Genomic DNA, 72,089 nt, shown 5'->3' with positions numbered 1-72,089 from the left:
ACTACATGTATCAAATGTTCATTATAATATAATCATGTGGTTTTTAACAATCACTTTCGACTTATGTGTAATCGATGTCGGATGAGAGAAACTTACAAAAGTTTTAACCCCCCACCCTATTTGAATTTAGATTTTTATCCGAAATCAATCTTTTGATTTCGACCCTTACAGTTTTTTATATCTAATTTCTTACTGTTTTTAACATCTGAGAGAATTAGTGTCTGATTAATTGGCTAATACTCTGTACATTTTCTATCAAATAGCATTTCTCTCCATATTGCGTTCATTGCTTTATTTATTACTTACATTTTTGATATTTGAGCTAATTAGGGTTTAATTAGTAATCTTAATTAGTAAAAAGTCCCAACAATTTTCTTTGCCTTCTTCATCGTAAACACATTTCTTTACGAAATACTATTCGACGTACGACTTATCTTTCTGTCTATGATCAGGGACAAGTAACTCGTGGGCCACCTGCTTTTCAGGAATACCATCTAGTCATCACCTCAAAGTCGTCTGTATAGAAGAAAACGAAGTAGAAATATTCATGTAAATTACGTATCAGAAGAAATACCCCCCGGTCGAAATCAGTTTAATCGTTTTAAATTGCTTGTACATTTGATATCCTTTCTATATAGATATGCAGGTAACAGAGATGTTTGGTGGGTGTTTTAACGTTCCATTTCAAGAATGTGTTATATCGACGTCATCCATCAGCTGCAGATTAAGTGTCAAAATGTTTGACTTACGAATGGCGCTCAAAACGGACACAGTGATGATTCTTCATCATACAGTGACCTCTGTTTAAAAGGTCATATCTGAAAGATTGGTGATTTTTACTTCTATTATCGGGTATTCAATCATTACTCGTTTTAGGTTTAATGTTCCCGTTATTATCGAAAATCTAACCAGGAACCTCCCGATTTCCGAGCGAACTCCCAAACCATTAATCTACACTTAGTGGTTTTGGGATGCATGTCAATGTCATAAAACATCATACCATGAACCAACGTTTTGACTGCAAGGCACCTTTGTCCAAACTCCGAGGAGATATTTATCCATGTGAACCACCATTCGAACATTGGTGCCAAATTGATGATGAACTGTTCCCTGCAGTCCGACTGTTATGTTGCCAGGGACTACCACAGGAGAAGGTGAAACCGTCACAGATGTAAAGGTCACATAGGAATGAGCGGTGGTGGAAGCTAGATAGAATTATAAATGTTTAATACGATTCTAAACCGAATTAAAGATAAAAAGAGGAATGTAAATTGGTTTTTGTTTGATATCAAAATTCACGACTATTCAAAGCATTTTTGTGATCAGATAACTCACGAACTCTAAATCTCTAAAGAGTCTCTAAATACTACAGCTGCTTCCAAAGAAACAAAAATGGACAGAAGAAGAAGAACAGATTTCATTGCGTGTGTCTCGATCTGTCGGCGACTTGATTTTGTAGTGCAACGTCTTCCTTATCTCTTTCATATCGATTGAGTTCAAAGGGTATGTATATTTCAACAGAATGCATAATGTGCATGCATTTCATTTGTGATACAGTGAAAAGAATATTACGATCCTATTTCAATCATTTCACATGATATTTTTCTTTTATAATTTTGCATTGAAACTAGAATCTTTGCCAGGTCTCATTAGCAATTGCATTCATTATAAATCAATCAGATTTATTTGTCAAATCAAACAGCATTCTTTCATATCTTTTATAGAGAAATGAAATACATTGAAACAGCAAATTTCTATCATTGAGAAAACATGGAAGATGAATATAACGAATAGTAATCAATATCAGAAATCCTACAAAGATTAGGACAAACCTCTGTACACATCAGATACATGAATGTTTCTAGTGGACAGACATGCTATATAATACAGATGAGACGATATACATACTTTCTTCGAGATACCTTAGACCTGTCAGTGAATTGATGTTTCCTAACAATACTTAACTCGGTGATACAACCTTTCCATCACTTTCTAAAGTAATGGATGAACTGGTCGTGGTCAGAACAGCGTGATGTTAAGACTTGAGAGTAGGAGAAAAACAAGAGGCCCACAGACCTTATCGGTCACCTGAATACTAGTGAAAAAGTATCACTATGAAATCTAGAGAGAAAAAATCTGTTCTGAATATCTAAGCTAAATTCTAATGTTCAGCAACAGTATAAAACAAGATGTGTTCTTAAAACTTCACTGCCCTCAAAAGTGTATACACTGATGAAAGGCTTTAAATAATAGGTGTATTAACATTAAACCATCAAAAGATATGACTATTTTGGAGTCATCCTAGAGCCAAAACCCTGGGTTGTGAAATTCACCATTTTTTGTACATCCTCTTCTGCTATTCCTAAGTATGCATTTAGATTTTATACAGTATCAGCAAACTTACACATATATACTATATACTAAGTTTGGCCCCACCCTGGGGTTAAAACCCTTACTCTGGGGAAAGTCAAATTTACAATTTTGGTAAAAGACTACCTGCTCTATCCATTTAGTTTCAATCTAGTATCAAAAACACTAACGAAAATGTTATTTAAGTGTTTTACATATAAACACTATATAACAAGTTTCGCCCCGCCATGGGGTCAGAACCCGTACCCCGGGGATCATGAAATTTACAATTTTAGTAGAGGCCTTCCTGCTGTACATCACTAGCAGCAGGAAGAAGATTTTTGAAAATTGGTCATTTTTGGGCAGTTTTCGTCCTGCCCTGAGGCCCCAGGGGTGCAGGAATCCTGAAATTTACAATTTATGTTCCCTTTGTTCCAAATATGAAGAAATAACTATTAGTAGTTCTATGGCATAGACGGGAATACAAATCATTGACATCTTGATCAATCATTCCTCACAATTTGAAAGGAACTTCAAGCGAACACAACATTGCAATTGCAAAGAAGTCCATGTTGTCATTGATACTCAGAGTGAAAAAAAATCTACGGGTATATATATGGAAGAACTTTCACTCCTATCACTGGCCATAAGTGGAATGTCCATTTCAACAGCTGGGAGAATGTTAATGATAAATGTATATAACTACCAAATATCGCATCGTGCAGAACATGGAAACTTTACATAACCCGCTAGATTCCCGATACACTGTCAATACAAACATGGGAACTATGACTCGTTAGATTGTCAATATAAAAACAGGAACTGTACCCCGCTATACTATCAATACAAACATGGGAACTGTAACCCGCTACTTTGTCAATACAAACATGGGAACTGTAACCCGCTACACTGTCAATACAAACATTGAAACTGTACCCCGCTACCCTGTCAATACAAACATGGGAACTGTAACCCGTTAGACTGTCAATACAAACATGGGAACTGTAACCCGTTAGACTGTCAATACAAACATGGGAACTGTAACCCGTTAGACTGTCAATACAAACATGGGAACTGTAACCCGTTAGACTGTCAATACAAACATGGGAACTGTAACCCGTTAGACTGTCAATACAAACATAGGAACTGTAGCCCACTACACTGTCAATACAAACATGGGAACTGTAACCCGCTACACTGTCAATATAAAAACAGGAACTGTACTCCGCTACACTGTCAATACAAACATGGGAACTGTACCCTGCTAGACTATCAATACAAACATGGGAACTGTAACTCGTTAGACTGTCAATACAAAATCAGGAACTGTACCCCGCTAGACTGTCAATACAAACATGGAAACTGTAACCCGCTAGACTGTCAATACAAACATGTGAACTCTAACCCGCTAAACTGTATATACAAGCATAGGAACTGTACCCCGCTACACTGTCAATGCAAACATGGGAACTGTGACCCGCTACACTGTCAATACAAACATAGGAACAGTAACCCGCTAGACTGTCAATACAAACACTGGAACTGTAACCCGCTACACTGTCAATATAAACATGGGAACTGTAACCTGATAGACTGTCAAAATAAACATGAGAACTGTAACCCGCTACACTGTAGATACAAACATGGGAACTGCAACCCTCTACACTGCCAATACAAACATGGGAACTGTAACCCGCTACACTGTAGATACAAACATGGGAACTGTAAACCGTTACACTGTCAATACAAACACGGGAACTGTACCCCGCTAGACTGTCAATACAAACATGGGAACTGTAACCCGCTACACTGTAGATACAAACATGGGAACTGTAAACCGTTACACTGTCAATACAAACACGGGAACTGTACCCCGCTTGACTGTCAATACAAACATGGGAACTGTAACCCGCTACACTGTCAATACAAACATGGGAACTCTAACCCGCTACACTGTCAATACAAACATGGGATCTGTAACACGTTAGACTGTCAATATAAAAACAAGAGCTGTACCCCGCTAGACTGTCAATACAAACTTGGGAACTTTAACCCGCTAGACTGTCAATATAAAAAAAGGAACTGTACCTCGCTAGACTGTCAATACAAACATGGGAACTGTAACCCGCTACACTGTCAATACAAACATGGGAACTCTAACCCGCTACACTGTCAATACAAACATGGGAACTGTAACCCGCTACACTATCAATACAAACATGGAAGCTGTAACCTGTTAGATTGTCAATATAAAAACAGGAACTGTACCCCGCTAGACTATCAATACAAACATGGAAACTGTACCCCGCTAGACTATCAATACAAACATGGGAACTGTAACCCGCTAGACTGTCCATACAAACATGGGATCTCTAACCCGCTAAACTGTCACTACAAACATGGGAACTGTAACCCGCTAGACCTTCAATACAAACATGGGAACGGCAACCCGATATACTATCAATACAAACATGGGATCTGTAACCCGCTAGACTGTCAATACAAATATGGAAACTGTAACCCGCTACACTGTCAATACAAACATGGGAACTGTAACCCGCTACACTGTCAATACAAACATGGGAACTGTAACCCGCTACACTGTCAATACAAACATGGGAACTGTAACCTGATATACTATCAATACAAACATGGGATCTGTAACCCGCTAGACTGTCAATACAAATATGGAAACTGTAACACGCTAGACTGTCAATACAAACATGGGAACTGTAACCCGATAGACTATCAATACAAGCATGAGAACTGTTACACGTTAGACTGTCAATATAAAAAGAGGAACTGTACCCCGCTAGACTGTCAATACAAACATGGGAACTGAAACCCGCTAAACTGTCAATACAAACATGGGAACTGTAACCCGTTAAACTGTCAATACAAATATGGGAACATTAACCCGATAGACTATCAATACAAGCATGAGAACTGTAGCACGTTAGACTGTCAATACAAACATGGAAACTATAACCCGCTAGACTGTCAGTACAAGCATGGGAACTGTAAGCAGCTACTCAGTTCAGTTTTAAAAGGCTTCCCAAGAACAATAACAGTGCTATTATAAATGTACCTCAGTGCACTTCGTACCATGTGGCGTCACAATAAAAGAGTACGTCACAACGTACAAGTACGTTTAGTTGTATCGCTGGGAAAATGTCATAATATCATGTCGTTATTCACTACCGTTATCAAGTGATATTATCAAGCAGTATGCGTAAATCTGTTTCTTGTCAAATGCTCATCATATCATCATATATTCTTTTTCATATCACATCAATCTCCATTTATCATATATAGTTTGCGCGAAGTTGATATTCATTTTATATTGTTACCTTGAAATTTCCCCATTATCTTCTCCTGATTCCGATTATCACTGCGTTTAATTTACATAATTATTGCGACCATCTGCAGTAAATGTAAAACTGCAACAATGTACAGTGTATTATGGTGGTGTTTGAAGTTTATATATTTATATTCTTATTACATTGATATATCAGAATATGTTGGGAGCAACTTCTGACACAAAAAGAAACAACTTTCTCTCATATCTATGTATGTAAGATACAGATATTCTATGAAAGAAAGGTATGGGAGATCTTTCATATCTCGTGACGTTTATCTTTCATATCCCATGACGTAATAATCAATACACAACTAGCCTGTAACTTACCTCGATTGACGAACACTAGCATCCCCAAAGCTCTTGTACAAAAAATGACAGATTGCAATGTCCCTGATGATCTCCAGGTGTAAGTGACAATAATAAACATTCCTTGAACAACTACCGCACACTCAACAACAGTCACAAATTCGCCATATCGAAAATGCTATTGGGTATATCTTTGTCTTCTGGTGCATTATGCCAGTTCACAGAAACCCATCCCACATGGTCTACTAGTTCTAGGCCTACCTCCACATTCACTCTGTCAACGTCTACTGTCCGTGTCTCAGGTGAAACAAGTGCCTCCAATGTCCATGAGACTCGAGTCCTTGCACTTGTGAAAAAAGAAAGTCTATCCATGCCCATATCCACCAATAAAAACCACTTGGAATCTCTCTTCACACACTCGTCATTAAATAACTGCTAAATTAATAATTAATATCAATGCTCCTTTAAGAGGAAAGCGTGCAGTTGTGGATTCAGATTCTGATTAGGTCTGTCAAAATGTTTCGCGCTGATGGACTGCCGAGTGACGTCACGCATCACCCTGATTATTGATTTATTGTGTACTTATTAAAAGAGGAATAACTCTAATACATTTCACTTATACACTCATCGTCCGATTTTTTGTCAGCAACGTAGTTGCCAAAATAAAGGTCGTAGAATTCGATTCTGGTGTTATTTTTAATGTACAGCGAAAAATTAATTAATTGGAAAATTCTCAAAATGGCGTCGCTAGGCACAAGGAAAACGGAAAATTTCTAGAAATATGAGAGCAAAATACCCTCTTATGAGTTGCCATGAAATATTAAGTTGATTCAACCCTCGGGGTTGCAAAAAAGCGGTAAAACCCTCGGCAAAGCATTGGGTTTCACAGCCTTTTTACAACCCTCGAGTGGAATCACCTTATATTTCATGTTTACTTATAAGAGAGTCTTATATTCCGCATCTGATAACCACTTTCATACTCTAAAAATAAAAAAAATATGCTGAATTAGGTGCATTTTAAACTTCCTTCCATTTATCGGAGATCTTGCTCCCAAGACTTTTTAGTTAATGTAAAGTAGGCTTTGTTTTTCAATATAAAAAGGGTCGGCCTGCATATAACCGATATCGTTGCACTTTTGCGATTATTAGAATCATTATATAATGTCACGTGATAGTCTCGTGTTAATAAACACATTCCTCGACAAAATGTATGGAAGCCTACTAGGTATCAGTTTAAACGTCGATTCGTTCTCGGATATTTTTCATTAAATATTATCCATATAAAACTCTTAAGACTGTTTTATGCATGTATTTTACTTTTTTCTGTATGGGACGCCTTAATTCAATTGAGTAGACTGTCAATGCAAACATGGGAACTGTAACCCGGTAGTCTGTAGATACAAACATGGAAACTGTAACCCGATAGAATGTAGATAAACAGATAATGAAATTCTACACAGAATTAAACCATTTCGAGCTACACATCTCAAACATCAACAACACTAGAACAACCAAACATTAACATAACATGGATGAGTGACCCTGATCTTCAGCCTTACATTGAGTGTAGGAATACATGCACGGAAGTGGTTGTTCCCGAAAAACTTGGAAGACAGGTTATAGAGTAACTTCATAAAGATACTCTAGGGATGTGCAAAATGAAGACATGTGCATGATAATATTTATGGTGATCAGAGCTGGACAGTCATATAGAAGACATAGTCAACAGCAACCAGGACAACAGTAATTGTCTATGTTTATCAGTACAAATCATCTAGTATAAGAGCACCTTTCTAACATTCTCAACATACATGGGCTTTCAATACTTAACTATACAAAGGTGAACGCATTGGAAACAAATTGCAATATGGTGAGTTGATCGATAAGGCCAAGAAAATTATGTAGAAGTTTTCCATTGAAATTTTTATTTATTTGAATTCACAACTGCTTCTCCATCATCATCGATATCAAATATGTTAGTGACATGCATTTCATTATCTCATCCAAAGAGGAATCCACCGCTGTGTCCGCTTCTTTTAATGTCCATCTCTACGTGAAAACACCCCACGACCTTCTGTCCGTGTATCATTTCCGCCTGTACACGGAATTTACCCTAAAACAAGAAAGTACATATATTGTCATCAAGTACAATATGGTTTAGTCTTTTCATTCATAATTCTCAAGAGCTTTACTATAAGCAAAGTCAATATGAAATACCGTAGCGAGCCACTGCCATGCCTGACTGATTTGTGTCACTTCGAACACAGACGGGGGGAGGTTGATGTTGGATGGATTAAAAGGACACGTGCAGGGCAGACCATGCGCAGTAAGCTGGGCTGGACAGGTCCCCGAGGACTTGAATGCTGACAAAAACTCGCAGGGGTTGTCATAGTTGCTTGTTGGGATTGAAAAAATATACATAATCAGAGATATATATTTCTCTTAATCATTGAAATATTACTTTAAGATATGGATTAAAAAATATTTAAAAAGTACCATCAAATGTCTGATTAGAATTTTGTGAAGATGTAATAGATATTGCACAGTTTGGGGTACATTGCAGTTGTAAGAATAATTTTGAAGAGAGATTATGGAGCAAAAAACAGAATTGAAAATATATGTGTGGATTATGCATAACAGTATGCGAGACCTCCGTTCTCAAGTATTATCCGATACACTTATGACTATGTATCACTTCCAACACCGTGGTGCTACCTATATTAAATGTCTATGCATTGATGAGGCCGCCCGGATTGAAAATCGAACCTTGGACCTCCTGGTCGTGAAACCACCGTCACAACCACAAGACAACTGCACCCTCTGTGTCGGATATTTACTATGTAATCATCTGGTGGAAGTTTTCAAATCAAATATATATATTTGTATTGCGTCTTTACTAAAAAAAAAAATTCATTACATTACAACCGCAATTTACATATGGCTTACATTCATACTTAGATATTTTATTGAAAGTAGATATTAACGGCAAACTAACAAGATAACTTTATGACAAACGGGATGATTTCAGCTTCTGTATCGTCAACTTCCCATATAATATTCCAGTATCACCTACATATGGTGTTTATATCTCTCAACTGATTCGATACGCAAGAGCTTGTTCTGCGTATGGTCAGTTTTTAATTCGAAGCAGACTACTGAAAAACAAGTTGATGGTGCAAGGGTTTCAACAGTCTCGTTTAAAGTCAGAATTTCGCAAATTCTATGGTCGTTATAACGATCTAGTTTGTCAATACAACCTTTCATTATGTCAAATGCTGTCTGATGTGTTTCATACCGATTGTTAGGCGTTCTTGGCACATTAATTTTAACTACGTATAACTCCGTTTACCTTATCAAGATATAGGGGTCACGGCGGGTGTGACCGGTGGACATGGAATGATTACTCCTCTTAGGCACATGATCTCACCTCTGGTCTGTCCAGGGGTCGATGTTTGCCCAACTCTTTATTTATATTGCTTATAGGAGTTATGAGATTTCTTACTGTTCGCTATCTTCTCCTTTCATACAATACAATAGCTCATTTTAAGCACACTTATTTTTGCGAAAGTAATTAAATATTAGATTTATTAGAAATTTGATCTTCTCTATTGAATAAAACATATGAAACACCTGATATTGTAGGAATTGATGATGTTAGGACTCATTGACATTTTACATTTACCTTCATCATTTGTTACCAGTTTGCAATTGTACCCCGAATATTGTGTATATTGTCCAAGCAGTTCTCTCACGAATAAGAACCATTTCTTTTGTAATGCTTATTTGAGATGTCGCCTTCACTTCTTTGCCAGATATTTTATTTAAAAAGTAATACGTCTTGAAAAAACACTGACAGACAACAGACATTCATAATTTTCTTTTTGTAACTCGGATATGACAATCCGTCAACTCAGAAAATTATTTTTAATCTCAGATTGATTATTTCTCTATTATCAGCAAGATTTACATTATTCAGAGGAAATAAACTTATCATTTATCTTGCCATGTTCTCGGAAATAAGCAAACCTGTCATAGAAGGGTAACGAGAATTAGAGTTCTGCTAACTAAGGTTTTCTTTGACAAAACAATGTGTGCACCATAAATGAATGTGGCGAGTACATTTTATTTATTTGATATTCTGGTGATTCAAAGTTACGTTGAAATTGAGAAATATTGTTGCATTGGTCATCTGAATTATCATTCACGGCAGACACTTGTTCTCTGTCAACAATATCAACAGTATTCATTTCATCGTTTATTGCAGTTAGCAAATGAGTTTTTCTTCTTGAATCTTCCACTAAAAATGCTTCCATTTATTTTTCTTAACTTTTATATTAATAACAATTATCTTGGAATTAATAACTTAATATCATACCAGGAACCAACATTTTGACTGCAGGGAACCTTTGTCCAAACTCCGAGGAGATATTTATCCATATGAACCACCATTTTAACATCGGTGCCAAAGTGGTGGTGAACTGTTCCCTGTACTCCTATAGTAACATTCCCAGGGATCACCACAGGGGAAGGTGAAACCGTGACGGACGTAAACGTCACATAGGGATGTGCGGTGGTGGAAGCTTAATGTGGTAAAAAGGAGTTATGTGATCTTTAAAAAATATCATCTAAAAAATTATCTAATTTTTCTTATTTTTACCCAATTTTAAAATGATTACTATACTTTTCCTATCATTAAACATTTCTTGGTTAAAGGATCACTTACGAACACAGTCTTTCCAAATTACAGAAGCCTCAGAAGAAACAAAAATGGACAACAGAAGAAGGACGGCTTTCATGGCGGTGTCTTACGCTGACAGTAGCTTGGTGTAAATCTGAAATATCTTATCTCTTCCATATCAACAGAACTGAAGGGTATTTGTTTTCAACAAAAGACATATATATAATTCTTTTACAGTAAGAATGAAGATGCAACGAACAGGATAGATTTATCAGAGATTTTGTATGTTCTCGGTCATTTTAAACAGCAGCTTAGTTTTGCGATATTCCTTTTTAAGTAATTAGTATTCCTTACCGGACCTCACGAACTGCACAAACTAATGGACGTGTGGTCATTTATACGATAAGTCAATGTCAAGACCAAGTAAAGATAAGCGAAAATGAGACGTGAATCAACTATGTGTTGGAACCAAGAGCAATGCATCTTTATCCTTATTTTTTTAAGAAAATTAAACTATAAAGCTACAGACCCTGAAGCGTGCTACTAAACCTGCATAGCGTTTCGTTTCGTTCCGTGCAAAACGTTCACCGTTCCGTGTAGACCGTTCACCGTTCCGTGCAAGAATCGTTTCATTTCGTACAAACCGTTCACCTTTCCGTGCAAAGCGTGCAAACCGTTTCGTGCAAGAATCGTTCCGTGCAAGAATCATTCCGTGCAAGAATCGTTCCGTGCAAGAAACGTTTCGTGCAGTAATGCCTACAGAAGCGTGCAGACCGTTCAAGCCACGCCCCGAGAATCGTTCAAGTCATTCCGCTATGGCATCCAAGAAAGGTGGACGTAGATTGTTCTTAACTTTGCGTAATTTAAAGTAAATATTAGTCCAGATTTATATCGTTTTCACATACACCTTTCATGGCTGGTATTGTCTTTCTGATGCCAGGATATTGAAGCCCTTGCGCTAAAAGGTCTCATCCTGTAAATTAATCACCTCACCTACCTTGGGTATTGGAGATACATCTTGTTGTTTTAACGATTTAATTACCGAATACCTAGTACTTCTGCAGGGTACTTTAAAGTAACATATACAATTTTAATTCTATTTAATTTTGTTATTCAAATTTATATTCATTTTACGTTATTGATCAACTAATACATACACAACAAGTCACATACGTTAATATACATACATACATACTATATATATATAGGTAAAAAATAAAAATGAAACACGAAGATGTTTAGTAAAGCTTTAGCACTTTCATTTCCAATCTTCAGAAGCTTTACATTTAGTAACATAGCGACGTTACGTCACAAACAGCGGAACGTTAAAATTAAACAAATCTAGACGTCATTACATATTGACTGTTGAAACGTCATAAGACACTGCACGTTAAAACATAGTGTTTACAGTGATGTCCATGAAAACATTTTCATTATAGGATTAAACATTCTTTTTGAAGAATTTATCGATGTGTAAACTCCGGACATTTTACTCACAAACTGAATAAAAAATCCACACCATACAAAAACTGCAATTCCCTGCAATCTGGCTAGACGTTTATGCACAATAGTGAGTGATGTAAATACCCGAGATATTCGTTTGTTAGAACTCAGATCATATTTACAAAAACAAGGTTATCCTGATATACTTATAGAAAACGGAATTGAAAAGGCAAAGAGTTATGACCGCTCTCAACTACTAGCTACAAACAACTGGGAAAAAGACAAAGATATAATTCCATTTGTACATACACATAACCCGCGCAATAGAAATATCAACTCAATAGTTAATCAACTAAACAATATACTGAAAGACGACCAATTAACCAAGAAAATAATCAGAAAAATAAAATTCATCAACAGCAAACGTCAACCGAAAAATCTTAAAAGAATATTATGCCCTCCATATCTTAAAGACAATCACAACGTAGTTAAGTGTGGGGATCCACGATACGGGACCTGTCAATATATCACGGAAGGATCACAATACAACTTTAACGGACGGATATTTAAAGTAAATACCAACATGCCGTGCGATAGCAAAAATGTATTGTATGTCATTACTTGTCCTGTATGCACAGAATTTTATAATGGGGAAACAACCCGCTTCGAGCTCGCGTGCGGGTCCACAAACAGCAAATCCACAATCCGGAATACAGGCAAATTCAACTAAGTGAACATTTAGATGTTTGTGGACAAAAACAATTCAATATATTTCCATTTTACAAGTTTACAGGTGGAAGTGACATTCAGAGATGTAAAAAGGAAAAACATTTCTTTAATATGTTCAAACCTAAACTCAATTATTTGTAAATGAAAATGTTTTCACGGACATCACTGTAAACACTATGTTTTAACGTTCAGTGTCTTATGACGTCGAAATTTGTTTTGTTTTACTATCACGTCACAATGAACAATACGTTTCAACAGCCAGTATCAGACTCCCCGTCGAGGCCTCATTACGTCACCTACGAATAGACCTCTCCTAGGTGACACACCACAATATACAGATTTGTATATTGTGAGTCCGCGATTATCACGCAGACAAATTACACTAAAGAAGTAGTTCGCAGTTAAAAGTTTGAAGATATCAATATTAAGAGCATTAATATAAAAGTATGGATTTTATTTTAAACATAAAATGATCAAAAGATCATTAAAAAGTAGGGAAACTCTGTTCAAATTAGTGTGTAAAGTAATGAACTTGATGTTTACGTTCTTGTTTTGAAAGTTGTTTACGTTTGACGTTATGTTTTTTCGTCATTCTACAGTGACGTCACAGTATACGCGGCCTAAGAAATCGCTATCCCATAATGCCCAAGTGGAAGAGTTTGGTTTGTGAGCAAACGAACTCTGGTGGAAGTTTGCAGTCAGTATGTAATGACGTCTAGATTTGTTTGATTTTAACGTTCCGCTGTTTGTGACGTAACGTCGCTATGTTATTAAATGTAAAGCTTCTGAAGATTTGAAATGAAAGCGCTAAAGCTTTACTAAACGTCTTCGTGTTTCATTTTTATTTTTTACCTATACTTTTACCGATCATTGCGAAAAGTAGCTAACATTTTACATCACTCATTTGTTCCAAGTGATTTCGAAGGAGTGGAAAGCCATTTTACGATGGAAAAATCTTTTTACAGTAGCATGATTTTATAAGTCTAGATAAATGTTAAGCTACACATGTTCATGTACATTTGAATTCTCAATTAACGTTTCACTGTTCCTTCAAATGTTATTTCAACACAGATGTATACATATCTTGTATTTTAAACTTGTACAACATATTAGCCCACTTTCCTATGTACAGAATTATTTTAGCATTGCTGCATGTACATGTATGTACTTGTAAAATGCGATAATGAGAACAGATTTCACATAAAGAATTCAAATAATACTTACGTGAGAAAAACAGATACGTTCAAGTCGCCTTCAAAGATAGGTGTGGTGAGAAGAGTGAAGAGGGGGTTGTTAGAAGACGGAAGAGGGGTTTGTTGCTACAGCAACGGTGTACCCCATTACAGGTGAATGAGCTTGGAGATCCCAATTGTTTTGATTGATCCCTTTGTTCCAAGTAATGACAGGTGACAATTTTCGTCGACAGGTTAGCACGAAGCCCATGTGTATGGGTATATGGACTCCCAGAGATGGCATGCCTGACGAGAACCTCTATTTTATCTGTAGAATTACTGTACATTTATAAAATTGCGTCTTTATTCATTTTCTTTCTCTAAGGATTGTGTAATTAGTTTTCACTTTTTTAAAAAGTGTCTTGAAATATACAAATTACACGTGCTTTTTAACACTATGATCACTCCGACTGATATGCATGTATATAATGAAACAGCAGCGAACTTTGTTCTTTCAATTTGAATTAATTTAAGATATTGTTTAAGAGCATAAAATAAATATGCAAGTTGGTTAATTTTCATTCTACAACGACAATGTTTTTGCATGTCTTTCTCTCGATGTGTGTATATTTCGTTACCTGTTGTCCGACAGCCTTTGATTAATCTTTATTCATCTTAGACAATTACTTAGTATTGTAATCAAATCAAAAGTAATACCATGTCTGGCAGGTATAATATTCATTACCATTTCTTTCTTAATATTTTTTCTAAGTTTATCATTACATTTACATGTATTATATAATACAAATATATCATGGTTTAATCACTCCATAAAGACCCGAATCAGGCTGAGATAATTAAAGCGTACAGGCCACGCCTACCGTTTCATGTAAACCATTCACAATCATTTACAAAACGTGCAAGCCACGCCTACCGTTTCGTGCAAATCGTGCAGACCGTTCAGGAGCGTTTCGTGCAAATCGTTCCCTGCAAAGCGTTCAGCGTTCCGTGCAAGAATCGTTTCATTCCGTGCAAAGCGTTCAGCGTTCTGTGCAAGAATCGTTTCGTTTCGTCCCTTGCAATTGGTGTAGCAGTACGCTTCAGGGTCTGTACATAATCACGCTATGAAACAGATATCTCTGTTGATAACATCATGGTGGTAAAAAGATTGCATACTCCTAGCATGGGGGTTAAATTGAAAATGTGCATTTCATAATATGTAAATATGTAAAATGTACTAATAAAAATTACTTGTGAGCATATTTCATACAATTTCTAATAATTTTTATTAAATCAAAATATTACACACTACCATTTTACGTATTTTGAGGATTTATTTTTATTTATGATTATCTCACTGACTGTTTTCTCTACCTTTTTCATGCATTCCTGATGTGCTAATGACGAATGAAACTGCATTGCTAAATACCTTATATTGATTTATACATCTTGAGTCATTTATAAAATTGTTCTGGGTTATCGATTGAAAGATAATGAATGTTTGCGAGTGGTCTGATTTTAAACCACTCGTGCCATAACAATTTGTATACGAGTATACCATCTCTAGTTCTAAGCGTTACATGGAGAGAACAAGATATTTTGCATTTAATCTTTACCTAACTGGACCTCACTGTCACCAAAATTTGCTTTACCTCGACTTCAATCCTTGAAATTTCCTTAACTGAGGTGTACCTCAATTCACTGTCACCAAACAGACTGCGGAATTCTCCCTCAACTCGGTTGAGTATTTACACTAATAATATCGCTCTATTTCGCGGAATTGTTTTCACCAAAAAGTTTTAAGTTACTTTTATCTGTATTATATTCACACGGTGTAATCAATATCATTGAATTGTTCACGAGTTCTGTATGAAAGGTGAAGATAACGAACAGTGATCAATCTCATAACTCATGTAAGCAATACAAAATAGAAAGTTGGGCAAACACAGACCTCATGACATACCAGAGGTCGGAGCAGGTGTCTTGGGGAGTAAGCATCCCCTGTCGACCGATCACACCCACCGTGAGCCTCATATCTTGATCAGGTAAACGGAGTTGTCTGTAGTCAAAATTAGTGTGCCAACAACGGCCTAACAATCGGTATGAAACAAGTCAGACAGCATTTAACCGAATGATAGGTTATATTTGCGAAATTCTGACTTTAAACGAGACAGTTAAAACCCCTGCACCATCATCTTGGTTGTCAGAAGCCTGCATCGATTAAAAAAACTGACTGTACGCAGAACAAGGTATTGTGTATCGAATCAATTGAGAGATATAAACACCATATGCAGGTGATAATGAAATATTACTATATAAATATGGGAAGTTGTGTTGCAATTCCACCCCAGACCATAACGTTCCCTCCACCGTATTGGCGGTGCTGAATAACGCAGGCGTCAATGTAACGTTCTCCGTGATGACGCTGAATCAGAACGAGACTGTTTCTGCTGATGAAATCTCGACTAGTTCGTAAATAGAACTTCCGCCCAATCTCTGTTACTGAAACGACGATGTCTCCTTCACCATGCCAACCTCGCAATCCGGTGACACAAGAGCAGAACAGGACGGATAGCAGGACGTCGAGGACGGATGTTGACTTCTCGTAATATTCCTTACGATACGAGGGATGTGGTCAAAGAAACCGATTGAAATCAATTACGCAAATGTTACTTCATATGTTGCCAACGTGACGTCATACACGGACGTCCTGATTATGGGTGGTCACGAACGGTGACAATTTGCTGATATCGTTTCCATAAAGCATTTACATTGTTAATATGAACTTTAAACTGTATTGCCACAGAAGGACTGCAAAATTTTGGCCTATGTTTGACGCTTACGGCCTTTGTTGCAATAAGGAGGGATCTTTAACGTTCTACAATTGTTGGTGTTTTTGTTTCTGTGGTCTCATATGAAGGACAGACCCCATTTAATCAGCTCTTAGGACAAGCAAGGAGAACTGAGGACCTATTCTAACCCAGACCCCCACAGGATTAGCGTACACCCGTGTGAAATGATATGGTAGATGTAGACATTGGTAGATTTTCTTTGTGCATTATCAGAAAATTCAGAGTTTTAAAATGCTTGCTTACAATTAGTCAATCAAAGTTATATGCTTCAATATTGTTATGAATACATGGCTGAGAATAATGACAGTTGGATTATAGATATTAAGCAAGAATGACATTTTTTGGGTTTAGGCTATTTTAGGATAAATTGAAATTGGATTTTAGGAATGCTTACAAAATTTTTGAAGGAAGAATGTTTGATATAAATGAATGAATAACGTAACATTTAAACAATATATTGTATAAAATAGATTTTCTTTTATCGATTTCCGATTGATAAACAAATACATGTTTTATTCATCAAAAGTTTCAAAATTACTGAAGTTTTTTTTTTCATAAAGAGTAAGACTAGAACTTTAAAGGTACAGTTGATAGTGTCGATGCTCCGTTGATTGTCTGCAAATTACACCTGCTCCAATGTTCTCATACACCCCAAAGGATTTTAATTCTGTTTGTTCCGACAATAAATGAGTAGCTAGTCAAATTATGTTATTCAGCTCTTTCAGATGCCTTAAAACACATGTATTTGTCATTAAGACATGTTGAAAAAGCAGTTATGAGATTGTGTTTATATTTGTGATGTTCATAAATGAACCAGGCTCTTCCTATGTGCCTTAAAATCATAAACAGTCACAAACAATACGAAATACATTAAAATCAATCATTTCTATTTCAAAAAGAAAATTCACTTTGATTGTTATTTGTCATCTAATTCATTTTTCAGCTTCTGAAGTGATGCAAGTCGAACGTCCCGCCATTTTCTCCTCTCGTGGAGTTTGTCAAGAGGAATTCTGGAGGCAAGTTCGTTGTGAATCTTTTCTAGAATCGAACCATCCATTTTCCTTGGGGGTCCAAAAGTAGACTGTACTCTGTATATCATCTCGGCGTACCGGTCTCTGTAACTATACACACCTACAGTGGAAATAAATCAAAGAATGCAGCACCCCTAATGCACATATCCGAACTTCAAACAATAATCAAGGGAAGTTTCCATGAAAGGTTGGTTCAACCACTAATTATGATTTTATGAGTATCGATACAAAACGCATATTGTAGGGAAATATCCTACTATTTGAAACGCAAAACTTTCCATACCATAATCGTTAGGACCTTTATTATCAGGGATAAAAATGGTTTTTATCAATTTTATATATTCATCCCATTAAAATCCTTGTTGTCGTTTAATTCTTTTAAATTCACATTAAAGCTTTGACAAGGAAGCAGAAATGGACAACACAAAAAACAACACAAAGCATCCTTCATGTCTTAAAATCTAATGTTTACCGTCGGTATTGAAGTAGGCTGTATATTTGTATTATCAAAATAAATGCATCTGAATTTGTTTTTTATGTTTAATTCAGTTACAATTACCTCATAGAGTCTCCAACATTCTCCAATAATGGATAACTGAATACGATTCAATACAAATCCATCAATTTCCTTCTTAACAATCACGGGCACCTGCCCGATTTCCGTCAACAGTTCCTTGGTCTTTACTACCACCTCTGGATCTGTCAATGGTGCAGGAATTAGCTCCACTAGCGGAGCGTAAAATGGAGGGTTCGTCTGAATTAACATAATTCCTTTTAGGCATTGGGTTTCAGAGGTATCATAATTTTTGAAGCAGAAGAAAAATCAGAAAAAAGGTTTCAAATATTAATCATTGTATATGTTCACTGCAATTAAACTCTCTCTCTCTCTCTCTCTCTCTCTCTCTCTCTCTCTCTTTCTCTCTCATTACTGGATGACAAACGATGAATCTCTTTGTGTGCCTGAGATTCTCGGATATGAGGGATGGAACCAGCGCACTAGCGGAGCTGGAGATGATTGTATCCTCCTTGATGAAGGTATCTATCTTTGCATGGACTTCTCGCTTCAGCTGCAATTCCTCGTGGACACACTCCCACCAATAAGTATTAATCATTACTGTCTTAGGTCTTAACCTTGTTTGTTGATTGGTGATAGTGTAATAGACTCTATCTCAGAGTTTTGCCAATATGTTTTTGCTGATAAGCAGTTAGGTGTGTACTTGTATAAAGAAGGCGTCCTTCACACAGTCAACCAGTTCGTTTGTCCCAATGATTAATTCCATTTGCTCTTTGACTGTCAATTTCCCCCGCAATAATCCAATTTCGGACTGATGTTCTAGTTGGTCTTTTATGATAGATAATGCATGCTGGACTTGTTCCGGTTTAATATCGTATATGCTCACTCGATATCCGCCTGAGGCAAATAGCATAGCGAAACTATGCCCTATTAACCCACTGAAAATTGATATAGTTTCAAAACTTTGAACGATTCTATGTTAGCATTAGATTTTATGATTGATGACTGAAACATTTTTTGTCAAAAAGCCATCATATATATAAACCAGTCGTGTAATGAATCGCTGAATTCAATTGATTGATTGTATCATGCTTAACGCTGAATTCAAAATGCATAAAGATGACAAAACGTGTGTGAAAATGAATACCCGCTTGGCCCTTTTACAAGGTGAATAAATTCATGATGAGGAATACAATTACCATTTGCAATTGACATTAGACAATTGAACATATACGATACATACAAGTTTAGAACGCTGACCTGCATGCTGATATCCCGAGCCACAATTTTCACAACTGTGTTGGGGCCTGTATGCGTCTTTGAGGGCTTTTGACCTTTTATCACCTCGCAATTCATTGCGAGATGAGGATATATTAAAGGGTGAACGTGTGTGTAACACCGAGACAATTTATGGGTCAAAATTTCCATGGATTGATTTGGTATTTCACGTGTAGCTTTGTTATCAAGATAGGACGAATCCTGTTATTTTGGGTCAAAAGATCAAAGTTCAAGGTCACAACGAGTCTTCAAATTAAAAGGTTTAGACACTCTACAGGCCACATTTTTGCTCGATTGATTTGATACTTTGCATGTACCTTTGTTATCAAGAGAGGAAGAACCCTATTGAGGTATGAAAGGTCGATGATCAAGGTCACTATTGGTCTTCATAGGAAAAGCTTGCAGACACTCATGAGGAGAGGATTTGCCCTGCCTTATTTATCAGATTTCTGATCTTGTGTTAAAAGGAAGTTTGAACTAACACCTTTTCCGCTGTCTTGATTGTGCTAATATAATGCATTCTATATTTTGAATTGAGCAAGGTTATACTTGCACAAGATATATACCTCTCTCACACGCCGATATATATATATATATATATATATATATATATATATATATATATATAAACAGTAAAATCAGCAAAACCCTACATTAAGTTTTTAGATTGACTCTAGAATGTGTAGCCACCAAATTTCAAGTTAACTTAAAACAAATTACATTTCCCATGTAAAACATTAGAATTTCATTATGGCTCTAACTTTGCTGCACAAAGCATGTGAACAAACTGTAGTTTAGACCACATAAACATTCCTCCATATCAGTTTGTCTTGAGAAAAAGATTTCCAAAGAATCTTCCCATCTATCCCTGTTTAATACCGTACTATGCCTTAAATTTAGGCGTTATGGCGTGAACAACGTAGGCTACATGAGAATTTAATTTAAGATTTCAACAATACGTTATAGATGGAAAGGGATTGCCTCTCCATATTTATTATCTTAACTAAGTGCGTCACTTTATTTTTTTCTTCTATGCATGTCTTTCTATTTTTAAGATTTAGAGTCTCTCTTGTGACCCAAATCAAGACCACAAGGTTTATCTTTATTGATCTGTTTCCCCATTTTCAATATGGTTAGTGTTACCACAAATAGAATTTAAGAACAATATTTTTAGATTGGTTAGTGATAAAATAATTGTGATATACTGTAATTTGTTGATTTAGGTCGACTCAAGCTTTTATCGCACCAATGTTGACTTCACACTTCGTTTTCAGCTGATATTGTGTTCTTGGTTGGTGCGATAAAACTATTTATTGACCACGTCAGCATGCCATAATGGTATAAAATAATGGAGAATCACATTGTAAACTCGTCTTTGTACTGTACTGGGTTTTACTCTGTTAACATAAAGGATTTCATTTTAAGTATAGATTGTATTTCTTTTCATGTATAGTTTTGACCTTTGGACTTCCACTAAGTCCACGTAGAATAGGTTTTCTTCTTCCATCAGAATTAGTCATGATAAGTTTAAATCGAAGGAGCCATTCTAGATCGTTTATATACTGATATATATTTACGAATTTAATAAAACCGTATAAAGCATGCAAGGGAACAAGGGAACAAAACGTCGGGAAACCTAACGTTACTTCCCCATTTCCTTCCTACATCATGCGACTTTAACTAAAGTTGTTATACATTTTCAAATGAAACGTGGTTGATTTACCTAGTTGTGAAGAATATCACAGAGGCGTGTATCTGACTGTCTTACCTCCCAACAATCCCCGCTTGTTTCGATTTTTAATGTCCGCAATGTCTCCTACGAAGTCCTTATCTACAATATCCAGTACCCCTATAGAATAGATCGACATGTAGTCTATAATAGTGTAAATATATATATATATATATATATATATATATATATATATATATATATATAAAATTACAGCTTCACTCCGATTACTTATAGGGCTGAGATCACTTTGTGATTACAATTGCCGCTAATGTCACGGTTTTTGTAAATCTTGTGACCTGGTTACACATATATTTCACTCGGCACACCTCGATTAATGAAGGGTACCGTAATTGACAGAGGTTAGCCGAGTGACAAAACATCTAATGTATGCATTGTTAGGAGGTACCCTCTGCAACATTCTACATAAGTTTGGTTGACCCTTAAATCATGCAGCCATGATGCCTGGTATCATACAATTGTGACGAATTGTAATATTACGGGCATTACCATGGATACGGATCACAGAGGCGATACACGCTGATGTGATAGATATTATACAATGATTGACAATCACATTAATTCTGTCTACTCGTGATTCATTAAATAAATAGTCTTTTCGGTATACATAATTATATAGTCATGTAGTTCTATGATATATACCTATTGTTATGTAGTCATGTCATATCTACCTATAGCCATGTAGTCATATCGAATCTACTGATAGTCATGTAGTCATTTTATATTTACCTATATCTTTGTAGTTCTATCATATTTACCTATCATTATGTAGTTATATCGTATTTACCTATACTAATGTAGTTATATAGTATTTCACCACGGTCATTGTCAAGATCGACGGAATGCCGCGATTATATTATTCTGCCATATACCGTCAAACGTAACACCTCATTATGAGAAAATTGATACACATCTCACTTGCACTTCGTGTTTTGCTATTACAACAATAAAGTCAATGACTGATAATTCAATTTTATAATCATAAAAATTAATCAATATATGTTGCAAAACAAATTTATAAATGACTGAAGATCATTTGTCATTCAATACAAATCAATCGTCTGCATTTGGAGATCGATATACATGTGAACAAATATGTCGATGCACGGTGAAGTTAATCCTTTCCAACATCTGTGTAGTTTTCTTAGATTATGTATTCAAAGCAGTTGATATAATATGTCAACATCAAACGAAATACGTGAAATATTTTTCAATATAGATCTGGTATACCCTACCATCTCACGTCAACAAAAACAGTTAAACTTAGTCCGTTTCGGAAACTGTCATGACGTCAAGGGGACCTATTTCGTAGCTGTATACGTAAAGATCAGCTGTATATTTCTGAGCGGTAGTAGAATACGAAAGAGAGTTCTTGTTTTCATGGATGATGCAGGATAACCTCCTCGGTCTCGACATCTTGTTTGAAATATAAAAGCCTCGGGCATTGACTCGACTTTTATATTTCAAAAGAACATTTCGAGACCTCGGAGATTATCATGTAACATACAAAAATGGAAAACGGAAATATTCATATCTAGTGATCAGTCATTCAAAAACTTACTTTGTTAAACACCACTCTGATTCCATGCACAAGTACCCTGAAGTTGAAATAAAAAAAAATATGCTCGAGTTCCTCATTGACAATATCTTCGTGGTCTTTGGTGATCAGGTATTCCAACAGTCTGTTGGAATTCCCATGGACACGAACTGTGCTCCTTTGTTAGCTGACCTGTTTCTATATTCATATGAAGCAGAATTTATTCAAAAACTTCTACGTAAGAAGAAAACATCTCTCGCTGTGGCCTTCAATTCGACATTTCGATATATAGATGACGTTTTGTCTATTAACAATAACTTTCATATATTATTCGATTTGATATATCCCTGTAAGCTCGAAATAAAGGACACCACAAAACCCTCCACTTCTGCTTCATACTTAGATATTTTATTGAAAGTAGACATTAACGGCAAACTGACAACTCAACTGTATGACAAACGGGATGATTTCAGTTTCTCCATCGTCAACTTCCCATATTTATGTAGCAATATTCCATTATCACCTGCATATGGTATTTATATATTTCAACTGATTCGATATGCAAGAGTTTGTTCTGCGTATAATCAGTTTTTAAATCAAGGTAAGCTACTGACAAAAAAGTTGATGGTACAGGGGTTTCAACAGTCTCGATTGAAGTCAGCTTTTCGCAAATTCTGTGGTCGTTATAACGATCTAGTTCGCCAAGACAACCTATCATTGGGTCAAATGCTGTCTGACGTGTTCCATACCGATTGTTAAGCCGTTCTTGGCACACTGATTTTGACTGCGCATAACTCCGTTTTCCTGAACAGGATATAGGGCTCACGGCGGGTGTGACCGGTCGACAGGTGATGCTTACTTCTCCTAGACACGTGACCCACCTCTGGTATGTCCAGGGGTCCGTGTTTGCCCAACTCTCTATTTTGTATTACTTATAGGAGTTATGAGATTGATCACTGTTCGTCATCTTTACCTTTCATGGTACTGTAATCCGCTAGACTGTAGATTAGCATAAGAGAAATGTAACCACTAAACTGTCGGTACACATATGGTGAAATTCCACACAGAACTAAACCATCTCAAAGATCAACATCACCATGACAACCAAACATTAACATAACACGGATGAATGACCCTGATCTTCAGTCTTACTTTGAGTGTAGGAATACTTTATGCGTTGAAGTGTTTGTTCCCGAAAAACTTAGAAAACAGGTGATTGAGTTACTTCATGAAGGTCCTCTAGGGCTGTATAAAATAAAGACATGTGCAAGAGAATACATGCATTTGTGGTGACCAAAGCTGGACAATGATGTAGAAGACAGGGTCGGCAGTAACAGAGACAACAGTGTTTGTCTATGTTTACCAGTATAGATCATCCAGTGGCAGAGCACCTCTCTAACCTTCTCAACATACATGGGATTTCAGTACTTAACTAAGGGCTTTCGCTTTCTCTCATTCGTTCTCCCTCTCATACTGACACGATAAACTTAAATTACTGTATATAATTACATTTCAACTTACTTCAAATTTTTAATAACATATTGACAGATTTCTTGAAATCTTGGATCTTATCAACACCTCGATTACAGCAAAATTCAACACTGCAAAGTGTTTCCCTTTTCAACAGTAATATCGTTGACGAAATGTCACGGTTACTAGTATTTTTAATTTTCTAAGTTAGTTAAAGTGTGCAGTATGAAACTTCATACTAAAATTGAATTTCACTTTAATGAAGAATTGTTTCCATCATTATTTCTATCAAAACATCATCATGAATCCAAAAAAGTCATACTATTTTAACATATACAATATAGTTCAGTCTTTTCATTCATAATTCTCAAGAGCTTTACTAGAAGTAAGTCCATATGAAATACCGTAGCGATCCACTGCCATGTCTGACTGATTTGTGTCACCTCGAACACAGAAGGGGAAAGTTGATGTCGGATGGATCAAATGGACACGTGCAGGGCAGATCATGCGCAGTAATCTGGGGTGGACAGGTTTCTTAGGACTTGAATGCTGACAAAAACTCGCAGGGTTGTACATTGTTCAACGTCCCAGTCGATAAGTTTTCATAGGAAGGGATCTTTATGTATAGCTGATAGGGCGATGCTCCGTTTGACACAAAATTGCTCCATTATAAGAATGAATCGTACATGTAACACCTTTGTCAGATGTTAGAATGGTCATTTATTGAGGAAATAAATGACAAGAATATTTCAACATTTATACAAAAGGATGTGTTAAACAGATTAACACATCCGATAAATAAAAATCAATACATAAATATGATGACAATGCTGCCTAGGATAACATATATACAAAGAGATGTGTTAAACAAATTCACAAATCTCACAAATAAAACACAATTCAATAAATATGACGACAATGCTTTGACAGTACATAATAGAATAAATAAAAATTGCCAAGTCCTAAGAAATGCCAAACATGGGGCTATTTCCGCCACATATCAAGACCGGGAAGCGGTGTTGATACCTCCCCCGCCCCCAAAGGCATCTTTATCGTGTCACACTTGCTGTGACACGGGGCCTCGGTTTTGCTGTCTCATCCGCAGAACGGTCCCATTTAGTCGCCTCTTACAACAAGCAAGGGGTACTGTGAACCTATTCTAACCCGGATCTCCACGTGACAAGGGTTCTCATAATTACTTGTTGGGATTGAAAAAAGGCATAATTAGATATATCTTTTTCAATCATCGAAAAATTACTTAAAGATATGATTAAGATATACTAGTACTAAAAGTACACTTTACCATCAAATTTTTAATCATTAGAATGTTATGAAGATATAGCAGGTATTGCACAATTTGGGGTACATTGCAGTTGTAAGAATAATTTTCAAGGAATACTACAAAGCAGAAAACAAATTTGGAAATATATATATGCAGATTATGTATAAGAGTATGTGAGACCTCCGTTTTCAAGTATTATCCGATAGACTCATGGCTATGTGTCACTTCCAGTACCGTGTGTTATCTATATTTTCAATTGTCTATGTTTGGTCGAGACCGCCAGGATTGAAAATCAAACCTTGATCTCGACCTCCTGTTCGTGAAATCACCGCCACAACCACCAAACCACTGCGCTCTCAGTGTCGGATATTTACTTTGTCCAAAGAAACGGCTCTATTACGGGTTCACCATGATATTACTTCTGCATTCGACGAGATTCATGTGTTACACTCTTGATGTTTGATCTTTTTGTCGCATTCGAAGTCATAGACCATGATATTCTGATCAGGTGTAGGGAGAATGATTTTGGTATCGCAGGATCGGCTCTGTTATGGATCAAGTCTTATCTCTCTGGTCAAAGTCAACAAATTCCTATTGGGTTTACAGTATCCAAAGAATCCCTACTCTACTTTGGTGTTCTACAGGGTTTTGTATTAAGACCTCGTTTATATTGCATGTTCTCCAAACCAATGGGAGAAATTTGTCGGAGGCATAACATGTGTTATTATTGCTACGCGGACGACACTCATGTATATCTGATTATAAATCCGAACTACAGCTGGGACAGCATTGTAGATAAACTTCAAAGGTGTCTTTCTGATATTGACAACTGGATGCAAAACACAATACTCAAACTAAATCAGGGAAAGACAGAATTTACTATCTTGACACCAAAACGTAAAGGTAGTTAATTCTCAGAATATCAACTGGCTTTCGGTAGATTTATCGTCACTAGTGCTTCATGTCTCAAAATTCTTGGCACACTTAGCATGGAGTGTCAAATAAGTGCAGTGACTAAATCATGATAATATTTTCAACTTCGTATTATAACGGAAGAAGCGTGCAGGGTACTTGTTAGATCACTGATTACATCCCGTCTTGAATATGGAAATGCACTTCTTTATACTTTTGATTCAGCATCTTTGCAGAAGTTCCAGAAAGTTCAAAGCAATGCTGCCAGGTTAGTGACACGTTCACGGAAACATGAGCCTATTACACCAATTCTCATATTGCTTCATTGGTTACCTGTGACATATCGAACAAAATATAAAACCCTGTTGTATAATTTCAAGGCTCTACATAGATTTGCTCCAGCATACATCCAGGAATTAGTTCAAGTCTACCATCCTCAGCGAACACTTCGTTCTGCCTTTTAAAGCCACGCGCTTGTACTAAACTGTATAGAGAAAGACACTTTGATATTTCTTCATCAACTCTATGGACCTGCTTCCCGCTGGATCTTTGTGACGAAGGTTCATTATCTGTTTTAAAAAAAAACCTTAAGATATGTGTTTTTAAATTTACATTTAACCTGTAATTCGGTATTTGTTTATACAATCATCTCAGTTTTAGTATTATTTTATGCCTTTTTCTATATACATGTATTTATTGTTCTTTGTTTTAGTTTGTTGTGATTGTTTTACATGCAAAGCGCTTTAGGGTTATTGTCTTCATTAAAGGACACAACACATGTTTCTAAAAAAATTCATTTTTTCCCCAGCAAAATTAATTCTTTTCATGCCTAAAACTATTTTAAATGTGTTTTAATGCAATATTTTGCTTAGTTTTCGAGTTTGAAAGCGATGAAATTCAAATCTTGCGATATGCATATATTTACTTTCGCTATTTCACACGCCATCATGTGTGACTTCATATGCGCCCTCGGGTTTGAAAACATATATTAGCCATTTCATAAACAGATTATATCGACAAAAAACCAATTATCATGTTAACGGTTTGTAAATAATATTGCATTAAGATGTTTTGTGTCGTGCTCGGGTGTACTAGTTGTCGATAGAAAGGATTTAGAATGAGTATTTTTCTATTTTTCGAAGGAAGGTATGATTTTTTTTTTTTTTTTTTTTTTTTTTTTTAATAAAATTAGCTTTAAAAACACCCAGTCACCTTTTCAAAAATCGCTTGGACAGAGACCCTAATAAACTGCGAGAAAATTGATATATCGAAGCTATAAGCACTGTTAGGCCTACAGCATGCCTTCTGTTTTGGTCTTCAAATTCAATACACACTCGGATCAACTGACCTTCACCTGTAACAACATATACAATGTAACTTGTGCTCTCAGTTTCTACCAACTGGTAGATTTACAAAACTTTAAAAGATACAAAATAATCGAACTTTTAATTATATGAATAATAGAATATTGTATTTCCTAACTTTAAATTGAATTATAAAATTATTTCCTTATTGAACTCGTAACATCTTGAGTGCGTCAGTATAACGCCGTGCTCCCACTTCCTAACAACGTGCAGATCACAATTCAAAAATAATAAATAATAAGATTGCTTTATCAAAATAGAACAATGTGATTTCCACTTTAAATTTGATTATTTTCATTGATTTGTGTGTGGGTTTTTTTTTTCTTTCCGAAATGCACCCGTGACAGTAGCTTGGCCTAGGGCCTAGTTGTCAACAATGTAACGTATTATGATTTGTCTAATCCAAAAATAAATAATGATTGCACGGTTTATGTTAGAAAAACAGCGCCAATTACAGATGTATAAAGGAATAACATTGCCAAACAGTTTGTAGACAGTGACCCACATAAACATTATTTACTCGCATATTGCCGATTTCATACACGCATTACTCGCTATATTTGGGTATTTACATCGCTATATGTATGTACTGGTGGCGAAAACAAATAAAATTCGGACAATTTATCAATATCGATTTAAATGTCACCCATGGTGAATAAATTAGGCCCCTAAAAGCTGAGTTTTTAATAATATCTCACTCCAAAGGGCACATGTGACGTCACTGTACCACGTGACTACCTACCTAATTAACTAGACTTTTTGAAATCGGGGCTAAGATTTAAGTCTGTATTGTGGTTAATTATCGCAAAAATTCGGCGAACGAACTATTAGAATTAATTACTATAAGCATAAAGAAGACAAAATTCATGTAATTTTGTATACATTGAAAACATGAGACGTGTCCTTTAAGATAAGCGCTATATAAATGCACAATGATAATGAAAACGATAATAATTTGACGATATCAAATTTTAGGGACCGTCCCCTTAGATAAGGGGTTGAGTGAGGTCAAAGTATTTTCTAAATATCTCAAACACTAAAAATAATTTTTGAACATTATTGAAGAGAGTTTCTTGGTTGTAACATTCTGCAACTGCTGCAAACTGATCATTGGTTACGTAATAAGGGCTTTCTTGGGAAATAGTGTATGGAATATAACTTTAGACCATGGACTCTCTCAATATTGTTCGTAGATGCAAAGGATAGGCTAGGGTGTGAACACTTTTTACAGTAAATTCGATCTGCTAAAAGAGGCATGGACACGATTTGAACTGAAATATTTCTTCTTTTTTTTCATTTCTATTATTTAGAATGCTTGACTAAGGCATTTCTAATGATCAGCAAAAATATGAATGTTAGTTGGCGAGGTATATGGGAGATACAGAGCTCTCAATTCTTTGTTATGTAAACAAAGTTCGAGCCATGTTTTTGTTTAGATATGTTAGATATATAAGTAAAAGTTCTTTGGCTGACGTCCTTTGAAAACAAGTTGAAAAAAATCAATATCAGCAATATTTGACTTTTCCTATTCAATTTAAATACCTAGCCGAGTAGCTCAGTAGGATAGCATACCGGCTGCTGAAGTGTAGGTCGTATGTTCGAGTACAGCAGGGTTTTTTTCCCGATCATCTTCTACTAAAACTGTATTTTCAACCTCAAATTATTGTTATACATATCCTCCACTTTTCATCTACATCAAATTTCTCTGGTGTAGCATACCTCCTCAAAGCAGAATTTTCAATTTGCAAGTTATATCTGAACACAATTGAACAGTTTCTAGTGTTTAGCACAAATCTTTCTTTTTTTTTTTTTTTCTTTTTTTTTTTACACATATTATGCTATTTTCTATTAAGCAATCTATATGTAAACAAAAACATGGCACGAGCCTTGTTTACATAACAAAGAATTGTGAGTGCTTATACGCTACGAATTGTGATGCACCAGATGCGCATTTCGACAAATAATGTCTCTTCAATGATGCTCAAGCCGAACTTTTGGAAATTCGAAATCTCACTTCTAACCCAGACATTGATAATAACATTTTGCTTGACCATTAGTACTTTAGTTAAGCATTTTAAACAATAAATAGAAAAATAAAATGTTCAGTTCAATCATGTCTACGCCCCTTTAATATTTCACCCATCTTCCATCTTCCCATGCCAAGATGTGTTCACTGTATGTGAAGGCCGACATCAAATCTCGTGTACCGGCTCGATCTCGCTTTCCGGCACCTTTTGATATAAATGTTCGTGTCCGCCACTTCTATTTAACTCAATATTTACAATACTTATTGGAAATAAAATTATACCGTTAGAGATTCTTCACTTGTACTTTTCTAAACAAGTTTTCCTTTTACCATGTATCTCGTTATATCTGACAAATCTGGATTTACTTCATCTGCCATTTGGCATATTGATGCTCAAGCGCGTGCGGTATTCAGGAATCAGAAACCAAAGAAAGTTTTTTTTTTAGATACCACATGGATAACCACGCGGCGCCTTATAATCACTACCTTAATCATATGATAAATGTCCATCCCATATTGGTCCCAATATATTTTCTTTACCCTGAAGTTTCATCTTAATTATTTTTTATTGTTTGTTACGTTTCTTGTAATAGGCTTTCCTTGTAGGTATTCTATCCAATATCTTATTTTACAATAAAGCAACAGAAATTGTTAAAAATACTTCTTTCCAAGCAGTGTAGAATTTGGAGATTCATTCTAAAAATCCATTTAAACACAGAGTAAAATTTCCTCTGCTTTATCTCGATTGACAATTATACTTCAAGTGACTTTACAAGTGAATAATGCATGTGTTCATTACGGTACTCTGTAAGTTGATAAGAACTGGGCAGCAGTTCCGATACCTGGATTCTCCATATACACATTGTATATCAAATTATGCCCATAACTGACTTAGACTAATCACAACTTCCAATTTGTTCTGCATAATGATCAGTTTTGAAATTGAGGCAAGCTACAAACAAATCAGTTGATATTATATGGGTTTCAACAGTTTCGTTTAAAGTCAATACTTTGCACATTCTATGGGCATTATAATGATCTGATTTGCAAATACAACCTGTCACCAGTGGGAAATGTTGCCTGTCGTGTTTCATGCAGATTTTTAGACCCTTCGGTACGTACTGATTACTCTGTTTACCCGATCAAGATGTAGAGATTACGGTGGGCGTGACCAGTCACCAAAGGTTACTCATTTCTCCTAGAAACGTGATCCTAAGTCTGGCGTGTAGATACAATGACAGTTTATATATGCAAATTAGATAAATATAGCGACCATAGAATTTGTGAATTGCTGACTTTAAACGAGACTGTTGAAATCCCTGTAACATCAACTTCTTTGTCAGTTTTCTGCCTTGATTTAAAGATTGATCATACGCAAAACATGCTCTTTGTATCGAATCAGGTACACTTAAGAGATCTGAACACATTTATATAGGTGGATCCTTGTTAGTTCTACAGGTAACTCCAGTTGCTGATGTCTTTATTATTTGATAAAATTTACCTACTCCTCCAGTTGAAGAGAGTAGCTCTCCTGCACACAAATGGTATAAATGAAAGGCAGATATGAAATATTTATCAATTACTCTTTATTAAGTGAAGATAACGAACAGTGATCAATTTCATACATCCCATAAATAAGTAAACACTTCATTGAATTGTCTTAAGATTATAAATGTAAACACTTCCTTGAATTGTCTTTAAGATTATAACTATTACAAATACTCACACCATATGTTATTACAATCAATAAATAATATAAATATTTGAGCAATCTAACATTTGTATTCAAGTGTATATATGTTATTCTAATACGCGCAATTAACAGCATAACAGAAGCTTTTATCGGTATCTGAAGACTCCTGCGTTTATATTTCTACCTACATTCCAAGGCTTTCTTTTTACCTAATTGTAACTGCTTGAAAATGTACTGCAATTACTTTGATGAACATTAAAAATCCCAACATATGGATTAATTCTGATATTTTGATTTATAATTCCACTTTTCCCAGCATTTGATTATTTTCCCTACTACGCTTTTCTTTAATTGGATACACTTTCTGACTAACAAAGCCAGCACAGACAATATGAACTCGTTTATCTAAATATTTTTACACCCAATAGATAACTCTCCATCTGACCCATGATACGTTAAAAAGTTTTTCTTACGTATATATGCATTAGTATTATACGTCATCTCATGGTTTCTATAAAATGTCATTTTTGATTTCTTCTTCCAAATCTCCTCATCTTTATGCTATATTATATTCATTAATTAATATACACACACGTATGGCAGCCGGGATATTCCAGGTTCCATTCTCAAGCTTAAGACTATTCATAATAGGTAATTGCTTTTCTTTAGTCATACATTCGGTATTCGAAGCGAAAGGCACGAGTAATTTGGATGGAAACAGAGTACCGGTTTATTACCCATATAATTCATTTCAAACCTTCTACCTACCCACTAATTATCTATATTGAAGTTACACAAATACCCGCAAACATTTGAAGATAAAAATCCTTCCAAGCCCTAGTATAACCCACAAAAAACATAGAGGGTGTCGTTTCTTTTATGGGTCATAATTGTACTTTTTGATAGCATACATCAATCTGCAATGGATTACACCCTTCGTTTCAAACATACCCCATACCACAGTAATTCCTTAAGTCTGTTCTCTATTTTGTGCGATAATTTCTCATCCCGACAATTAATCAAATTCTTTCTATTTTAAAATTGATATTTCTCTCAATTCCGTATATTTTCGCTCTTAATTTTGGCCAACCATAAAACACTTAAGCATTAGTACATATGTTCAATTATGGGTAAACAGCCTCTGGGGGTACTCATGTTAGATCTCGGGCCACCCGAGATCCAATTGAACGGAGAAAGGTTCAACTCTCATGATGTATTGTGTTATTTGAACTCTACACTACACTAAGCTTAACTTCTACGAGGGTGAGTGGTTGTTAGGCTGTTTGTTATCTCCCGTAGTGATATAGCAATATTACAGTGGTGTAATGATACTGCTCATATGTCAGGTTTCAAACGATGGATATGATTGGCAGGGGTATTATAAGAACATTGGACTATTTACCCTATTAAATAGGTACGTACTCCGCAGACGCCCTTAGTTACACATCCGTGCATTTGGTAATCTCTCCTATAGGATGACCTTAACCATTAGTGCGATGAATAAAAATTACGTCAACGACTTTGGGTGTCTAATACATTTCAAAATTTGTTGCACTTCACCTTATTACTTACAACTGTTGATGTCCCTATTTGAATGAGAAATTCTCGAATGGGATGTTAAACAAGAAACACTCGTATACAATGAAAAATGATATGTTTCATTATGAATTCTAAGTGTTGGTGTAGACCTTTGAAGTGTAAAAACTATTTTGATATGTAAACTTATAAGTGCTATAACATGTAGCGGTCACCCAGTTAATTGCTGATCACGCTCGCCGTTACTTAACTTGCGTGATCAAGAAAGAGAGAATCTATTACATCACTAGAAAAGCTAGCTTTCGAGCGAGGCAATATAAGCTTCCTCTATACTGTCCGCAACACTTCACCCCGCTCAGGGAAGCTTCGTACAGAAACTTAGCGTGAGGTCACTCAGAATGTTTGGCACCTCTTCACCAACTACATCCGCCGTTACCGACAACAACCACCCGTCGTCACAGGACGAAACCACTTCCGTACCCAGAGCTCCGAAGAGACTCTACCTGAAGTAGGCCCACCAAGCATCAGAGTCATTGCGCTGTCACCATTTTGTAACAAGTAGCGGTCACTTATCTAAGGACTGATCACATCCGCCGTTTCTTAACCGCGTAATCAATGGAGAGAATCTACTACATACCCAGAAAAGCTAGTTCTCAAGCGAGACAGTATAAATTCCCTCTATACTGTCCACTACAGTACCTCAATTTTCAAATCTCGATTTCTGAAATCCATATAATAATACTAGCCCTAATGTTATAAAACAAGTCGATCTGGCATTTCACAGGTAACCTAAAAGGACTACATTGTTCTTTCATTCAATGACATTATACATAGCTCCTACGTATTGGCTTTACTACAACAACCTGTACCAGGAGAATGCAATCCCCAAATATTTAGATTCTTTGACACTTTGAAGAACATTATCGTTATGATAAGAAATTCTCTTTCTCATTGAATCTTTTGAAAATGCTTAAAGCTTTGTGTTTCATTAATATTAAGATATTTTTTTCTTGTTTAATAGTTGTGTAAAATTCGTTAATGACATTTTAAAAATCACCATAACTCTTTCACATGAATAAACAGAATGAATAGTTTGAAATATTATGATTCGTATCTAAAGAAAGTGGTAATATCTTTAAACAAACATTCCAAGCCACTTTGATATGAATACAAATTAGGGGTGTGATTTTTTTTTCCTTTTCCGTACTATTATATCGCACTTGAACGTCTAACATCACCTTAAAGCATAAAGACAATATGTATGATAATTATTTATGCATATTATGTACACAATGTACAATATAATTTTACTATATTATCATTTAGAAGTCAATGATAATTTCACAGACGCTTTTATAAAATTTAACTTAACATGATTCCACTGTCTTCTTAAAGTCAGCATGTTGCAAACAATTTGCATTTCGGTTACACATCTGTCTCTTTAGCATCTACACCCAACGTTGTATCTGCTGAAATTTTAGCAGTTTCTTCTGGAGACACATCGGTGTTTATTTCATTCGAAGCCCGATTTGTAAAACTGCAACACCAAGTTGTATCTTCTAATTCACCATAAACGTTTGGGTTATTTCCTTTGTATCGGAACCAGCACACGCACCCAAAACCAAGCAAAAATATCGCTATCAATACCAAAATTATATATAAGACATTTTCGTCCAGTCCATCTGGTAAAACAAGAAAGAAACATATTAATTTACTGAGTACAAAGACCTTGGTATTTCGCAAGCTAGTATTTTGGATAAATACTTTACAATTGTAAAATAAAATTACAAAATTTATACACAATATTTGTCTACTGTATATGTCGCTAGTTTAAAGATATACATTTACCTGTTGTAGAAACTGTTGAAATGACAGTCGTTGAAGATCTTGGGAGGATGGTGCCTTCGTTGCTTATTGCTAATAAGAGAAAAATGAAATAAGTCCCACTCGTTCCAAACATTTACACAACCGATGTTGTTTCATTAGTCCCATGCAGATAAAGTCTGCACTCCGTCTGTCCTTTCGTCTGTCCATCAGTCCGGAAAATAAGTTTTCCACACTTTTTCTCTATTCTTATTTCCAATATTCCATTACCACCTGCATATGGTGTTTATATCTCTCAACTGATTCGATACACCAGAGCTTGTTCTGCTTATGGTCAGTTTTTAAATCGAAACAGGTTACTGACAAACGAGTCGATGGTGTAGAGGTTCCGATAGTCGCGTTCAATGTCAGCATTTTGCAAATTCTATGATCGTTATAACGATCTAGTGTGCCAATACAACCTACATGTATCATTTGGTCAAATACTGTCTTACATGTTTCATACCTACTGTTAAGCTGTTCTTGGAAAACTGATTTTGACTACGGATAACTCCGTTTACCTGATGAATATATAGGGCTCACGCAGATGTGTGCGGTCGACCGGAGGTGCTTACTCCTCCTAGGCACTTGATCCCACCTCTGGTATATCCAGGGGTCCGTGTTTGCCCAACGCTTTATTTTGTATTGCTTATAGGAGTTATGAGATTGATCACTGTTCGTTATCTTCACCTTTTCTTATAGATGTTTTTTTTTTCATATTTGGAACATTGTGTTGCCATAACAAATTACAAATCAAGTTCAAATTTCGTCTTAAGGGGATATGATGCTGAGATGAAAGTAATTAGATTTTTCTGAAAATCATTTTATCATAGAAAGGAGGTCTCTCCTGTTTGAAAAATGACAATTTTTATATATGCAAATGAGTTCGTTTCCATGGAAACAACCCCTGAACCTAACAATGTTGAAAAAACACAAAAGGCCAAAATTTACCAGTTGTAGATCCAAAAATATGTACAACAAACAAACAGGCTGTAATATGGCTATATTTAATGGCCATCATTCAAACAGTCTATGTGCAGACACTATTATGTGAAAATATTTTCCACATAACGCAAAAACAAATTGCCCAAAATTCAGTCCGAATTTCCTCAGCGCCTCTAAAAAATATCTTTTTGAGGATAGAGTTTTTTTTAGGAAAATGGTCAAAAACATTTACTGAATGTAATTAGATTTTAATTATTTTACTATGCTGTAAAGATGGCATCCATAGCTACAGGACTAATAAAAAATATTGGCATGTCAATGAATTGGATAAAAAGATATGATGAACTGAAGGTCATCTGAGGTCATTGAAAATTGCTACAAATAAATCGGACTGGTTTTTTTTTCTTTCTCTGAAACACATTTTTTTAAAACATCAAACACAACGTTTAAATCTTATGTTCTTAAAAGTGGTTAATTTGTGAAAATATTTTAGTTGGTATGAAAACGAATTCAATTTGGAAAGAAAACAGTCTGAATTTCCTCTGTCCTTTTTTTCATTTTGGGCGTAAATTGTTCAGATAAACGCCAAAAACTCATATCCTGTATGAATATATATAGAATTTTTGAAATTTCATATAAAGAATGCATAAAGGTACCAAACCAAACAAAAAAACAACACTTATAGCAATACAAACTGTAACTGACGGTATTTTTTCAACTGTCCAATTATTCACCAAATAACACCTACCAGTTTAACTAATATAATCCCCAAGATCTGAAGAAAAATTCTGCAAAATAAACAAGGGAATACTGTTTGATAGCACACCTACAATGAGCGTTTCGTATAAACCGCCATTGTGTCGTATACACGGACATATGGTAACGATGATTGCCGAACATAATCGGGTTGCTGAGACCGAGGCCATATACAAAGACGGAAACTGACGCGAGTAACTACACGTGTCGTTTGTTTTAAAATATTACGTTGTTTCATTAATGACTAGAAATACTATGCAAGTGTAAAAAGGTAATAATTACGCAAATGTGCCACTCAAATGAAATTTTGATTGTGAATTTTCTATAAAATTGGCATGTTAAACTGTTTACAAATCTAACACGTGCTCAGTGCCTCTCTTTCGCTTTTTCCGAACTGGTGACCTCCAAGGTCAATGCACATCGGAGGTTACGAGCAGGAATTACTGACAGGATGACAATGATTCATGAATCTATATTTTCTGCTAATTTGACGGGTTTAATGCTTCAGATTCACACTGATCCTATTAAGTTATATATATTCAATCACATATATGTTGATTATTTGTTCTTTTATTTTTTTGATTTATATTCCGTCAGTTACAGCTTGTATTGCTTTAAAATCATATCACCGACCAACCTAAATGTTCTGATCTCATTAAAACTTTAATACTTTAGTGAATCTTTAACCACAATAATCAAATGTTTGGCTCAAATTGTTTTGAACACGGTCTTATTTTGATTTGAAAAAATAATTCAAACAAGTAGCAATCTGACATCCGATATTGATACTGTAATTGCGCATTAGTATTTAATAATCAAAGATAGTCTTGTGCCATTAGTTGTAATTGAATCAGTGGATGTAATTCATTATAGTAAAAGTGCAAACTGTGAAAAATGCAATAGAATTGACATGAATCAACGGATGATGGACACATACTAATTAGATCATTAATGATTCAACTAGATACTCGCGTAAAGAAATTACGTATCGCAGATCTACATTATGTACCCCTCTGCAAATATTGTTTTATATGTATGTGTAAATTATTTTATTGCTATTGATTCTAACTATTCTAAAATTTCAACTGCTATTCTGGTGAAACCTATTAATGTTTCGAAAAGGGAGGGGGTGTAACAAGTTGGGAGCACTAAACATTTTCATAAACTATTAATGAAAGTTGAAGAAAATGAACAGTGATCAATTTTATAACTCCTATAAGGAATACAAAATAAAGAGTTGGACAAACACGGATCCCTGGACATACCAGAAGTGAGATCAGATGCCTAGGGAGGGGGGGGGGGGTGTACTCCTCTAAATCCCCTACTTTATTATTTAAAAAAATTATACAAGAATTATAATCAAATGTTTGGTTTTCTTTCTACGCAATCTGCGGAGGGGTGGGATTGGGTCTATTCAAATATGGAATTTGCGTAGCAAGTATACCCGTTTCAAAGTAGAGGAGAGGCAGTCTAGAACACTCAGTCGTTTAAGTCACACCCCCCCCCCCCCCCCCCCCGATCTGCAAATGAAAATTAGATGGGTAAAATAAATGTACTATGTTAGATTTAAAGCATACAATCATTATTTGATGAGAGCAGCTACAGGATGATAAAGTAAGTTTTGATTTTGCCTATTCCGCATTTCCTCCGTTTTATGACGTCTAGGTGTTTCGACACGCATCGGCCGATCTAATTTCAAATCCAAACATCTAACTATATATAATTTTGATTCAAATAAACAATTAAACTTACGTACATTTCAATAATTTTTGCAAAAAATGCATCCACACCTCATTTGGACTTTCTCTGATGAGTAAATCGGTAATTAAATTCCACCATGCATATGCAGAAACCAGTGCTAAATAATTCGTAGCCTGCTTTGTATATATCTACTTATTATGGTACATGAGGTTACATGTATCACAGATGAACCAATGAATTGCATTAAATAATTCACAAGACGCAGACAGTATATACATGTACCTATGTGCCGACAAAATATTTAGTCCTCGGGTAAATATATTTTTCAATTATTTTTTATTATTTACGAAATCTCGAAATATAATACAAAGTATTTATTATTACTCTGGCATGAAAAAAATTTTGCAGAATATTTTAGCCCCAAGTTTATTGTCGTTCAATTTGGCTATATGTACTTTTAAAATTGTGCAGAGATTCTGTTCGACGTGTTGCGACTCCGTCTTTCATTTCTATTTTGAACAGAATACACAGGTCTAGAAATATATAATAACATGCGATACCACGACATCTGTCAAACTCTGTCTGCTGTCAACGTAAGCAACGTAAACATGGCGTCAAAAATCACGCGCTTATGTCGTTACCTCATATTTTCTAAAAACACGTCATAACGGCATTCATACAAAATTATTTAATCAAAATAAGGCCCCAACTTTATGATTTATGCTTTTGTATTTCGAAAATATGACTTAAGTCAAAGTCATAATCAATATATGTCACGACAATCAAGACCTACGTACGTTAGTTCGAGTTGCGCAGTGACTTCAAAAACGTTACAATCATATCCCCTTAAGCTTGGTTTGTTGATTTTTCACTAATTTATAGCCCTTGGACATAAAAAAAAATGAATGAATTCTCAGTCTCTGGACTAGTTTTGTTCTAAATTGCAGTTTTGTACATTGCTCTGCCATAAGAAGTTACAGATCAAGTTTGAAGTTTTTCGGTCTGTTGATTTTTCACTAAGTTATTGACCTTTAACTTAGCGTGAATTATCGGATTCCGGACTTGCTTTTGTTATGCTTCCAGATATTCCATTGATATTTAGTACATTGCTTTGTGATAACATCCTCCGTATCTGCATCGTACTTACCGGGGTAAATATTTTATTGAAAATGAATATAATGGCAAACGAACAACTCAACTTTATGACAAAGTGGATGATTTTAGTTTTTCCATCGTCAGCTTCCAATAATTATGTAACAATATTCCATTATCACCTGCATATGGCATATATATAATTCAACTGATTCGATACGCAAGGGCTTGTTCTGCGTATGGTCAGTTTTTAATTGGAGACAGGCTACTGACAAAAAAGTTCGGGTCATAAGAGTTTCAACAGTCTCATTGAAAGTCAGTATTTGGCAAATTCTATGGTCGTTTTAACGATCTAGTTTACCAATAAATATTACAACCTATCATTGGGTCAAATGCTGTCTGACGTGTTTCATACCGCTTTGAAGGACGTTTGACTTGAAAGGTAGTGTGAGCTTTTCCAGAGTTTTTTGTTGTGCTTACAGATATTCATTTGATAATTGGTACATTTATAGTTTACCTCTATAAATTGGCTAAGAACTAGTCCACACAAGCTTAACTTTAACATGCAATGTTATTATTTCTATAGATTAGAGTACTACACTTATTAAAACTTGAATCATAGTAATACAACGATGTAGCTAAATTATTCATGATCACCTACATTTCAGAGTGTATGTACTTTGTTAAAGACCCAAACCTAATCCTTTTTCCAGATCTAGTCTTTGTACCTGAATAATATTGATTTCCAACCATTCCTATCCTGGTTCCCCAATATTCCCTTTTACCATAACCTACATAATGAACTTTGAATTTTCTTGCGGTCCATTAATTTTCGCGACCGGTAGGGGACTATAAATTGTCATGCAATACTCTCAGAATACTTGTTTTTATTGATTTAATCCAATTATAACAGATATGCATACTTTTGAATTTAATTTTACTAAATATTTGTTGATGTGAATAAGGATGCGTCCCAATAAAATATTGATGAACTTTTCATAGCGTCATTATAACAGCAGCCTATGAAAGAGTGAATAAAGGATATATAATCAAAGTATTCAAGTTGTTTTGTATGTTTTGATGGCTTTGCACGATGGACAATAATGCACGTCCCCATGATTCGAATATTGTTTCAATACTTCACTATCTCTAAGCAAAATAAAATCGCACGTGTGATTCCAGTTAATCGACTGCCCCTAGCTGATTACCTTCTACCCTAAACTTTTTTCGACTATTTCCAAAACTCCAGAATGTCCTCGAATTTCTTTATTTATTTTCTTAGTCGAAAAGTATTAATTAATTATCAAAACGAGTATTCGTTACAAATTTTGATAGTTGAACAATTGCACATCATATAAGGCAAGCATGTGGATGAAATGTGGATGAAATTAAAGGCTAGAACCGAATCCGAGTATAATGTGCTCTTTAGATGTTCACCATAGATTCAGTGTTGGTATCATTAACGTCTTATTCACTCATTTAAGTGGAATCTGATAAAGGTAGAATACCTTAGATATGCATGATAGCTTAGTTGCATTTGAAAGTTCGCGTTTCATATTGTACCGTACGACTATGACGTCATAGATACATGTACATGTATGTACACATAGCGACCGACTCTTATGGTGTCGATCCAAATGCGAAGTTCATTTGCGGTTACGGAAATAGCCGAGTAGTTACGATTGGCTGTTCAGCAATTGCCTTTTCAACTTCAAGTAGGCTAGGCCAACGTCCCAGTTGCTCCATCACTGATCACAACCAAATCACATCACGGATGTAGTTTACTCCGCTCTTCCTGTCTTCAATTGAGTTGACTTTTCGCTCTTTACGCTCTAAATTACCGTTGTTTCACAACTGTTTGGTCTTTTTAAACCTTCTAAATCAAATATTCATATTTTATATTCTCTTAGATTTTGTTCCTAATCATTTATTCTATAGAAATCTAAGGAATTATATTTTGTGTTGCATGATCGTTATTTCGGAAGCTCGGTAATAACACAAATAAAACAGAAAATATAGATATTAGAAATAAAATATTTTAGGGTTATTGAGATATGACAATAAGTTGGTACGTGGTTAAATCTACCGTGACTCCCTTTATGCCCTTCGGGTGTTATAGGATTTGATCACGTGACCATCTTCATGACATATCCAAATAACACTCAAAAATGTTATCTTATTTCTTAAACGCTTTCTCAATATTCATAAACAGTGTATTGAGGATTTATTTCTACTCGACAGACAGTTGAATGGCATTGTGCAAGATTTTGTTGTCCCTTGTTCATGTCAAAACCCTTCTTGTTCAGACTCGAGTGAACTTTTTTATATGATTACATTTTCTATTAGCTTTTCATTCTTTCCAATGTGACTGATGACATTCCAGTTTCTGCATTCGGTTAGATCACCCCTTCAGTCACTGTAGGTAGTAACATATGATTTTTATTTCACACACATAAAAGGTGAAGATAACAAACAATGATCAAATTTATAACTTCTTTAAGGAATACAAAATATAAATTTGGACAAACACGGACAGCTAGATATACCACAGGTGTAATGAGGTGCCTAGGGCGAATAAACCTCCCCTGTCGACCGGTCGCACCCACCGTGAATCCTATATCTTGATAAGGTAAACAAATAAATGTGTCATGAACGGTCCAACAACCCGTATGAAACACGTCAGAAAGCATTCGATCCAATAATAGGTTGTATTGGCAAACTCGATCATTAAAAACGACCATAGAATTTGCGAAATGCTGACTTTAAATGATATTATTCAAACCACTGGAACTAACATCAACTTGTTTGTCAATAGGCTGCCTCGATTTGAAAACTGATCATAAGCAAAACAATCCCCTGCTTATCGAATCAGTTGAGAAATATTAATACGAATTGCAGGTACTAATGGAATATTGCTACATAGATATGGGAAGTTGATGATGGAGAAGCTGAAATCTCGTTTGTCATATAATTGAGTTATTGGTTTGCCCTTAATATTTATTTCAATAAAATATTTAAGTACGAAGCAGATGTGGAGGACTATTTGGTGTCCTTCATTTCCAGTTAAGATAGATAAAACGCCGTCGAAATATCTAAATGTTGAGTTGAAAGCCATATCAAAAGATTGTTTTCTTCTGATGGAGAAGCTTTGGAATAAATTCTGCTTCATAAGAAGAAACAAACCAGCTCAGCTAACAATGGAGAACAGACTGTGTCCATGGCAATTCTAACAAACTATTGGAAGACCTGATAATCAAAGACTACGAAGATATTGTCAATGAGAAACTCCAGCACATTTTTTATTTCAACTTCAGAGTGTTTATGCGTGGAATTAGTTGTTTTTAACAAAGCATATTTGGACTACTGGTCACTATGCATGCAGAATAGACACGATAATTCATATCCATCCATGTCATTAACTAGGATATTAATTATACCACCCGCAACAAAGTTGTGGGGGAATTTATACTGGAATCGGGTTGTCCGTCTGTCCATCTGTAGACGCAATGGTTTGCGGGCTCTAAAGCGTTACCCTTTTCCACCTACAGTCACCATATCATACATATGGACTATCCATGGGACGAACATGTTCCCTATCGATATTAGGGTTAAAGGGTCAAAGATCAAGTGCACTCCTAGAGAAGAGACTACTTAAGGTTTTGTCATGTTCTTTCTTTTTTACACTCAGGAAACAGGTAATTTATATTTATTAACAACACCCTTTGAGAAATCGGGGTAAGCGGGGTATTTTTAGTGAGCATTGCTCACAGTACATCTTGTAATGTCTAAAAATTGTATGATTTTGAAGATTTTTCATCATTTGAAAGTTTAGTTGGAGTAAAAGTACGATTACCGAATGTGGAATTAAAATTCGTTTAGTATACAGTTGTAAGAATGAGCCTTACAAAAACAATCTTGTTATCATCTTTATCAGCTGAAACCAAAATGTATGCCTCGTGTAACCTTTCTAATTCTTTGATCACATCTGGTTTACTAAACTCACGCGTGATCGCTTCTTTTGCCAATGATTTTAAAGTTATTGCATGTATCAATGGTATTCCTATTAAACATTTAATTGCAGCAATCCTACGAATAACTTGTCTTTATTTCTCTGATGCTGATGATTCGGTATCAATAACAAGATGTGTTAGTGAAACACAAATGCCCCCGATAATGGTTAAGAGCCATACTCTGTAACCACTTAAACAATTATATAAGGGGTCCGGCACGCACTATCACCGATTTTTTTTCAAATTTGGCACATCGACTTAATCTGTCATAAGTAATGTAAAACCATCATAATTTGGTTGCTATGCAACTCTGTTGCCATGGTAACACATGCCATTCAGGTCACAAAAGAGTCAATTTTCGCATGAAAAATGACATTTTTCATTCAACTATACTGGATTAACCTGTTTGAGTTCTTATTTAATCATTATCAAATGATACTATATAGCATTTTTATTATTTAGTTTGATATTTAGTAAAAGGTTTGAATAATTCTTTTATATTTTCATTCTGTCTGGAAAAGAGGGTTGTTTGATACATTCTGAAAAAGCTAATTTAGAGGCAAATTTGAATGATGGATAAAAATTCCCGCATTCAGCTTGAAATCTATAAATGATTGTACAACATACATTAGATATAGTACTATCATATAACAATGAGACATGTTTGGGAATCTACCATCTAAGCTGTGTTTCCATGGAAACAAAATGATGCATTTCGTCATGATATGACAGTAGATATACATTTTTCAATGTAATTCAAAATACAATTTTCTATGTATTCAAAGTATATAATCTTAATAACCGATTGCTACTGATGTTAGATTTTAAATTTTAACAAGTGTAATTTGAGAATTCATGTTTGTTGCCATGGAAACGAAAATTGCTATTTCTTTTCAAATTCGAAATCCATGCAAAATAAATAAATTTTTAGACCCCCCCCCCCCCCCCCCCCCAAAAAATGCTTTTATAGACAGATTCAACTGAAGTCAATGTTATAGTTGATAAAATATTAATACTGATAGATAATTCATATTACATTGTTGCTATGGTAACAAAATATCATAAAACAGCAAACTTGATGTTCTCATTCTTTTCAGGTAAATCTCATTTTGTTATACATCATGCATGTTCTTCAATCATAAACATTCTTAATTTGTAACAGATAATTAAATCAATGCATAGTTTTTGTTTTTTAATTTTGTTTCTTCAAATGTGCATGATTTCTATTTGTGTATTGTACATGTATCACAAATTGCAAATGTATATCTCAAGAATTCATCAAAATAACTACCATATCTAGAAAATGCATATTTGAATATTTCAGTTATTTCAAACTATCATGTACATTTTTTCACCTTGCCAATCGAATTAAGTGTGACATTGAAATTGAATCATTGATCTTAAAAATTGTTCAAGTTAAATAAACTAAATAAGATACATAAAGATTGTAATTTATCATTGATTCATGAGAAATTACCCCCCCCCCTCTCTCTCTCTCTCTCTCTCTCTCTGCAGTTCAATATTAGCTCTGCTTACTATGTATGTGCAAGAAATGTTATGCCAGTACCATGTATGAAATCTATTAAACTAATATTTTTTAATACATGACTTGACAATTTACAGTTACTTATTAGGAAGTATTTTGACCTTGACTCGTGACCTTGGCATTTGATTAAAAACAATTGAGGGCCTCTGTTTTCTAGAGTCTGGACGTTCATCATGGTCACTCGTTTAACGTATCTTTTTAAACATAGGTATCATAAGAAGACCTTGCTTGTAACTGTAACATACCAATGATGTTCATATTGAAGTCATTTAGTATGCTGGGAAAGTCAATATCTTTAATATCTGACATCGTTGGAACCCACGGGTTGATTCATTGATTATCATTTAACGTACCGCCGAAGAATTTTTCACTCATATGGAGACGTCACCATTGCCAGTGAGGGTTGCAAAATTTAGGCCTATGCTCGGCGCTTAATTACGGCCTTTGAGCAGTGGGTTCCACTGATGAATATTTCATAATCGTATCCTATTATAAATGGTATACCTTTATTTTAGAATCATATATTACAAAATAGACAAGATAAGCACACACAATCTTTTTTATTTTCTAATTTTGCGCATATATAGTCATCATGGCTTTAATCGTCTTCTCAATGGCATAGAGGCAACTAAAATATAATGTGATCTGCTGTCCTGATAGAAATTCTTTCCGGTTAAATGAACCACACTCTATCATATCCTTTGTGGCAACATAAGCATCGAACATACACTGATGCTTCTGACTTGGCCCCCACCAAAATGACAATATGACACTTCCTACAAAATCAATAAATAATATTAATTTTAAGAGAAATACCAAGATGAATATGTAGCTGTAATATGTATTCCTTAAATTATATGTTTGAATGAAATCTTATTCAAACCCTTTTCTTACGGTAGGTAATAACTTACTTAAATACATGTATTCTTATCTAGATTTAGTTTTATCTAAACTCTAAGGTGATTATATGACCTCAATTAATCAACACATGGCCATGATGGGTTAATTATAAAATTCAAAACAGTGAGAATTGTTTTGCGGTATTTTATCACTTGAGGACTTCTGCGACGTTTCTTAATAATATATATCAAGTTTCATGAATGTGCACTCTGTCTCGTTTCTACAAAAAAAATCTTAGGGTACGTCGTATTACCATGTCTGTTTTAGAGATAGCATACCGGTACTCAGTATTTTGATAGTTTCTAATATTGTTGCAATCAAAAGTTATGTATTACATCAGGTTGTATATATAAGGACAGTACAAATATATTTTAGCAAAGAATGGATCAAATCCATGACCCCTGCATTACAAGATAGGTTATCTAATCGCTAAGCTACCCAGGCCGGTAAAATTTGAATTTATTTCCGAAATCATACGATAGCTTTTTATATCAAGAAGATGGGGGAAAAATCAATGTCAGAAATGTTGCTTGTATGTCCTTAATAAATACTTTTGTTTTGTTAGTGGCATGTGTAAAATGAAAACAAAATCAAGCTGAACAAAAAAGAAAAAAAATAGAGTAAATTTCCATGCATAACATGTATAGTCTAACGTGTATCAGAATTGGTATTTCTACAATATTTCAATTCTGTTTAATTAATTGAATTTATTCATAGAATTGATAATTTTATAAAGTATCATCAAAAGTAAAGAATAATTAATATGTGGATGTGAATAGTGTAAAACTGAATAGTGTCCCCACCTCAATCACTTCTCAGTTGAGTATCTGTACATGTATAACCCCCCCCCCCCCCGAACTGATACAAGTACAAAAGATTAGAGATAAAATTCAATGTTATGACCCATTACTTTATTTCACGAAGGAGAGCTTATTCAATGTTTTGGCATGTATCAATGGGGGAAAAAAGTATGCAATGGCTTAATCACAACAGGGCGTCTCTTTTCTTTTATGTAATATGTATAATAACGAAAGGTCATGCATTTTTCAAATGAATAAATATCTATGATTTTTTTTAATGATTCTATTACTTCATTCTATTATAAAACAAATAATGATAACGATTTTGCATTTATTATCTCAATTTCATCCTAGTCATACGATCCCCTACAGAATAAAGTGTGCTGCATTAGGCCTAAGTAGATCTAAGTACTGTAATGTGTGACGCCACAGTCTACATTTTGACGTCATATCAATACAACTGAAGCAGTGGCGAGTTGAAGGGTGAATATTTAGCACGCACACACATCATATGTGCCATGCTATTGGCAGATCTAAAGAAATCCATAATTGTACACAATGTCTATGAAAACATTTGACATCAAATGATTGTGATCAAGTTGATTAATTCTAGGCTTGTGAATGGATTTCAAAGTAAATAGAATAATTACCTGTATTACTAGAACGCTGGTACTCGGAGATATGTCTCTCACACCTTCTTTCGTGTGGGTGAGTGGAGATAATATTTTGAATGCCACATATCTTCGTCTAAACTTCTGTCAGCATGCAGTAAGACATTATTCCGCCATATTATATGTGTTTCTATGTAATTTTACTGCCTTATGACGTTGAAGAGTTTCAAAGGGGAATAACTCTTGGTTACAGAATGCATTTCCCCCCATAAATCATTCACTTCAAATTGTATGAAATGGGCAGATTCCCAAAAGTTTTAGTTTAGATTTATGAAGAACATAGATTAGTTGTTTTAAAAACTTGTGTCACTTTATTTGAGGTGGATGAGAATAAAAGTTATTAAGACATAAAAACCATTGAATTTAAACACAATTTTACAGATTTGTTCAATTATAAAAATCACTTAGGATTGTCCATTATTCAATTTTTTTCCTTAAATGACAAATATGGGATCTGTTTTATAATTTAATTTGAAAATTAGAATTTTAAGACTATTCATAATCTTTTATATTCAACTTTTGTGCCAAAACTACCAAATTCTAGAAAATGGCCAAACTTGATAAAATTGTACCTGTTTCCATAGCAACCATGATCACTATCTAATTTTTAAATATATTTTCTTGAATATGTTATATAGATGTTTCATTCAGGTGAGTTTCGTGAAAATCGGTGACTATGCGTGCCGAATTTTTTTAAGTGGTTACAGAGAATGGCTCTTAATTCCAAAGATGGACAATGTCACATGGACAATTATCAGTAGAAAGATCTTGTCACAAGAAATGCTCATGTGCAGTATGAAAGCTCTAATATTTACCATTTAGAAGTTATGAGCAATGTCATTTTTTAAAAAGTAGATGAAATGTCAAGATCAAAAGGTTTAGTACCCATGGAAAGCTCTTGTCACAAGGGATACTCATGTGAAATATGAAAGCTCTAGCACTTGATGTTCAAAGATTATTAGCAAGGTTAGTTTCAGACAGGATGGCAGAATGGCAGAATTACAGAATGACAGACAAAAACGATATGCCCTCTGATCTTCGATCTCGGGGCCATAATAAGAGTAAACATAACAAAGAGTGATGAATCTCAATATCCTATAAAGAATACAAAATTTACAGTAAAACAAACACGGATCTCTGGACATACCAGAGGTGGGAATCATATACAAATAAATTCTTGTCCAGAATATTATATGTTTTAAATCTTGCTGAAATAAACAAACTTGTACTTTCACCCATTTCCCATTTTGGCATCCCGGGTCTTAGTCCGATAGCAAACCACTACCAATATTTCTCATCTTCTTTGGAAAACATAAAAGTAAACATTCAGTAAACAGTTGCATTCCCCAAACCCTAAGCAGCTGCTATTATGTTGACAGGGATTCAGAAGAGATATATTAGAACTAAAACGAAAAGTGATCAATCTCATAACTCGTATAAAGGATACAAAATAAAGAGTTGGGCAAACACGGACCCCTGGATATCAAAGAGGTGGTATCAAGTTCCAATGAGGAGTAAGCATCCTCTTTCGACCGGTCACACCCACCTTGAACGGTATATCTTGATCAAGTAAACGGAGTAATCAATAGTCAAAATCAGTGCGTCATGAACGGCCTAACAATCAGTATGAAACACATCATACAGCATTTGACCCAGTGATAGGTAGTATTAGCAAACTACATCAATTTAACGACGATAGAATTTGCAAAATGTGGACTTAAAACGAGACTGTTGGAAACCGTGCAATATCAATTGCTTGTCAGTTGCATGCCTTGATTTAAAAACTGACGTAAAATAAGGTCTTGCATATCGCAACAGTTGAGGGATGCAGGTGAATATTAGTCATAACGCTGAATTGTTAGTTTACCTGAAATAATGATTTTCAATAAATTATCTTCGTAAGAAGCAGATGTGTCCTTAATCTCGAGTTAAGAAAAATAAAGCGTCGTTGATATTTTTAAAGGTTAAGGCCACAGCAAGATTTGTTTTCTTCTAATGTAGAAGCTTTTGAATAAACTCTGCTTCATAGGAATATAAAAACATGTCTCCTAACAATGAGCACAATCTGTGCCCGTGGGAATTTTAACAGACTATTGGAAGGTCTGAAAACAAAAGACTACAAAGATATTGTCAATGGGAATGCTATGAATATGCTGTCTTCATTTTTCTGCTAATAATAATCCGGTATCAATGATAAAGTGAAGATAACGAAGATTTGATGAATCACAATACCCTTCAAAGAATACAAAATTTAAAGTAGAACAAACACGGATCCCTGGACATACCAGGCGTGGGAATCATATATAAATATATTCTTTTCCAAAATATTATATACCTCTTAATCTATCTGGAATAAACAAACTTGAACTTAGCGAATTCGATCACTGAAGTAACTTTCAACCCAGGTCTCATAGCGAACCACTACCATTATGCCTTACCGTCTTCGCAAAACGATCCAGTAAACTTTGATGAACAGTTGCATTCTCCAGATTCTAAACAGCTGCCATTATGTTGACAAGGATTCAAATGGCATGCAGTTGAACTGCCTGTTAGAACAATGGAATGAATTCAAGATAATCTCTGATGAAAAGACGTCACATTGCTATTTTTAAATTTTCAAACATACATCTAAATTTAATGTCAAAATCATATTATAGCAAAGTATTTGTTTTCACAAAGAAAGGTGAAGCTAACGAAAATTGATCAATCTTATCAATCGCGTAGGGAATATTCAATAGAGAAATGGCAAACACGGACCTCTAGATATACCAGATCGGACTATGCGGAGTATTGCATCCTCTGTCATTATCAGGTAAACGAAGTAGTTTGCAGTCACGTCAGTGTGCCAAAAAAACCTAATGATACGTTGTATTGGAAAATTACATCATCATAACGACCATAGAATTAAGAACATATTGACTTTAAATGAGACTGTTGAACCCTGAAACATCAACATGTTTGTCAGTAGCGTACCTTGATTTAGAAAATGATCATATGCAGCAAAAGGTCTTGCGTATAGAATCAATTTAGATATAAACACCATAAGCAGTTGATATTGGTATATTGCTATTAAATATTTATGTGGCAATATTCCATCATCACCTGCATATGGTGTTTATCTCTCTCAAATGATTCTATACGCAAGAGATTGTTCTTGTGAAGCCCTATGTCTTGATCAGGTAAACGGGGTCATTCGTAGTCAACATCAGTGTGCCAAGAACGGCCAAACAGTCGCTATAAAACACGTCAGACAATATTTGATGCATTGAGAAGTTGTATTGGAAAACTACATCATTATAACGACCATAGAATTTACAAAAGATGCATGACTTAAAACGAGCTACTGAAAGAACTGTAACATCAACATCTTTGTCAGAAGCCTGCCTCGATTTAAAAACCAGATCATAAGTCAATTCAATATATCCCAGTTAACTCCAAATACAATACACAGCAATCTTCCACATGTGCTTTTTATTTGGATATTTTATTGAACATAGATGTTGACGGCAAACGTACAATTAAGCTTTGTGACAAACAGGATGACTTCAGCTTCTCCATTGTGAACTAACCATATTGATGTAGCAATAATCCGTTATCACCTGATTATTCACGCGAGAGCTTATTCTGCGTATGGTCTGTTCTTAAATCGAAGTACGCTACTGACAAACAAGCATATATCATTGCGTTTCAAAACTCTAGTTGAAAGACAGTATTTTGGAAAATATACGGTCGTCATACCGATCTTGTTAACAAATATAGCTCATCATTAGGTTCAATGCTGTCTGGCGTGTTGTTAAGCCGTTGTTTACATACTTATTTCTCTCTACTGCTATTATCCTATAAACAGAGCGGATCCACAGCTGCAGGGGAAATATATTGCACTCCTAGTGTTCTAAACTTAAGTGTTTTGTATGAGGAAGAAGACTGGGCGATTTATTTAAATGTATACATGCATCAACTAACCTGGAAAGGTTATACCAACTACATCGGTAGTACTGAATGTATGTCCTGATAACGTGGTGTAAGAAAACTTGAAGAACACAATTACTTTATGGAAGTCGTCTTTGTATAAGTGGATCGTGATGTTTATTGAAGTTTCGTGGTCTCGGCATAAAGATGTATTCGTAATATATTGATATTTTGGTCTTCTCAATTGAAAAATGTTAAATTTTCCATTACCCTGAAAAGAGAAAGGTTCTTTTCATGTATTGAGATTGAAATGCTTTACGATTATATTGATAACCTAGGCAAATAAAAATAGCATACCTTAATCCTGTACTTCAAGTCAATATATTTCGGTTCGGGATAAATGCAATCCGCTTTTGAAATTAAATGTATCGAATTTTTTGAAATCGATTTGCCGTAAGGTGGAGGATTGAGGAAAGAAAAATATGCAGGCTTTGCTGAAATTGAAAAAAGAAATTTAATATGAACAGATACACTTCTTTCAAATAAGACGACTTTGTATCAATCTTGAAGTTCAAAGGGACTTACATATAATATAAAGTCGTTCAAATGATTGGTAGGTGTTGAATACACAATACCAAACTCCATTATCTACTGTATAGGCTGCCCTGTGTATACGCAATGTTGATGTCTCATTTCTACCTGTTACATGAATTCTCGGGTCTGTTGGTATTGTGCAGTAACCAGGAAATGAGCAGTTTGAAACAATCTCGTTCTGTGGATTAATCCAGGATACGTGTTGGTTGATAAAGGTTTCATGAGACGTGCACTCTAATTCCGCAGTCCCACCTTCGATGGGAAAGTAATTGATTTTCAGGAAGCATTGTATTTGAAAAGGCACTGAAATGAAATTTCGTACATGTATTTTCTGATGAAATAAACATAATATGATATTATAATAAATGAAGCTGAAGGAAACTATCTTATTTGCAAAAGTTTCTACTAATAATAACTTTATATGTATGAGGTGAAAATTCTGTTTATTGATCAAGAACCCTCCATGTTCCTTTGTTTATACACATTAGGTGAACACAGAGATACCATATATACTTCAAAATGACATTTGTTAAGAAAATGACGAGATCATGTATCAATTGAATGGCAAAAACAGGTACATAAATATGAGGTCAGTGATGCCAACGACATAGATATACAGTGTATATATTTATGAACAAGAGACTTTATCCAATATGGATAGAAAATATCATGACTGTATTCAGATATGAGGTAATTGATAACTAGAAGTATTATTAGAAATAAATTGTACATACATGCAATAGAAATATTAAACAATCTCACCTTAAAACACATGTAACTACCTCTATACATCAATCTGATATTCATCTAAAACAGCTGAAGATCTAGTTTTAATTGTAACGAGGACTGTTATAGATCTTCCCCGAACGTCCCCCATTTACAAAGTGGTGTATTATTAAGAACAGCATAACATTCACTATATATCCTTGAGAGAATTTTGGATCTGCAAGTATTATCCAATCAATATCAACTTAACATGCATGCACGTACTGGTCAGTGATTTTAATCTTGTCAATCCTATAAATGTCTAAGATATCGAAAGTATTATTTTCAAAGTAATTCATTTAAAAACAAGAAAGGTGTAGACGTATAGGCAATCAAAATTATGGGGATGTCCATGCGCGTTGATTTTGATCATGACAATCAATTAAGCGTTTAAATATGTACTTACAATATGACTTTCCATACAATTCATAATCAATTGAGTGTCATGATCTATAATTCAGGTTACATGCTTGTGTGATCACTGCTAGTAAGTGAATTTAACATCACACACAGGTGCAACCTAAACTTTAGAACATTTCATTAAAAAAAATAAAAATGCTATAGATAGATACTTGATTTTAGATGTTAAAAAATACATTGCACATACATTAGTGCGCACATGAATTTGATTGGGAACTTTTGTTTACGTCTTCAATTAGGCTTCATATCATAAGCCTACCGTATAGGTTTCATTTGATTAGTCATCTATAAGAAAGTTATGGCTATTTTACTACATGTATTTAAATGAAAAAGTGTATTCACGAGCACAAGAGTACGACTTTGCACTTAAGTTGATGTCATTCAACAGATATTCGAATCAAATACTAATATTTTCATGATACAAAGACAGTTATAGTAATTATAAAATAGTCCAATCAGAATTTAGCACACATGAATGCACGTGCTCTCCAGTAATTTTGACAAACAAATTGATGTCACAGGGGTTTCAACAGTCTCGTTTAAAGTCAGCATTAAGGAAATCATACGGTCGTTATAACAACCTAATTTGGCGATGCAACCTACCATTGAGTCAAATGCTATCTGACTTGTTTCATACTAATAACTGGGCCGTTCTTTACACACTGATTTTGACTACGGGTTACTCCGTTTACCTGGTCAAGATATAGAGCTCATAGCTAGTGTGCCAGGTCGACAGGGGATGCCTACTACTTTTAGGCACCTTATCTCACCTCTGGTATATCCAAGTTTCAAATTTTTTTTATTCACTCAAACCAACAATACGTAGTACATGAGGTTAAGTACATGTGATACATGGGAAAAGAGATACAGGGAAGAGAGACACAAACATAGTCATGTTCACATAAGGGCAGTGCAGAAAAGAAGGAAGCGAGGAAAAAATAGATTATATGGATGAGTTATGGAGGACAGACTAAATCGTATATTTTTGCTATAAACAAACATAGATTTCTCAATTTTTTAACACTTCTAGTTGACATTATTTCAGAAAATTTAACCAAATTTGGATTTGTACAATGCCTTGAATGTAAAAATTGTTTTCTTATGGCACACATTGATTTGCATTCTAAAATAAAATGAAACTCGTCTACAATTTGACCTAAATTACAAAGTATACAAGCTCCTTGATTCAAAAGAATATTTGCTAACCTGCCTGTCTCTACTGGGAGCCGATGATTCGGGGTTCTGAATTTGACAAATATTTTTCTAAGTTTAATAAGTGAATTTTCAAGGTATTTTTCACGACCAAAGTTGGACTTAAAAAATCTGAATTATTATTATCACTTTCCCATTTTTGAATAAATTCATCACTTAAACGGTGTTTAAAAATAGCAAGGACCATAGTTTTGTCTAAAGAATCTTGCACGTCCCATATATTTGGGACACCACATGAAGACAGGATTTTGTGAATACAATTTATCCAGGAATTGCCAATACCCCCCCCCCTTTTTTTTAAATGTTGCAAACTTAAAAATTTATACAATACACAGACAATTTTGTTTTCTGTACAAGTCAGTAGATTAGTCCAGAAAGAAATCATTCTCGTAAGAATATTTATACATGTGCATAATGGAAAACGCCCAATTTCGCCATACACCATATAGGAGGTCCGTGTTTGTCCAACTCTCTATTTTGTATTCGTTTTAAGAGTTATGAGATTGATCACTATCCGCTATCTTCACGTTTTCATCAATCAATAGATATTCTTATTATCTATCTAAAATGTAAATATCTTAACACGGTCAAAATATTTCAAAAAAGAGTTTTTAAATTTTAGATAGATAGATAGCTTATTGCCAAATAATGGGCCCCTAGGTGCATAAACACGTATAAAAAATGGAATTAGCACACTATATATGTTCAGCGATTATAGGTACCAAGTAACGATGCACAGAGAACATATATTCATATAGTCATAAATCTGATGAAAAGGAAATGGGGTTTTTGCTCCACTTATCCCTCTTATAAGAAAATAGAGTGCATCCCTCACCGGCCATCCCTCACATTGAATTATATAGAAGATATCCTTCACTATATAGAGAGTATTGAAGGATGACCGCTGGGTAGGTCACTGGTCATTTAAATCACCTGTGCAATCGATACGGTGGAATGTTGACCTGTGGGTATGAGGGTCAATGCAGACTGCACGCTGACCGACGATCTATTGTATATATCTCTTTAAACTGAGAAATGTGTAGTCTGCATTCTATTTAAAGGCATTTGACAGTGAAGTTAATAAAATATTATTCAGGATTATGATACACATAAAATGATATGTTTATAATACGGCTGCATTATTGAAACCAAATTATATTTATCAAGACATGTTTGAAAATGCATCCCTCTTTACCAGTAGTTTTGACAAAGACCATTATCTCTATTCAAAAATGAATTGTAAAGTTCTCGGAAAAAATTAAGGATTAATGCGGGGGTGGGGGGTAGGGCACTGATACAAGAATTCAATGGTCTAAGATCTAAAATGTATAGCTTGTTATATGATGGAAAAGAAAGGAAAACTGCAAAGGGGGTTGATAGTGATTGACAAATACTTGAAACACGAATCATATTTAAGCAAGCTCTCTTTGATCATAGCTCTACGAGGCATTCAATGAATATGATCAGAAGTTTTAATCACCAATTGTATTCTGTGTCAATACGTAAAACAACTCTAAGTCCGTATGGTAACAAACGTAATGTACGTGATACAGGCTTACACACTTTGGCCCATGGTCATCATGAAATTAGAAAATAGAGCCATTTGATACCTCTGAAATACATGTACCTGTCATTGTAAACATGGTTTTGTATTGAAATAAGAAAGACAACGTATATAAAATGTTATATTTTATATTCCATATATGAATAAATAATATAGTGTTTACAATTTGTAATAGTCTCTCTCTCTCTCTCTCTCTCTCTCTCTCTCTCTCTCTCTCTCTCTCTCTATATATATATATATATATATATATATATATATAATATATATATATATGACAATTATGTACACTGTTTATTTATATCAATAATATAATTTGAACTTGGCATTAGATTTTTATTTTCCCCATAAGAACTAACGGGGATGCCACTTATATCTATTTTGTATTGCTTATAGCCCAGTAGCTAAGTACTTCGTTACTAGCTTGAAAATACGGATGTATATTTAAGGGCAGATGATACAAACAAATTTTTTCTTTCGAAGAGACTTTATATGATATCATTCTTTTATAAAAGTGGATAATTCATTGAATTCTTTTCCCCTTTGACTTGGAGAGTGAAATATTTTCCATATTTCAAAAAAAAAGTACAAAACAATAGTTATCATGGTAAATTAGTTTATTCTTCATCTGTTTACCTTTTTTATACCTCAAAAAATGGTTGTCAGGGAGAACAGAGTGTACTGATATTAGATTTACAACATAACATGTAAAATATTAATGCATTACAAATTTTACACTTGGAAAATATCAATTGCTGCTTCAATAAAATTACATATATGGACATTGCACCCTCAGTAAAGGTTTACAAATTAAAATAAACTTCATAATATGTTGCCTTAATGTTTAAAGTGTAATATAAACTTAAAAATCATATACCATACGGGGTGAATTTTCTGAGTAGAAGCAAAATTGTAAATATCACATTGGCTGATTTTCTCAAGACAAAGAAGAGTTATCTCCCATAATATAAGAGTAAAATTTTACAACTTCTGAAAATAATTTACAATGGCATTGATGATTTTACTGTTTGTGTTTTGGTTTTTTTTTTTTTTTTTTTTTTTTTTTTTTTTTTTTTTGTTTTTTTTTTGTCACTCTTGGTTTTCCTTTGCTATTCATCTCTGGAAAAAAAATAAAGAAATGCCTAATACAGGACCTCTTTGATGTGCCATTTTACATTTATTTCTGCATTATGTCACGTTTCCCAGTAGAAACAGGAGAAAGATAACTGCATGCTTCCTGCTGACATCTTATATATAGCAATGATCCAAGTCCATACCGTTTTTCGTCCTCACAATGTCTTATGTGTTGTTAAATCTAGTGGTCTACCACACGCAGCACAACCTTTTTCCAAATTGTCCACTAGAATTCCAAGTTCCACAACTCGTCTCCAACAAATCATCTTCTCATGCTCTTCTTCCGATTCCTCACTCTCTGATGCATCAGATGGATACCTTTCTTCATTTCCTAGGCATTCTTGTGAATTATCACCAGACGAACAATTTTTTCTTGATTCATCCAACTTCTCCTCGATCACCATGTTGTTATTGGCATCAACATTCACTATCTTACGTCCAAGGGATAATGCATAACCTTTCTTAGCATTCTGTAACCTTTGATGACGTTTTTTACTAATAATTTTTCCTGATTTTTTCCTGAATGATTCTGGCATCACAATTGTTTACATTGTTTACTGACCCCCTTTCCTGCTCTTAAAACACAGAAGAGTTCCAAACAACTATAAATGAAAAAACCAAAACCAACCAAAGTATTTTTTTTACCATGGGAACTCTTCAGTGCTAAAGGTAGAAAAATTTGTTTATATCATCTGGCCTTAATTGCTGTTATAAAATTTAGAAATTCATTTCAAAATTAAGGATTATCTCCCTCATGCATAGCTCTTATCCTTGGACGAATTTGGCTCCACTTGTTTGGCACGCTGTTTTTGGCTATATTTAGATCTAAAACTTCATAGTTATTTCGGATTTCAAACATTTCGGTTGAGCATCACTGAAGAGACATTATTTGTCGAAAAACGCATCTAGTGCATCAAAACTGGTACCGTATAAGTTTTACATTATAGGAGTTATGATTGATTGATGTTTTCCGCCACACTCAAAATTTATCAATTATAAAGTGGCGCCCAGTTTTTGTTTTATTTTATTTATTTATTTTTTATATAGGAGTTATGAGATTGATCACTGTTCGTTATTTTCATCTTTCATCCAGTCATCTAATTGCTTGTCGTCGTCAGATTCTTCATCAGACTCTTCATCTTCAACAGGTTCTTCATCATCAGTAATTTCTTCAATTTCAAGTAATTCATCAAAGTCTTGTTTATGCTTATTAAGAACACGGGAAATGGCCTTTTCCACATCTATATCGGTAATTTCCATCAGGGTTGAAACTTCTCGAATACCACGATGCAGTTTGCTCTTGTTTAGATTACACGTAATTATGAGAATATGTTTGTATTTTCTGAAAAGCAAGGATCTGACTTTCGGTAAAATCATATTTCGCACTTCCTCTTGAGCTTCCTGTCGAGTGAATTTGGGATTTTCCTCCATAAGCTGATCCAATTTTCTGTTTAACTGAGTTTGATTTTCCTCTAATACTTGATTGACTAAGGGTGCAAATCCACTGTCATCATCCTCGTCACTAACCTCAGACATTGCATCATTTTCTTCTTCTTCCATTGGACAACCATTTTTAGTTGTAAATCATACGAGCTGGCAAACATAGTACCGCATTACGAACAGGATAGGTATCTTTCTTCTATTTCCCTTGTCTGCACACTTCTCGTATCTAGTGGGGTAGCATAAGAATTAGAGGGAGGATGATGATACTCCTGAGTACCTTGTCTTTGTTGGTAAGCCATTTCTGTAGTCAGATGCTGATTCGAACTGCGGGAAGTGAGTTTTAGAGACTGCCTATCACCCTGTCGATCTGCTGTCAAATGACGATTTGAGTTGTTTGACATTCTTATATAGGGTCTAAATATGTTTGTCTGAAATCTTCTTGATTCTGGAGCCGTCTGTTTTAGATCCAAAATGTATGAACCGTAAGGAACAGACACTGCTTTTTTAGAAGCATCCATCAGTTTATTAGAATTTCCAGGATACATTTGTAATATGTTGTCGATCTCTAGGATTTTTAAACAGAACTATATACATGTATTGACTATTTAGACTCATGGTTTGGTTTCCCTTTCCTTTGTTGAACAGATTCTGCATAATACAGATCACACTTAAGTTGCGATGGTGAGCACCCTCCGTAAATAGCTCGCAAATTTCTTTGTCCTGGGTGGCATCTTTCATCATGTCGTCAATATCCTGCAGTGTTCTTTCACGAGAGTTAATAAACTTGTCTGTTTTGATGTCTTCTGTGATGCCTTGAATGAATTGTATACCCGAAATCCAGTATGTAATTTCATACTAAAGGGGCTGTCATCGCTTATAAATCCACAAGATTCTTTCAGGTGGGGGACTTATAAGCTGTTTATTTAGTAGTATTAAGTTTTTGATCCATGTGGATTTTCCTGACATAGTTGGTCGTGCAACGATCATGGTGAAGGGATGTAAAAACTGAAACTTCTTCTCTCTCTTGTCCATTTCGGGAGAAGGAGTGAAATACTGAGGAGAGGAAGGAGGAGGATACGGTTCAGTGATTTGAGTGTTATCTTTAGAATTCTGAGGATATGGTTGATTGCCCCCATGAGCAGTTCGCATATATCTCCTCAGATTATTAGGGCGTGCAAATTCTCTCTGACAGATAGAGCATGATATTGACTTCATGACTGCTAGGTAGAAAATGCGGGTAAGCTGTTAAATCGACTTTTTATATGTCTTTCAGTTTATTCTCTTCTACCCAGGAAATAAATTTCTTTGGGTATTCTTGCCATTTGACTAAAACTTCTACCTTTCCTCTACGTCGGCACCGTTCGAAGATTTTTTGTCAATCTTCCACAAGTCGTCTTTGTTTGTTTTTCAAAGATCGAGCCCAAGCATATCTTGAGAATATGTCGATGAGTAAATACTTTATATCGTCATTGTCTTCTGAAAGTGCGGAAACGTCGGCTAAATTTACATTCTAAAGGAAGCTTATACCTTAGTAAAAAAAAAACACCTGTTTTTCTTAAATTTATATCTCTGTGAACGTTGAAGACAGTAGGCATCAATGTCTTGCAGCCATTGTTTGATAGCTAATGGAATTTTCAAAATCAAAATAAATATTCTTAGGTGTTCCTTCCAGTTCATGATTCCTTTCAATAATGCAGCCGTATTATAAACTTATCGTTTTATAGTGTATTATAATCCTGAGTCATGTTTTATCATCTTCATTGTCAAATGCCTTTAAATAGAATGCAGACTTTCCTCACTTTAAAGGGATGTGTACAATAGATCGTCGATCAGCGTGCAGTTTGCGTTGACCCTCGATACGGTGTCAGGACAACTCGCCCCCCAAAACAATTCGCCCTCAAGACAACTCATCCCATCTTCGCGACAACTCGCCCCTAAGACAACTCGTCCCTTCTTCGGGACAACTCGCCCCCTCTCTTGAGATAACTCACCCCTTCATATCATACATGTTTACAATTATTATTTTTGGTCTAAATTCAAGAGGTGTATCGGCAAAAATTAATAAATTTCTTATATATAGTATATACAGACAATAAGACATGTTCACATAAACAGGGAACTTCGTGTCCTTTTATGCAAGACGAAAGATTTTTAGTGAAAACCCAGTGTTTGGGTTCAGTAAATTCATCATCACTTTTATGTTCATGTTAAATATATAATTTCAGCGGAAACAAGTTAGCGTTTGGTACGGAGAATATTAGCTTGGTCTACAGCTAACGTAGTATAATTATCAATAATCTGTGTCTTAAATCTAATTGTTTGATTTCCCCGAAAGCTGCTATAAATTTACTTTAAACGTTAAAGGTGACATGAATTAATAAATACGTGCATATTTCTCATCTTTTCCGCCTTATTTCTCTCAGATAGCCTAATTTACTCTACCCGTATATACCCCAAATGTGATTGTCACACCTGAGTGGTTTTTCTAGGTGGACTCGACCAGTGCACATCTCCGATAGTAATATATAGGGAATGAGAAACAAATAAAATCACATTTTAAAACATTATGCTTTGCTCAAAATTACACAATATTTATTGTATACCAATGCAACATTCTGAAAGTTTAGATAATTTATACAAAATGCAAAAAAAAAAAAACTTTTCTTGCGTACTTGCAAATATTTGCAGTTTCTTATGAAATAAATGCGGAGAAATCATTTGCCAATTACATACTGATAGAATGGAATAAGCAACGAGCATGAAATATATCATTTATATCAATTCTTGCAAAATACAGGTGCATGCCATATGCATAATATGTAATGCACACGGCATATTCGCCACCAAAAAAACCCCTATCAAATACGGGCGTCTATTCAACAGGTATCGGAGATGTGCACTTACCGAAAATATTATATTCTCTTTATTCTGATAAATCCACGAAACAAAATGATAAACTCCATTTGTATCTCGTTAGAACTTTGCAACACGTTGTCATTCCATTATACAGACTGCGACACACTTCACCCGTGCCAAACAGAGTGTCTTCAATCAGGGGAGATTTTTCCTGTATTGAATGCTTGTTTGGTCTCGGTTTTGCAGTTTATAGAAATCGGGAATCTAATCATATACACTGAGCATCTGGTTGGATATATTGCGTGCACAATTAAAAATTTATCAATGATCATATACAAATAAGGGAATAATGATCGGAAATATACATCTGTGTGAAAATACGGGTATCACATTTGCAATCCATGATAAACAGTTGATACACAAAGATACATATTATAAAAGGAAATGTATAAACGAAAATATAGTTTTATTGTCTCTTTGGGAAGCACATAATTATTTAAAGTCTCTGTATGTCCATATTCATTGATTGAACGAGAGAGAGAGAGAGAGAGAGAGAGAGAGAGAGAGATACCGTCCTACTTCGATGAACGATATATCATTTCACAGAAGGAAAGAAAATTTATCACTGATATAAATGTAAGCTTACAAGCATTAAAAATTTCCAGCTATTTAAAAAATTGTGATTGACAATATATTGGAAACTTACAGGATAATTGAATTCATTACAATTTTTTTTTTTTTTAAAAATAGTAGTTTGAACTGTGCATGTAGAAAATATTGAATTTGTATGTTAGAATAACGGGAAAAAGTAAATTGTCAAAAAAAGCGTGGAGAGCAGACCAGCCTCTCATCCCACCCCAACCCTCTGTATACGTGCCTGAAACAACATTTACACAAGTTCAATTCGTGTTGAAAGAAAGGTGCATATCTGCATTTCATTAATTTCCAAAGGAGCTCGAATGTGTGTGCTCCCCTATTTATTATTTTGTATGCAAGATTCGTTCCCGAAAATTTAGAATCATGCTTTCAGTCAGAGCAGAAATGAATTCATTTTGAAGTACATCTAGTTTGAATGCAAATGTGGGGTTCCTTTTTTAATTTCATCAGACTCATTAGAACCCCTTCCCCCAATTTTTTTTTTTTTTTTGGCTTATGACATTTTTATTTCCCAGACCTATCACTATAACATATAACAAATTGACTAAACGATAGAATAAAAAAAAGTGTGGAAAGCTGCCAGGGATGGGGCCCTAACTAAGCTCCACCTAGATAACAATATATATTCCCTATTACATCTCGCGGGATGTAGAAGAAGGGAAAAAAACTAAGAGAAATACAAGATTATATAATCATATGAGAACAAAGTTATACAAATATAATTACATGTACATCATTTCTAGAAGATATTAAAGTATTTCGTGACAACTACCCAAAGGGCCCTTCTCACACTCCAAAAAGTCTATTTTGACCCTGGGTAGTCATGTAAAAGGGAAGGCAGATCATTTCCCTTTACTTTATTTGTACATGATATGAATAGCATGCAACACAATTTGTAATATAAATATATAAGACTATATTTTTTTTTTTTACAATACTATCAAGAATATGCGAAAAAGGTACCTTGTTTAATTTTTTGTATACAGATACATTGAATTCAAAGATTCCCTTTACATTATTTCGAATGTCATAAGATTGCTCTTTTTTGTTTATTCTACAATACATTTTATATTTGTAAATTTTGCATGCAATTAGTGATAAAAGATTATTTAAAAATACTGTTTTCTCATTGATTTCCCAAAAAAAACCAAGAACAATGTTTTTCCATGAAACTTGAAAATTCAATGTTTTCTCAACGATTTTCCAAATTTCACAAACATTTTTACATTTCAGTACCAGATGCTCATTATCCTCTTTTCCTTACATAGTGAACATAAATCCGTATCAGCAACTTTCCATTTCTTTAACATAACTCGGTTGCTGGTTAGATTGTTCAACAACTTGTAATTGAAATCAGCAATGTGGGTATAAAAATATTACATATTTTTTGTTTATATATTGCACTCCAAGACTGTTTTGAAACATTGAAGCTTTTAGAATAAAAATTTTGGTGTAGAGGAGGTACAAATTTCTTATCCCGATAAATATCATAGAACATTTTACTTGAGAAATCTTTCACATGTACAATTCCCTGATTTATCAGTAGAAAGTATGAATTATCTTTTATATGTACATTTTCATATATTATATTTTGAACATCGAAAGGTTGTAGTAATTTTCCTATGGCATTTTTTACAATATTATATTCACAAATCCAGTTTTTCTTGCAAATCAATTTATCTGTAAACCATTCCATCGGCTAAATACCATTCTCATCCACCACGTCAATCACGTATTTCAGACCACTCTTTAGCCATGATTCTAGAAATATAGGTTTATTTTTAAATACCACAATATTATTACTCCATAATGGTTCCCTCAGTATCTAGCCTGTTTCTACCCTTGCATTCATTAAAAGATGCGAACATTTCCTTGTAAAACAAAGGAAATTCATCCATTATCTCATACTGTTTGATATTAGTGATATTAGTTTTACTTAAACAGTCAAGATCATAATTGTTTTCCAAACATATGCTATTCATAAAATGGTATAATGGATTTCTTTTATCTAATATTTTCTTAATCCATGATATTCTTAAAGATTTAATTTTTGATAAGATATTTACAAATCGAATGCCTCCACTAATGATAGTTCCGATTAATGTATTTTTTTTTATTCTATCTCTCTTATTCCAAATGAAGTTGTAAATAAGTCTTTGAATTTCTTTGATAATGTTTGAATCTGGTAGGTTTAATATCGAAGCTATATATATAATTTTAGATATTGCAAGACTATTAATTATGCAAACCTTGCCAAAAATGGTTAAGTTTCTTGTTTCTTGTTTTCCAAGATTCAAAAAGTTTCTCTACATCGCTGGTGATTTTTGTCCAATTATTTCTCAGGCACATTTCTTTATCATGGCCAATATATACACCCAATGCTTTTACACATGAAACATTTCCATAAACATTATGAATTTTCTTAAAATTGTTCTTTAAAGGTCCAGTTAATATGCATTCTGTTTTTGAAATATTTAATCTCATACCCAAAACATTACTAAAATTACTTATCACCTCGAGGGCCTTCTTTAAAGACTTTTCATTTTCCATTGGAAGGGTAGAATCATCGGCATGCTGTATTATCTTAATGTCTTTTTCCATTCCTTCTTTTTGAAACCCATGTATGCTGGGATTGTTTCTTATTGAAATTCCTAATATTTCAGCCACAAAGAGAAACAAGACTGCTGATACCAGACATCCCTGCCTTATGCCCCTATGCATCATGCAAGTTTTAGATATCCATCCATTATTTTTTATTCTGAAGATTGGATTTGCATATAAGATGTGAATCCTTTTAATAAAATTTTCACCAAAGTTAAATCTTTTCAGTACTTAAAACATAAAAATCCACTCAATTGAATCAAAGGCTTTCTGAAAGTCTAAAAATAAAAGTATAAGTTCTTGATTATTTTCTTCACAATAATCAAAAATGTCCAAAATTAATCTTGCATTTAGTGCGATATTCCTTCCTTTTATATAAGCTGTTTGATTTATTGATATCAAATCATCTAGCAGTTTTTGTAAACGCCTGGCGAATACAAAAGCTATTATTTTATAGTCTGTGTTGGTAAGGCTAATTGGTCTATAATTTCCTAGGTTTTGTTCGTCTCCTTTCTTATAAATCAAAGTAATCAATGATAATCTCTGCGTAAAAGACATTGTATTTAAATCAAAAATACTTTGTAAAACACAATAGAAATATTGTTTTATTTCTTCCCAAAATGTTTGATAAAATTCACATGGTATTCCATCCAGACCAGGAGATTTATTGCTTTTCATATTTAAGAGTGCCTCTGAGCATTCCTGAAGTGAAGGAAATATTTCTAATTCATTTTTCTCCTTATCTTTCAATGTAAATTCTAAGTCTATAGTATTTAAATATTCGTTGACATCCGTGGTTTGTATATTATTTGTTCTATATAAATTTTCATAAAAATTGTACATATTGTTTAGTATGTCATCATCATCGAGTATGATATCACCAGTTTCTTCTCTTAAAGCTTTAACTACATTATTTATTTGTCTTCTCTTTTCTAAAGTACGAGGTATTCTTTTCTCCTTGTTCTATCCAATTGGCCCTAGACCTAACCTGTGCACCTCTTGCTTTTTTATCTACAAGCTTTGATAATTCATTTTCTAAATTTCGTTTTTGATTCATGTCAATATTATCCGCAGGTAATTCCTCAATTTTTTTGATTTCCGATTGTAAATAGGCTAACTTACTTTTATATGATTTATTTATTTTCTTTGAAAAGTCTATACAGAATATTTTTATGTTTCTTTTTAGAGTTTCCCATGATTCATGCGGTTCTACTTCATTGAAAGTGTAATTTGATAGATATTTTTTCATTTCTTCGACGAAGTCCTGGTTTTTTTATCAGCGAGACATTAAATTTCCAATATCCCGGTCCTCTTAATTTTTCATTTATAATCAGACAGAACTGTAGACTTAAATGATCTGACAATCTAACACCATTTGAATGAGACCCTGGGATTTTTTGTAAACAAAAAGATTCACATTGATAACAAAAAGACTTTGAGATAAAAATGTAATCGATTCTACTCGTAGCTATATTTTCACCATTGCACCAGGTATATCCTTTATTATTTGGTTTAACTTTTTTCCACAGGTCTATGAGCTCCAACTTATTTAGGATACTATTTAAAATATTAACACTTTTGTCTTGTTTATTTTCATGTAAAGAACAATTGAAATCACCCCCTATGAGCATGTTCTCTTGACACTCCGCATGTTTTTTTTTATCCAAATATTCATACGTTTAAAAAAGCCATACTTTACATTTATATCATTTGGTGCATATATGTTTATTATTGTTATAATCTTGTCGTTAAATTTAATATTCAGTAGTAACTTTCTTCCATCGTTAGATTTATGGATATTCAATATTTCATACACCAAATTCTTTCGAAAAAGAATGGAGACCTCTCTACTGTAGGGCGAGTCTGAATAACAATGTATTGCTTTTCCAAACCATCTAGCATTATGAGCAATAGTATTTTTTTCAATATAATGCGTTTCCTGTAAACGAATAATGTCAAAATGACTATCTGAAATCCATTGTTTAATTTAGTACGCTTTTCAGTGGTATTTAGCCCTCTACAATTAACAGAAATAAATCTCAATCTATTCATTTATTGGCTGTTTACTTTCCTGACGTAGACTTGTTGCTGGCTCTGGTTCCGCTCCGTTGCTTCGAATTTGATCTGTTTACCTGCATCTGTCTCGCCAGATTGTCTAGCATGCGTCCGAGCTTGTTTTGACCGGGGCATCGCTGCATAACAGTATGAATGGTTCCTACATTGTTTAGCCCTGTTCCCCAGTATGTGTCCCACGTTGCCTCGGCCAAGATGTTGGTTTTCTTGATTTTACCAAGCGTCTCGCGGATTTCTTCACACTGCTTGATTTTGGACTCCAAAATCTCCCTCATAACTTCATCCCGAGAATCCAACCATGCATCGGAGACAAGGATTTGATTTCCAATCCGTTTTGCGTCGAGAGCAGTCTCTGCATTACTTATGGATTCCGCTTTGTTGAGATCACCAGAACGCATTGCTTTCACGTGTTGAAAAGCTTGTTCGGCAGACGAGTATGTTGCCCCAAAAATCTTCAGCTCCGTGGGGAAAAAGTTGGATAACGGGTTATCCTGTCCCGCAAAAGCCACCACGTCCTCCTGCTCTGTCACATATAGTTTTCATTGTTTGGATCCCGGTGAATGTCCTGGCTCCTTGCAGATCCTACAACATGCCTCATACTCACAATTGTTTTTGTAGTGATCGTCCGCCCAGCAGTTAGTACACTGCTTTTTTGTCTCCCTGATGGGTTGACCCTTATGAACGATGGTACATCTTAGACCTGCACAGGTAGTAGTTCTTGGTAGAAATTTACCGTCCATGGGCGACATGTAGACGAACCTGTTACAATTATGGAAATCAGTCATCCTGTGAGAAATGGGGTGTCTGATCTTCTCTTGCTTGATATCACTTGTGAGCTTTGCACCCTTCCCCCAAATATGCAGCGTTGTTTTTATTGATATCTAAATCGGTATATGAATCCGGATATAAACTATATAATGTTTTTTTCGTGATTGTTGATTGATTGTATTTTGCTTAACGTCTCACTCGAGAATTTTTCACTCATATGGAGACGTCACCAAGACCGGTGAAGGGTTTCAAATGTAGTCCTATGCTCGACGTTTACGGTCATTGAGCAGGGAGGGGTCTTTATCGTGCCACACCTGCTGTGACATGGGACCTCGGTTTTTGCGGTCTCATCCGAAGTACCGCCCCATTTAGTCGCCTCTTACGACAAGCAAGGGGATACTGAGGATCTATTCTAACCCGGATCCTCACGGGACTTTTTTCGTGATCATATAGATATTGATACAAATAATGAAAAAAGAAAATGTTTATACTCTTGCCTTTTGTATATCCTACTAGTGCATTAAAGTATATATTGACATTGTATCATATCAAATTAAACCTCAACACGAATTTTACTGATTTATGAATACTAACATCTGATCGAATACGTTTGAATTTGAAATTTCGACGTACAACGGTATGTCTATTTTCACTTCAGTATAGATCTACATGTACCAAATCAAAATATTTATAAATAAATTACACTCAAGCCTGAAAGTAATCATTATGGCATGTTACAGAAACGTTAAAACACTCATATGCTATAGACCTGCAATGCATGCATGCAATTTTTCTGAATACATGTATTTATGTATTCATGAATGAAGTTCCTACGCTTTAAAATATCTTCAAGTTGGTCTTTATGCATTTTGTTTTTTGATTTTGGTTTACCATCCCTTACACGGGAAGAAGTCAAATGTTACGGGTGATCAGAAAAGCTCACTTGAACTTTTAGCTCAGGTGAGCTAAAAATTGGAAAATTGGATACCTCAAAATTTCTTGCCATTCAAAATAATAATTAAAAACGATGAACGAAAACAGCAATAAAATACAATGTAATACAAAAAAACAACAACCCAAAAGAGTCTTTTACTTTGACTGTCTCAATAATTTCCCCCTACATTTTATTTTCTTCAATCATTGGGGATGAGATGGAGTGGTTAGAGTCCTCTACTATGAACGCCTTATAATATCTTCATTTTCTTAATTGGTGAAGGTGTGTGTCTTCTACTTTTATATCAGAACTTTCAAGCTGGGGTCACCCAATATATCTTTTATTTGCATTACAAATAACAAATAATGAATATTGTTATCAAAGGTTGGGGACAGACACTCTTGTCCCCTCACCTTGATTATATGTGCCTGATAACGCATAATATGATAAACTCGATTATTATATTTTGTATTAGTGCAATTTGTGTCTAGCTCAACGAAGAATGTAATAACGCAAAATGACATAGATATATAAGATCTATTGAGCGTCAAATTAGCATAAAATGAAGTAACTGAAAATAACATTATTTAAAGATATGTTTAAGTTTTAATTATTGCGTTCTTCTAATTAATGAAATAAATATGTACTATCAATTAATGAGAGCAATATTGAGTTACTGTTCTCTTTTATTGAATTAACGATATCATTTGTCTTAATAAGAGCGCGATTTTTACAAGATCATCGTTGAATTCTCTCTCTCTCTCTCTCTCTCTCTCTCTCTCTCTCTCTCTCTCTCATCCCATACACTCGTACAGTGTTGTATATGCAAATTATATATGCATAAACAATTGATGTACCTAGATGATTTCCTGATTTATAAATCTGCATTACTTTGACCAGCAAATCATACGGTATAAGGATTCATGCACAATACAGGGTAAATATTCTACTCTGATACTTCCCCTGATTGAAGATAGCTGATCGGCACGGGCTAAGTGTGTCGCAGTCTGTACCATGGTATTTACTGTTGGAATACAAATGGAGTCTATCGTTTTGTTTCATGGATTATGCAAATAAAGGGAGTTTTACTATTACCTAGAGTATTTTCGACAAGTGTACACGTACATCTGCGGTCCTTTACAGATATTATGAGTAGACCCAGGTAAATAGTCGTCCGCATTCGCTGCTTTTTCATGGTGAGCATACATGATCATGCCATGTTTATAAGTACAGTAGCATTTATGTATTTGCATTTTGCTTGAAGTAAGTGTGAATGGTATAGATTTTATAACCTTTGCTTATTCCATTTTATCAAAAGATAATAGATGAAATATTTCTCCGCGTTTTTATATAGTTTTGACATATTTACTGCAAATGTACGTACATTCACGTAAAGAAAAGGCATTATATATTTATTTATCCAAAGCTTTTAGAATGATTTACTACTGTACGATATGTTTATTGTAATTTTGACCACTGCTTGGTGTTCTAAAACGTGATTTCATTTCTTCTTGATGTCCTATAAATTGGTATCGGAGATGTACGTGTTACCTGTCGAAGCTACCCGCACAGGTAAATCGAAGACATTGATGTGAAGTGAAGCGTAGCAAAGCTCATCCCTTTATATACCATGCGAACCCTGATACATATAACAATAGAATATCCAACTAATATGGCGGATTAGCAAAGAAATATGGCGGACATATTGAATTATACTATATTAATATCATGTCAGCTTTAAGGTACTCATCATTAAAGTACTTTACACTTTGAAATTGCCGCGTAAAAAGAATTAGTAAAGCAAAGCCGTTATAAAATTTCTAAAATGGGAATTTTATGATTTTGCAAAGGGAATTAGTTGTTAGTTGAGAAACGCATTAAAAGATAATTACATGTATCAAAATATGCTTCACATTTACACTTATGTATACTGTATCGATAAAACAAACCCCCACCCCCACCCCCACCCCACCCCCCCCCCCATCCCCCCCCCCAAAAAACCCAAAATTTTCTCAATATTGGAGACATTTAATCAGTTACCTGAAGATCAGTAAATATCATTGTTTTTTCTAAAATGCAATAACCAGAGTTAACGCCTCACGAGTTAACTCCCGTTATGGAGACCAGCAATTCACTGTTACTTGTACATGTACAACGAACGATAACTCGCGCGGGATGAGCGATGTTTGGTACCTAGTTTTACCTCATCACCAGAGCATGCGCACTACGGGTGCTTTCGTTTGGAATCTGTAGTTGCTGTGGACGACATCGAAAAATTATCCAATTTTATATCCTTTTTATCCTAGTCATCAGTATACAACGGTAGGCATAATCTAGGCAAGATACATCATACTCAGGGCAACGAAGAGGAGTAGGAAAACCCCCTACATCGGGTCAACAGCAGGGACACGGGGAGCTGCCAGTAGGCGTAGGTCCACCTCCACACTACCCACAGACCATTCCAATTCTCACAGTAACCTGCCCTTTACTTCATTGGATAGTAGCAAAAGTGGCAAACAATAGCAATATCATCCATTACCTTGACGACTATATTACCTTGACGACTTTTTGTTTGCTGGTAAGCTAAGGTCTCAGATTGCTATACCCTCGCTCAAGTCTTTAGACAAACACGTCAAGCAATCGGCGTTCCCATAAATGACAACAAATCCAAGGGTCCAACCACTAAACTAACATTTTTGGGTTTGGGCATCGACACAATTAGTCAAACAATTTTTATCCCAAAGAAAATTCTATCGAGCTTAAGCAAATGTTATTTTTGGGCGCGTCAAACAAGGTTACGCTTAAAGAAATGCAGTCATTCTGCGGCTCTTTAATTTTTTTCTCGAAGGCAATCCCAGGTAGTAGAGCATTTACTCGTAGATTTTGTAACTCTACCATAGGTATACGCAATTTTTACTTTCGTGTGCCAGTTACCCAGGCTATGAAACTGGATGCTCAGGTTTGGTTGGACTTCCTTGAGAACTTCAATGGCCAAATACCATTTCCGGCATTAACTTGGTCATCCAATACTTCCTTAAACCTATTTACAGGTAGTTGTGCTTCTAAGAGAGATGGGATCTTTTTCAATAACAGATGGCTGGTTATTATGTGGCCCATTACATGGGACTCACAGATACTTAGGGACATTACCTTCTTCGAATTGATACCAATTTTGTGTGCAATATGGGTATGGTCAGATTGTTTTACTGTTAAGAAACTGTTACTCAATACTGACAATCTTGCGTTAGTACATATCTTAAATTCCCAGACTAGCAAATCAGATAGGGTCATGCAGCTAGTGCGACCTTTAGTTTTCCTTTGCTTAAAACACAATATACAAATAAAAGCAGCCCATATTCCCGGATGTAGGCATTCAATAGCGGATGCTATTTCTCGCTTTCAGTGGGATCGTTTCAAATCACTGGCTGTTCAGGCGGACATGTTTCCTAGCCAGTTACCACCGGCATTATTTATAGTAAATCTTGAAGGTCGTGTAGAGTCACTACTTGCAGTAGCAGTTGCCAAAAACACAGCAGCAACTTATCGCAGAGCACTAGATTCCTTTATTAAATTTTGAATTCAGTACATGCTTCCT

The 72,089-nt window shown here is 34.8% G+C and overlaps 4 protein-coding genes across 4 annotated transcripts; all 4 read right to left on the bottom strand.

Annotated features, from left to right (window-relative positions):
• Window positions 1–7,994: 7,994 nt before the first annotated feature.
• Window positions 7,995–10,982, bottom strand: LOC125682768 (ganglioside GM2 activator-like). Its single transcript, XM_048923369.2, has 4 exons — window positions 10,740–10,982; window positions 10,392–10,596; window positions 8,234–8,411; window positions 7,995–8,129 (listed from the first exon to the last, which is right to left on the bottom strand). Exons 1-4 carry the CDS (start codon window positions 10,810–10,812, stop codon window positions 8,016–8,018), a joined length of 570 nt encoding a protein of 189 aa, XP_048779326.2. The 5' UTR covers window positions 10,813–10,982; the 3' UTR covers window positions 7,995–8,015.
• Window positions 10,983–17,806: 6,824 nt separating this feature from the next.
• On the bottom strand, window positions 17,807–21,504 carry LOC125676479 (lambda-crystallin-like; the record flags this gene model as incomplete). The annotated part of the gene is given in 6 exon segments (XM_056157911.1): window positions 17,807–18,021; window positions 18,394–18,447; window positions 18,450–18,675; window positions 18,851–19,009; window positions 19,139–19,373; window positions 21,482–21,504. Coding segments are annotated over 6 exon segments (912 nt in total), but the record flags the coding sequence as incomplete, so codon positions are not given.
• Window positions 21,505–33,831: 12,327 nt separating this feature from the next.
• LOC125682762 (uncharacterized) lies at window positions 33,832–57,566 on the bottom strand. Its single transcript, XM_056160915.1, has 7 exons — window positions 57,356–57,566; window positions 52,062–52,373; window positions 51,834–51,970; window positions 51,531–51,747; window positions 50,006–50,113; window positions 35,132–35,200; window positions 33,832–34,965 (listed from the first exon to the last, which is right to left on the bottom strand). The coding sequence occupies exons 1-7, from the start codon at window positions 57,564–57,566 to the stop codon at window positions 34,709–34,711; spliced, it is 1,311 nt and encodes a 436-aa protein (XP_056016890.1). The 3' UTR covers window positions 33,832–34,708.
• Window positions 57,567–66,782: 9,216 nt separating this feature from the next.
• LOC130053570 (N-glycosidase YbiA-like) lies at window positions 66,783–67,541 on the bottom strand. Its single transcript, XM_056160914.1, has 2 exons — window positions 67,526–67,541; window positions 66,783–67,315 (listed from the first exon to the last, which is right to left on the bottom strand). The coding sequence occupies exons 1-2, from the start codon at window positions 67,539–67,541 to the stop codon at window positions 66,783–66,785; spliced, it is 549 nt and encodes a 182-aa protein (XP_056016889.1).
• Window positions 67,542–72,089: the final 4,548 nt, after the last annotated feature.

Source organism: Ostrea edulis, chromosome 3 (assembly GCF_947568905.1).
Source record: "Ostrea edulis chromosome 3, xbOstEdul1.1, whole genome shotgun sequence".
NCBI lineage: Eukaryota > Metazoa > Mollusca > Bivalvia > Ostreida > Ostreidae > Ostrea > Ostrea edulis.
Note: the sequence above shows the minus strand (reverse complement) of the source record. Positions and strands in the feature narration are given on the sequence as shown.

Excerpts from the sequence above, each read along its gene's own strand:
- LOC125682768 (XM_048923369.2), bottom strand. The coding sequence starts at position 10,812 with ATGAAAGCCGTCCTTCTTCTGTTGTCCATTTTTGTTTCTTCTGAGGCT. Across the intron at positions 8,412-10,391 it reads AGTCAAAATGTTGGTTCCTG|CAACTATGACAACCCCTGCG; the intron begins GTATGATATTAA and ends AATCCCAACAAG. Across the intron at positions 8,130-8,233 it reads CATGGCAGTGGCTCGCTACG|GGTAAATTCCGTGTACAGGC; the intron begins GTATTTCATATT and ends TTCTTGTTTTAG.
- LOC125682762 (XM_056160915.1), bottom strand. The coding sequence starts at position 57,566 with ATGGTGATCGAGGAGAAGTTGGATGAATCAAGAAAAAATTGTTCGTCT. Across the intron at positions 52,374-57,355 it reads AAAAGGTTGTGCTGCGTGTG|TGCCTTTTCAAATACAATGC; the intron begins GTAGACCACTAG and ends ATTTCATTTCAG. Across the intron at positions 50,114-51,530 it reads AGTTGGTATAACCTTTCCAG|GCAGTTCAACTGCATGCCAT; the intron begins GTTAGTTGATGC and ends TTGTTCTAACAG.